Here is a 72089-nt window from a genome sequence, read left to right as displayed (position 1 = left end):
TTAGTTAATCACGAAACGAAATAAGAAAGCAAAAAATGAAAAAAATAAAAGTTAGAAATGTACGACGTTCACATAAAAATAATAGAAAAACTAAACCAATTTTGACAAAGGAGTCCACACAGAAGAAAATTAAGTTGTTAGATTTACACCAATTACCACTCATCTGCTCTCAAAACCAGCCCTAGCAAACTTTTGTACTTTTTTTTTTTTTTTTGAGCAATCACGATTGCTTATTGTTCTCACTTGACTGTTTGGAATTCCTGTCATTTTATTTTCCCGCCAGCACCCTCTGCCAGCACCACCGTCGACCGGCTCCTCACGATGCTGCTCCTCTAGCGAAAGCCGTCTCCAGGTTGCATCCATGTCCTACACACACGCGCATACATACACAACTACCCACACACACAAATACATACACACACGCCTACATACAGATACCTACACGTACACACACATACACACAACTACCCACACATTCATGACTGCACACAGACACAAACGCATGAGCCTACACACACCATACACATACCCCCCCCCCCACACATTCATACACACAACTACCCACACACTTATGCCAGCACACAGACACAAACACACATGCCTACACACACACAACTACACACACACATACCCACAAATACATACACACACGCATACATACAGACACCTACACGTACACACACATACACACATTCATGCCTGCACACAAACACAAACACATATGCCTACACACGCATACACATCCCCCCACACACATTCATACACGCAACTACTCACACACTTATGCCAGCACACAGACACAAACACACATATCCCCTACACACAAACACACATATCCCTTACACACAAACACACATACCCCCCACACACACATACACACATTCATGCCTGCACACAGACACATATGCCTACTCACGCATATACATCCCCCCACACACATTCATACACACAACTACTCACACACTTATGCCAGCACACAGACACAAACACACATACCCCCTACACACAAACACACATACCTCCCACACACAAACACACACGCCAACATACACACACTCGTGATTGCGAAAAGCATAATTTGAATTCAAGATGTTAAAATTCAAATTAATTTTTTAAAGTTTTTTTCTTTCTTTGCTGCCGCTAAAAGTCCTATGGGTTTTAGTCCTCCTGCCTTTTTTTTTTTTAGTCCCAATCGGCCCCTCTGTCAACCAATGATGGTCAAAAATCGCATGTTCGTGCCCCATGGAGATTTACAAGATTCACACCGAAAGATCACAACCACATTTCTTACTGGATTGAAAATATATTTAATAGGCCTTCCAAACCCCTTCCTCCCCCAGGGGACTGTCGCACGCCCTTTATATTTTAGGGGGAGTTGTTGAGGGATTCCTGTTCTCAGAGCCTGATTATTAAATACCCCAACTAGGCCATGACCTAGGCCGCTCATCTTTTAAGGGGTCCCTAAGTGACTAAAATTGTTTTAGCCAATGGCAAAAATTGTAAGATTCGACTAGAGGGGCCCCCAGAAACAGTGTTCGGCATAGGTCCCTTCAATATCGTAACTGAGCCCTGCGCAGGCGCGGACTGACCCGAGGGGCCCATTTGTCTTCCCGCCTATATGCTCTGAAGCCTAAACACCTTTTTTTTAAAAAAAATTATTAAATTAATTTTATTACAGAAAAATCCCTGCGGACACTAACGGGACAAATTGTTTTGTCCGCGATAGAGGGGTGTCCGCATGTCAGGGGTTTAATAGTGTTATTTGCCTTGGAATCGGGGAATTAATAATTGTCCGCATAAGAGGGGTGTTCGCATTTGAGGGGTGTCCGTTAGGAGGAGTTTTACTGTATTTTTATTTTTTGGTGCAAATTTCCTTACTTTTTGATTTAAAATTTTTTTTTTTTTAATTCTAATAAAAGTTTTTTTTTTTTTTTTTGGTGCGGCTTCCTTATTTCCTATTCCGAGTCACAACTGACTACAACTGTATTTATGTCGAGGACTGCATACTAAGTGCCTTGCCTCCATTATTTAATATTCCGATAGATGGCAACACCATCACCGGATTGAACAGTTAATGAGAATTTAGAACTAGTCCAGGAGCTAATAGCTAGCACCCCCAGAGGTATCGTTTCACTTGGAGGACATGGAGACCACGAGCCTATTTAACGTCGCCCAGTCCCCTTTAATGACGACGGTGGGTCTTCGACCATCGAGGTTCGAACCCAGGACCCTCCGGCCCCGAATCCGACACTCCGATCGGGCTACCACGGCCCCGCTTCCTTATTTATTTTTTATTTATTTGCGCTAACAAACCTGTGCGACTTCACTTCGCTTTTTTTTTTTTTTCAGTTCTTAAACTCGTAAATGTGCGAACCATCTTTTTTTTTTTTTTTTAGCAATCACGATTGCTTATTGTTCTCACTTGACCGTCTTGACGTTACGCTGATTTTTCAGCTTGGACCAGGGGCCTCTGCAGGCGCGGCTCCTCTGGTCCTGAGCACTGTCTCCCTGAATCCGCTTCTCCTGAGCGGTAGCATCCACGTCCTACACACACGCACGCTTACACATATATACAAACACACTTTTACACACATACACCACGCCTACAGGTCTACACGCACACACACAACGATACACACAACCGCCTGGGAGGAGGGGCAGGCTTGGGGGGACAGGAGCCGTTTCTAGAAACAATAACTCCAGTGAGTAGGGTCCTGTCGCAACTCCTGATTGCGAAAGAAGTATTTGAATTCAAAATTTCAGAATTCAAATTAGTTTTCTTTCTTTTTTTTGAGCAATCACATTGCTTATTGCTTTCATTCGACTGTTTTTGGCGTGCTATCATTTTATTTCCCACTGCTACTTTCCGCAGCATCACCGTCGACCGACTCCTCACGATGCTGCTCCTCTAGCGAAAGCCGTCTCCAGGTTGCATCCATGTCCGCATACATACACAACTACACACACACACACACACATACACACAAACACCTACACACACAAACACATACACACAAACATATACACACACAAACACATATACACTCGCATACATACAGACACCTACACATACATACAACTACCCACACATTCATACCTGCACACAGACACAAACACATATGCCTACATACACACGCGCGTACACGCACAGCACTGCATACACAACGCGCACAGACACAAACACACACTCCTACACACACACACATACACACACTCATACATACAGACACCTACACATACATACAACTACCCACACATTCATGCCTGCACACAGACACAAACACATATGGCTACACACACATACACATACCGCGCCCCACGCACACAAACACTCATACACACAACTACCAACACTCATGCCTGCACACAAACACAAACACAGCTGCCCACATACACATACCCTCTACACACAAACACACATACCCCCCCCCCCCCCAGACACAAACACACACGCCTACATAGACACACACATTCGTGATTGCGAAAAACATAATTTGAATTCAACATGTCAACATTCAAATTAACTTTTTTTTTGAGCAATCACGATTGCTTATTGCTTTCATTTGACTGTTTTGATGTCCTAGCATTTTATTTTCCCCCGCTCCTATAGCGAAAAACCTCTACAGGTTGCGTCCATATCCTACACACACGCGCATACATAGAAAACTACACACACACACGCACGCACACACACACACACACAAACACACATACACCTACACACATACACAAACACACACAACTACACACACACGCACGCACACACACACACAAACACACATACACCTACACATACACACAACTACCCACACATTCATGCCTGCACACAGACTCAAACACATATGCCTACACACACATACTCCTCCTACACACACATTCATACACAGAACTACCCACACACTCATGCCTGCACACAGACACAAACACACATGCCTACACACACACACATACCCTCCATACACAAGCACACACGCTTACATATACACACACACTCGTGATTGCGAAAAACATAATTTGAATTCAAGATGTCAAAGTTCAAATTAATTTTTCTTCTTCTTTTTTTTTTTTTTTGTTTCGTTTGGAGGCTCAGGTTGGCTCCTTCTTGCGGGACGCAGTCCGCCCCTGGCCCTGCTCGTTCCTCATGAAAACCCGCAAGAGGTCCGAGAGCAGGTAAAAGTTCGAAAAGCACCGCACGAGGTTCGAATTCGAATCTTTGTGTCGTTCGGTTCAGTTCAGTGACCGGAGGCTCGACGTCAGGGTGGCGGGGCGGGTCACGTCTGAGTGACCCGGGCGAACTAACTCAGCAGATGACAACTGTTTCCGTCTTTATTCCCCGAGCATTGGTTTGTTGTTCGCGAAACAATCGCCCCTTGCAGCGACGTCTGGCGGTCGGAATCCGGCTGAGGGTGTCCGAAAAACTCTATTCGGACTTCGAATCAATACACTCGTAACACATATCGCACAAATACATTTATTCACAGGACACAGCACATAACAGGAAAATATTTACACAAGACATAATTTCATGACAACTTTGCCTAACTAATGCTCAAAACTCGAAAATAAAACTCAATAACTCACTATTTCATTTTATAAAATCTCTCAAGTGTTTCTCGCTTCTCAATACTCAAAATATGTCATCCAAACTAACATTTTTCAACTCTAATAATCAAAATTCTTACCGCACGCACATTCTAAAGATATTTTGTTGCCAGTTCTCAGAAAACAAAAACTAAATAAAAACAATTTCAATTACGCATTTCACTAGTAACAAGTCTAGTTTCACTAGTTACAATAAAATTATTATAACGAGGAATCTCTCACCAGAGGGCACCTGTAACTACGTTTTTCCATCCGCTCAAAGGGGCGTAGGTCCACTTCGTGAAATGACCCAAAAATGGACAACCTACAAGAAAACCAGGCTTACCCCCCCTTACCGCACCCCCTAAATATCGCAAAGATCAACCCGAAAGCAAGAGCCCCCCCCCCCCCAAATGAGAAAAATATCGCTCAAAAGAACTCTCCTAAAAATTTCATTGGCGTAGTCTGCGCCGTGACCCCCCCCCCCCCCCCCCGGTGGGCAATCGTGAGAAAACTAATTTATATCTAAAAATTCTATTCAAATCATCATATCAGTAATTTTTCTTATTACTGAGTATCCCAGACCCAACTAGTGGGCGTAACCGATGGGGGGATGGGAGTGTCATAACCCCCTCCCCCGTAGTGCAACACAGTAATATGTATAAACACGCATACCCTAAATTTACGCCTAAATAATAAACTCTAATACTCGCAAAATTGCGCTTTTCGGCATTTAATTTCGAAAAATTTCATTGCGCCGTGAAATTTGTTTAGCTACACCACTGGTCCCAATTCATTGGGAGAAATTGAAGGTTTGCTGTATTTAGCTTTAAATTTGTGACATTGTGACTAATCGCCGGTTTCAATTTGCAATACTGCACTAGCGCAGCCAGAAATACCTTCTACGGGGGGGGGGGGGGGTGATGAAAAATGTATTTTGGAAGGGGTTTTTTGACGAAACACACCTTCTAGAAAGTTTTTGATGAAAAATACCAGCTGGAGGTTTCTTTTTTGAGCAATCACGATTGCTTATTGCTTTCATTTGACTGTTTTGAGGTCCTATCATTTTATTTTCCCACCGCCACCCTCTGCAGAACCACCGTCGACCGGCTCCTCACGATGCTGCTCCTCTAGCGAAAGCCGTCTCCAGGTTGCGTCAATATCCTACACTTACACGCATACATACACAACTACGCACACACACACACACACATACACACACACATACACACACACAAACACATATACACACAAACACATACACACACGCATACATACAGACACCTACACATACACACACACCTACACACAACTACCCACACACTCATGCCTGCGCGCACACACAAACATATATGCCTGCACACGCATACACATTCTCCCCCCACACACAAACACTCATACACACAACTACCCGCACACTCATACCTGCACGCAGACACAAACACACATGCCTACACACATACACATACCCCCCCCCCCCCACACACACACAAACACACACACACTCGTGATTGCGAAAAACATAATTTGAATTCAAGATGTCAACATTCAAATTAATTTTTCTTTTCTTTTTTTTTTTTTTTTTTGATCAAATATGCCTTCTGACGGGGTTTTTGTTTTCAAAAACACCTTCTGAAGGGGATTTTTTGGTCAAAAATACCTTCTGAAGCAGATTTTAAAATCAAAACTGCCTTTCACATACATAAAAAACGGAGTTATAATTTGCATTTATGTTAAAACCAATGGCTCTGAGGGGTGTTCCCCCCCCCTTCCCTCCCTTCGCTGCGTCACTGCAACACTGAAATAAACAATAGGTTACACATAGGTACACACAATAGGTACACACAATAGGGCCACATAGGTCAGCTTCACGCGCTGCATAAGGCTCGCGGGCCGTAGGTTCAGGGGTGCCCGAACTTAAATATTTGGGGGGGGGGGGGGGATTTCTCTGAAAACCGAATGAAGCTCCGAGAATTTTACCGAGCGTTAAAACGCAGTGAAATCCCGCTACATCGGATACCAATACAACGAAATATCCGTTTCAACGAAGTAATGTTTAGTCCCGTTTTATTAGCCACTAGTGGTACCCTCACGGCTTCGCCCGTAATAGAAAAATTAAAAGGTCTTTTGGTTCGCCTGTATATTTACAAATAATGTATGGTGAATTTTCTTGCCAATTGGCTTGTACCCATGTTATGGTTCCACGTTATGATAATTTCGTATCTCGCCCATTGGCTTGTGCCCATGTTACGGTACCACGTTATGATAATTTCGTAATTTACTCGTCCATCTTATGATAATTTTGTTCTTAAAATTGGAATAGAAAAAAAAACCACATCGAATTTTCGAAAAATAGCTTCGAAGTGCACACCCCCATGCTACAAAGTAACTTTGTTTTCAAATTTCATGAAAATCGGCCGAAGGGTCTAGGCGCTATGCGCGTCACAGACATTCAGACATCCTCCGGACAGAGAGACTTTCAGCTTTATTATTAGAAAAGATAAAGATCACATTGTTTGAATTCCATGGCAACGGAATTTTCGTTACAACGAACAAAAGTTGCAGTCCCTTAAAGTTCCTTGTAACGGGATTGCTCTATATTAGCATGCACATATACCTGAACATAATAAGAAGAGATACATGGCATTAAAAAGAAAGAAAGCAATCAGGTGCGCTCCGATGGAAAGTCGCTATGACCAATGACCTCCCAAAAATTTCCTGATTCGGCAAAATTACCATCATTCTGCAGACTTTGGAGTTCCAGTTGAGAAAATTGTTATCATTCGGCAGAATTTGGAGTTCCAGTTGGGAAAATTATCATTATTCGGCAAAAATAGGAGTTGGTGCCGGGAAAATTATCATTATTCGGCAGAATTTGGAGTTCCAGTTGGGAAAATTGTCATCATTCGGCAAAATTTGGAGTTCCAGTTGGGAAAATTATCATTATTCGGCAGAATTTGGAGTTCCAGTTGGGAAAATTAACATCATTCGGCAAATAAATCGGAGTGCTGTTCTGTAAAATTATCATAATTCGGCAGAATTTGGAGTTCCAGTTGGGAAAATTGTCATCATTCGGCAAAATTTGGAGTTCTAGTTAAGAAAATTGTCATCCTTCGGCAAAATTTGGAGTTCCAGTTGGGAAAATTATCATTATTCTGCAAAAATAGGAGTTGGAGCCGGGAAAATTATCATTATTCGGCAGAATTTGGAGTTCCAGTTGGGAAAATTATCATTATTCGGCAAAATTAGGAGTTGGAGCCGGGAAAATTATCATTAATCGGCAGAATTTGGAGTTCCAGTTGGGAAAATTGTCATCATTCGGCAAAATTTGGAGTTCCAGTTGGGAAAATTATCATTATTCGGCAAAATTAGGAGTGAGAGCCGGGAAAATTATCATTATTCGGCAGAATTTGGAGTTCCAGTTGGGAAAATTAACATCATTCGGCAAATAAATCGGAGTGCTGTTCTGTAAAATTATCATAATTCGGCAGAATTTGGAGTTCCAGTTGGGAAAATTATCATTATTCGGCAAAATTAGTAGTTGGTGCCGGAAAAATTATCATTATTTGGCAGAATTTGGAGTTCCACTTGGGAAAATTATCATCATTCGGCAAATAAATCGGAGTGCTGTTCTGTAAAATTATCATTATTCGGCAAAATTTGGAGTTCCAATCGGGAAAATGATCCGCAATCGACGAAATTTAGGGTTCCATCCTGCAAATTAAATATTTCCGCTCTCCGGGGAAGCAATATCGTCTCAAAATTCGCCGAAGCATCAGGCAATAATTGCCGAGTAAGGACATTTTCGGGAGGCCACCGCGACCTCCCGTCGGGGCGCTCCTACTCAGGTTGGGCACCTCGAACAATCGGAAGTTTATTGCAAACGAAGAAAGAAAAGCTGAGGCAGGACAATGGGGGCGAGGGCGTTGCTCTCCCAATTAACCGGACTCCTTTTCTCCGAAGGGAGCGCTCGGGTGTCGTTGGCCCTGCACGCAGACGATCGCTCGCAGACGATTTCATTAGCGCTGACCTGGATTAATCAGGGAGGTGGGATCCGCACGAAGAAATGGAGCTTTTTGATGGTGGGATGCGGGTTGTCTCATCAAGATGTTCGAATATCGGTGATGAGTTGGAAGTAGGTGGTGGTGATGTTGAGAGAGAGAGTGACTGAAAATGGCGTTCTAATGAGGAGCAGCCACTGGGTCAATGAATGAAGACTGACACAAAAAATGATGTCTCTGTTATAGGGTTGTAGGGGAATGTGAGGCAAAGTAAAATGGATAGTAAATAAAGGGTGTCCCAAAATTAACGCAAGATTTGAATTTGCCACCATTTTTGCAATAAATGGTTGGCAACCCTGAAAAAAGAACAATTTGACAGCTGAGAGTTTAGGGTCATCAAAAATGGAGCGTTATATGATACAATAACGCGCTTTCATTATTGAACAATTGTTTCGAAAATAATGAAAGTTGAGGCTGCTCAAGCAGTTACTGTTATTGGCGCTCGGTATCGCAACACGGTGGTTGTGGGCTTGTCGACATAGACCTTTGAATTCAAATAATCCCATAAGAAGAAATTTAAAAATGTTAAATCACACGATCTAGGGTCACGAGTGTGTGTGGGGGTATGTGTGTTTGTGTGTAGGGGGTATGTGTATGTGTGTGTAGGCATGTGTGTTTGCGTCTGTGTGCTGGCATAAGTGTGTGGGCAGTTGTGTGTATGAATGTGTGTGTTTAGGCATATGTGTGTGTATGTTGGCATATGTGTTTGTGTCTGTGTGCAGGCATGAATGTGTGGGTAGTTGTGTATATGTGTTTGTGTGTGTGTAGGTGTATGTATGCGTGTGTGTATGTGTTTGTGTATGTGTTTGTGTGTATGTGTTTGTGTGTAGTTGTGTATGTATGCACGTGTGTGTAGGATATTGACGCAACCTGGAGGCGGTTTTCGCTATAGGAACAGCATCGGTCGACGGTGATGCTGCAGAGAGTGCTGGCGGAAAAATAAAATGATAGTACATCAAAACAGTCAAATGAAAGCAATAAGCAATCGTGATTGCTCGAAAAAAAAAAAAAACATTCAAAATCTCTCTGGAATTCACCATTGCCAACAGAATAGCAAAGGCCAATGAGAAGCGATTAACAGGGAGGCACTGCCAGGAAGAAGAAAAAGCCGGTTTTCACTTGATCATGGAAGATAAAAATCAGCGATTAGTCGCTAATTGGGAGGGAAAAAAGTCACCAAAATAGAGAGACACCGTTTTTTCTACCTTTTGAAGAGTCACTTTCACTTTCGGTAGAGGCCGAGGTCAGTCAAGGTCGACGCTGTTCTGCTGCATACCTTTATAAGTAGAACACCTTTATAACAAATACAAAAGTGACGACCAGCAACAGGCTCTGGGCCCAGCTAGGCTGAGCCTAGTCAATTAATGAGTCCCCAATGAAGATCAATGGCCCTCTTAAAGCTATCCACCCCCTTGCTCATGACCACCTCTTCCGGTAAGCTGTTCCAAGTGCCCACGACCCTACTAAAGAAGAGTCAGACCTTCATATATCGAACTTCCACATATCGAAATTTTTTATAGTGTCCGAAAACTAACGCAAGATTTGAATTTGCGGGCCATTTTTGCAATAAATGGTTGGCAATCCTGAAAAAAAAAAACAATTTGACTGCTGAGAGTTTAGGGTAATCAAAAATGGAGCGTTATACGATACAATAACGCGCTTTCATTATTGAACAATTGTTTCAAAAATAATGAAAGTGGAGGCTGGTCGAGCAGTTACTGTTATTGGTATTGCAACACGGTAATGCACGGGTGGTTGTTGACATAGACCTTTGGCTTCAAATAACCCCATAAGAAGAAATTTAAAAATGTTAAATCACACGATCTAGGGTGCCAATTCTGATGACCGAAATGACCAGGAAATGCCTCATGCAGTCATTGAAATGTTTCACTCTCTCTAGCTGTAGGGTACAATAACACCCCATTTTTACTAACCCTAAACTCTCCACTGTCAAATTGTTCTTTTTTCATGGCTGCCAACAATTTATGGAAAAAATGGTGGCAAATTCAAATCTTGCGTTAATTTTGGGACACCCTTTATTTACTATCCATTTTTAGCGCCACTATCTGATGATATTTTTACTATGTAGTAACACTACTAGCGCAACCAGAATAATCTTTCGAACGGGGTTTTTTTGACCAAAAACTACCTTCTGTTTGATGATTGTTTGATCCGAAATACCTACTGGATGGGATTTCTTGATCAAAACAGTCCTTTGTCGGGGGGGGGGGGGAGGGATCCCCCGCCCCTTTGCTGCGCCACTGAGTAGCACACGTAGTCTATTCAACCCGGAAAACACTTATCTCTGAAGATCGAAGCATGTGACAATACCAACATTTTACAAAAATTGATATACTCTCATTGATACTATTGTCATATTTCGTTACTAGTGGTACCCGCACGGGTTTGCCCCCGTAATAGAAAATTAAAAGGTCTTTTGGTTCGCCTGTATATTTACAAATAATGTATGGTGAATTTTCTCGCCAATTGGCTTGTGCCCATGTTACGGTTCCACGTTATGATAATTTCGTAATTTACTCGTCCATCTTATGATATTTTTGTTCTTAAAATTGGATTGGAAAAAGAACCACATCGAATTTTCGAAAAATCGCTTCGAGGTGCACACCCCCATGATACAAACTAACTTTGCCAAATTTCATGAAAATCGGCCGAACGGTCTAGGCGCTATGCGCGTCACAGAGATCCGGACTGACAGAGGGACATTCAGCTTTATTATTAGTAAAGATAAAGATAAGTCAAAAGTTTTTGAAATCAGACAGACACACCGACAGACATATTTTCCCCATTTCAATTTCCCTACTTTCCAATTTTTTAAATTTCGATATTTATTTAATTATTTTATTTTATTTTGACTTGTGTTTTTGTTTTTTTTGCGGTATGTCATGTTCTGTGGATTGCGCCTGCGCATGTGAAAAGATGACAAGGGGGGGGGGGCATGGCGCAGACTGTGCCATTGAAATTTTTTGGAGGGTATTATTCTTATTTGAGGCTCTTCGCGATCTTTAGTGGGGGTGCGCATTTGAACTAAGTGGGGAGGGGGGGACACCCCTGTAGGTGAGGTTGAATAAGTTGTGTGATAATTTGTGACGAGGTGTTTTTAGAGGTAATTTTCGTTTATTGGAGAATTTTGCAGTGTTTGGGGGGGGGGGGGGATGTTCCTGTTTGGCAATGTATTGATAATACAGGGTGTCTATAAATGATGGACCTGATTTTAAAAAATCGTATTTTCAAAAGTTCTCGACGGAATAAAATAATTAATGCGTAAAATTAAGGAGAAAAGTACCAAGTTTTTTTTACCTTATAAATGTTCGATAAGGGACACTCTTGTCACACAAACATACGTCCATTCGATAATCTAGTTCATTCCACTCATTTTCTAACATGTTTCAATTCTGGGAGCGTTTTCGGCATTGGTTGTACAAAAACACGGTCTTTCACGTAACCCCACAGAAAGAAATCGCATGGGGTTAAGTCTGGAGATCTTGGTGGCCACGTGAATAACGTTAAATCACCGTCACCCGCACGGCCTATCCATCTGTGACGAAGCACATTGTTTAAGTAACTACGAACCGACAAAGACCAATGAGGAGGTGCTCCATCTTGTTGAAGATAAGATCGGGACTGTCCTCAAGCAGTTGCGGAAATAACCAAATTTCCAGTATGTCGAGATAATTGTCACCTTTTACAGTAAAAACTTAGTACTTTTCTCCTTAATTTTACGCAAATTATTTTATTCCGTCGAGAATTTTTGAAAATATGATTTTTTAAAATCGTGTTCATCATTTATAGACACCTTGTACTTCAATAACCTCGATAATGCTTAAAAGCTTTTTTTTTTTCTTCATGCATGGAAAATCGACACCAACCGGAATCAGGGATGCCAACGGGGGGGGGGGGGGGGATTATGGCGCAAGGTGCGCCATCAAAATATTTGGGATGGATTTTTTAATTTTTTAAAAATTTATTTATTTAAATATATTTATTGAATTATTTTTAATTTTATTTATTGAGCAATCACGATTGCTTATTGTTCTCATTTGACTGTTTTGAATTCCTATGATTTTATTTTCCCGCCAGCACCCTCTGCCAGCGCCACCGTCGCGTCGACCGGCCCCACGTTGCTGCTCCTCTTGCGAAAACCGTCTCCAGGTTGCGTTCATATTCTACACACACACTCCTACACACACACACACCCCCACTCATGCCTACGCACAGACACAAACACACACACTGCTACACACACACATACACGCACTCCTACACACATACACACACTCATGCCTGCACACAGACACAAACACATATGCCAACATACACACACATATGCCTAAACACACACATACGCCAACATACACACACATACGCCAACATACACACACATACGCCAACATACACACACATATGCCTAAACACACACATATGCCTAAACACACATATGCCTACACACACACGAACGCCTACACACACACACAACACACACATGCATACATACACACATACAAACGCACCCACACACCTGCGCCTACACAAACACACACGCGCATTCATACACACACGCTAGTGATTGCGAAAAACATAATTTGAATTCAAGATGCCAAAAATTCAAAGTAATATATTTTTTTTATTTTATTTTATTTCATTTATTTATATAGTTCGTGTAGGTGAGTATGTAATTAGCGCAACACAGAACTCTTCTAATCCTCCTTCAACAATGAAACTCGCGCCACGGTATGATCGTTTAATAACGTGTTTAGGTAATATTTAACATGCAGGGAGAGGCTTTATTGTGACAAGGCTGGACTCGATCCGGTCACTGAACAGTTTTACTGCTGAGACTTTCATTTTAGGAAAACGAAGAAACCAAAACAATGAACGCTACCTTCTGCAGTTGAGGGTTCATCCACTGGTGTTGGGGTTAAAATGTCAACTGTCAAACGATCACCAAACAGGCAATGGCTTCGTTCAAATAGAGAAGCAATGTTCACCCGCCATACCTTGACGGGGGACTTTCTAGTAAAATAATAAAAATAAAATTAAAAAAAAAATAATTTGAATTTTGACATCTTGAATTCAAATTATGTGTTTCGCAATCACGAGTGTATGTTTGTGTGTGGGGGGTATGTGTGTGTGTAGGCATGTGCGTTTGTGTCTGTGTGCTGGCATAAGTGTGTGGGTAGTTGTGTGTATGAATGTGTAAGTGGGGGTGTTGTGTATGTGTGTTGGCATATGTGTTTGTGTCTGTGTGCAGGCATGAATGTGTGGGTACTTGTGTGTATGTGTAGGTATCTGTATGTATGCGTGTTTGTGTATGTGTGTGTGTGTGTAGGCATGTGTCTTTGTGTCTGTGTGCTGGCATAAGTGTGTGGGTAGTTGTGTGTATGAATGTGTAAGTGGGGGTGTTGTGTATGTGTGTTGGCATATGTGTTTGTGTCTGTGTGCAGGCATGAATGTGTGGGTACTTGTGTGTATGTGTAGGTATCTGTATGTATGCGTGTTTGTGTATGTGTGTGTGTGTGTAGGCATGTGTCTTTGTGTCTGTGTGCTGGCATAAGTGTGTGGGTAGTTGTGTGTATGAATGTGTAAGTGGGGGTGTTGTGTATGTGTGTTGGCATATGTGTTTGTGTCTGTGTGCAGGCATGAATGTGTGGGTACTTGTGTGTATGTGTAGGTATCTGTATGTATGCGTGTTTGTGTATGTGTGTGTGTGTGTAGGCATGTGTCTTTGTGTCTGTGTGCTGGCATAAGTGTGTGGGTAGTTGTGTGTATGAATGTGTAAGTGGGGGTGTTGTGTATGTGTGTTGGCATATGTGTTTGTGTCTGTGTGCAGGCATGAATGTGTGGGTACTTGTGTGTATGTGTAGGTATCTGTATGTATGCGTGTTTGTGTATGTGTGTGTGTGTGTAGGCATGTGTCTTTGTGTCTGTGTGCTGGCATAAGTGTGTGGGTAGTTGTGTGTATGAATGTGTAAGTGGGGGTGTTGTGTATGTGTGTTGGCATATGTGTTTGTGTCTGTGTGCAGGCATGAATGTGTGGGTACTTGTGTGTATGTGTAGGTATCTGTATGTATGCGTGTTTGTGTATGTGTGTGTGTGTGTAGGCATGTGTCTTTGTGTCTGTGTGCTGGCATAAGTGTGTGGGTAGTTGTGTGTATGAATGTGTAAGTGGGGGTGTTGTGTATGTGTGTTGGCATATGTGTTTGTGTCTGTGTGCAGGCATGAATGTGTGGGTACTTGTGTGTATGTGTAGGTATCTGTATGTATGCGTGTTTGTGTATGTGTGTGTGTGTGTAGGCATGTGTCTTTGTGTCTGTGTGCTGGCATAAGTGTGTGGGTAGTTGTGTGTATGAATGTGTAAGTGGGGGTGTTGTGTATGTGTGTTGGCATATGTGTTTGTGTCTGTGTGCAGGCATGAATGTGTGGGTACTTGTGTGTATGTGTAGGTATCTGTATGTATGCGTGTTTGTGTATGTGTGTGTGTGTGTAGGCATGTGTCTTTGTGTCTGTGTGCTGGCATAAGTGTGTGGGTAGTTGTGTGTATGAATGTGTAAGTGGGGGTGTTGTGTATGTGTGTTGGCATATGTGTTTGTGTCTGTGTGCAGGCATGAATGTGTGGGTACTTGTGTGTATGTGTAGGTATCTGTATGTATGCGTGTTTGTGTATGTGTGTGTGTGTGTAGGCATGTGTCTTTGTGTCTGTGTGCTGGCATAAGTGTGTGGGTAGTTGTGTGTATGAATGTGTAAGTGGGGGTGTTGTGTATGTGTGTTGGCATATGTGTTTGTGTCTGTGTGCAGGCATGAATGTGTGGGTACTTGTGTGTATGTGTAGGTATCTGTATGTATGCGTGTTTGTGTATGTGTGTGTGTGTGTAGGCATGTGTCTTTGTGTCTGTGTGCTGGCATAAGTGTGTGGGTAGTTGTGTGTATGAATGTGTAAGTGGGGGTGTTGTGTATGTGTGTTGGCATATGTGTTTGTGTCTGTGTGCAGGCATGAATGTGTGGGTACTTGTGTGTATGTGTAGGTATCTGTATGTATGCGTGTTTGTGTATGTGTGTGTGTGTGTAGGCATGTGTCTTTGTGTCTGTGTGCTGGCATAAGTGTGTGGGTAGTGTGTATGAATGTGTGTTTGGGAGGGTATGTGTATGTTTTTGTATGTGTAGGTGTCTGTATGTATGCGTGTGTATGTGTTTGTGTGTGTAGGTGTATATATGTGTGTGTAGTTGTGTATGTATGCGCGTGTGTATGGCACATGGATGCAACCTGAGACGGCTTTCGCTAGGAGGCGCAGCATCGTGAGGAGCCTTGCGACGGTGGTGGTGCGGAGGGTGCTGGCGAGAAAATAAAATGATAGGAACGCCAAAAACAGTCAAATGTAAGCAATAAGCAATCGTGATTGCTCAATGAAAAGGAGAACTAAAAAATAAAAGGGGGAGCTAAAAAAAAGGGGGGGGGAGAAGGAGGATTTTGGGGGGGGGGAGCAATTTGCGTCATTGAACTTGGCGGGGGTGAGGGGGCACACCTGACCGAAATCAGTTGATTTCTCCAACTGCTCTGATAAAACCGCATAGCGGATAATAGGACGTCCATATCGATTTCTATGCGCCAAATCCGACGACCAAATCCGAAGTATTGTATCCATTTTTTTTAAGGTGTGTCTTCCACTGACCTTCTAATCCGATTATGGGTGTCGTTTTCGCGCCAAAAAAATTACGAATAGAACGGACGCGCTTCAGTTAAACTGGAATGGAACGAAAAAAAAAAGGGGGAAACATTCTACGAATGGAACAAAAGAATTCTGCTATTTCCGTAGTCGGCTTTGAAACGGATCAACCCGTCATTATATTATTTTCGAACGCAATCGTGAACTTAGGTGGATGGGGGTGGTGGGGGTTACCGCCACAGGATTCAGTGGCGATTTGCGAGGAAAGTTTGGCGGTGGTTTGGCAAACTTTTAAATTGTTTTAATTGAGCAATCACGATTGATTATTGTTTTCACTTGACCGTAGTCGATGTTCCTTTGATTTTGTCTTTTAACGAGCGGTACCTGCACGGCTTTGCCTGTGGAAGAAAATCAAAAGGTCATTTGGTTCGCCTGTCTATTTATAGATAATGAATTATGAATTTCTCTCTCAGTTGCTTATTCTCGTCTATGTTATGGTAATTTGCTCGTCCACTTTATAATAATTCCGCGTTAATGATTGCGATAGGAGCCATTCAAACGAAACAACCCCAGGAGTAGGGTCCTATCGCAGTTCCTGATAAATGCTTCGGAAAAATAGACTATAGTAAGCATAAAGCTAACCAGGCAGCACTGCTGTACTTTGCTGCCATTTATTGGTTGAAGCGGACATATCGTTGTAGTAGGTGCCGCTTAATGTGATCACGGTTAATGTTATCATTCGCTTAATGTTATCAGAATCACGAAGTCCCGGAACACTTATATGTTAACACACGTTGAAAAAGTCGGATATTGTAATCAGCGTCTTCGTTTATTGTTATCACTTTTTCATAAACTTTCAATTTTTTCCCCGTTATTGTTCCTCAATTAACAGAAATACATAGGCAAACCCTGACAAGACTAACTTTCTGGGTAGCATTCTGTGGTTTTCAATAGCAGTTCAAAATTTTTCTAGGAATGAAGCTACAGAAAGTTCGCCCCAAATGACCACAGACTCCCCCTAAGAAAACTTTCTTTTGCACCTAAAAAAATTCAGTCGCAGGCATGGATGTAGGAACTCCATTGTTGCCATTGCTTTGTAAACTATTAAAGAATTGTGTCGAGATTGAAAACAAAGCGAAGTTAAACTAAAATTTAAACAACAAGCAAAACCATGGTGATGGAAAAGATAGAAAAGCTGAATGTGCTTCGAAACTGGTTTACGAATGTCAGGGAAAACGGTCATATTTTACTTTCACCTCCTACTATGTGATTAAAAATTGCATAATTTAGCTTTAACTTTTTATGATTCAGGTATTTCCATTCTGTTAATTTAATAATTTATAATTTGAAAGTGCGTTTAGTTGAGTCACTGTGATTTTAATTTGAGGTTGCCAAAATAAATGCACCTTAGTTGGGAAAAAAAAATCATTATTTTGTGTCTCCTGGATTCTTTTTGGTTGATGTTATCAACAGGCCCGTGTCCAGATTTTCATAAAGGGAGGGGTTTTAATCTTACCTGGGGGGGGGGGGGAATTCAATCCCTCACAACCTTTATTAGTTTTACTATCGATCCCAGTATGGCGTTTATGCACCTGTAAGTACTGCTGTACCCCCCCCCCCCTTCCCCTAGAAGAATAATTCTGGCTGCTCAAGTGACCAAAATATTCCTTCATTTTACAGGTTCACTTTTATCAAACTTTGTTTGTTTCTTTTTTATTAAATCTGTTAACTATGCGGTTTATTGCAACAAGTATTAAAAACTGTCCACGAATTCTCTTTATGTAAGAGAATGCATATCAGATTTTATGTTCTGAAATAATGCTCAGAACGAGCTTATTGTAGATGCAAATAACATTACTAAACACAATCACTAATACATCTTCATAGCTGCAACATATGCCAAATTCATCATTACCTCCTTACAATAAGCAATATTAATGCTTTGTATTGGTAGATAATTCAACGGTTCTACCACCACAGTTTTTCCAAAATATTATTTCAGTCGGCAAAGCCTTAACAGTTGTAAATTACATAACATTTGAATGTTATGCAAAATTTTTTAAGTTGTAAGAGAAAGAAATGCAAGCGTTTAGGTCCAACTGAGTTGAATTAGAGGGGAAAAAAGACAGAATTACTGAGATAAAATTACAGAAAAACTTCAGAGAGAAAGGGGGGGGGGGACGTCAAACGCAGGCTTTCACATTAAAGTTAATTTAAGTCGATCGTTTTCTTCATTTGACATACTTTTTTTTTTTTTTCAATGGGAGGGATTTAACCCCTAAAACCCTCCCCTTGAACACGGCTCTGGTTATCAAATTATATTTGTCCCAAAGTGATCACATTAAGGGGCGCCTACTGTATTGGTATTCGTTGCAACTGGATTTCTCTGTATCTGTCAGCTGATCTCATTGGCCAGTGCCACTTTGCATGCACCCCACATCTGCAAAGAGGACACCCGAGTATCGGATCCATGTCGATCAGATATCGATGCGCAACAATCTATTATCGTAATTGATGAGACAGGGTGAGGAATATACAATCGGAATCGGTGTGGTGAAGGTGATGACGAAACAATGGCGCCGACCCAGAAAGTTGACAAGCTTCTGCGGCATCTTCTTTTTTCTTTTGATGCATCCTATTTATGCATCGCATTCATTTCCTTTTTAGTCGGTGACAGTTGTTTGCGCCTAACTACTTTTTGCCGCATCTGAAATAAAGATATTGTAACGGATCCGGTGCAACTTCAACTTTCTTGAAATGAAGACACAGTTCTTGATAAAAACACAGGAGCTTTATTTACACTATGTACAGGAGAAATCGTCAACAACTGCTAAATGAATCATCAGCAATTAAGCAAATAACAATCAACACCGTAAACTCAACGGTGACACACGTATTTACTTCCAAATACGAAAAACAACACAGCGAAAAGCCTCGCAATAAACAGAGCTAATACACTCTCAGTACAAATTCTCAATCGAAACTAACTTTTTATCACGCGGGACGCTTTTATAAACATCAAAAGAAATCTCTCAAATATTCCACAAGATTCCAAACGCTTCTCGAAAATAGTAGACCGTTATCAAATTTTATCAATGAACAAAAAAGAAATAGGGGAGTCGTATACTTTAGCCATATGTTAAGGGGGTTGTATATTCATTACGAGAAACTATTTACAGGTTACGTTACTACAATAATTATTATTTACAGGATTTGTAACAATATGTAAAACTCGGTAGGGTTACGGTACCAGTCACCAGACATAGGGACCAATTTACACACTTGAGTGCCCCGTGGCACTGACAAATATGGTGCCTCCCCCCCCCCCCCCCAAAAAATGAAGGTGATTTTTGGATATTATTTTGATAGAATAAAAAACTCTAAAAAAAAGACATTAATTTGATTTTCGACATTTTGAATTCAAATTATGTTTTTCGTTGTGTGTATGTAGGCGTGTGTGTTTGTGTGTGGGGGGTATGTGTGTAGGGGGTATGTGTATGTGTCTGTGTGCTGGCATAAGTGTGTGGGTAGTTGTGTGTATGAATGTCTGTGTGTAGGCATATGTGTTTGTGTCTGTGTGCAGGCATGAATGTGTGGATAGTTGTGTGTGTGTTTTTGTGTGTGTAGATGTCTGTATGTATGCACGTGTGTAGGTGTATGTGCGTGTGTGTGTGTGTGTAGTTGTGTATGTAGGACATGGATGCAACCTGGAGACGGCTTTCGCTATAGGAGCAGCATTGTGAGGTCGACGGTGATGCTGCGGAGGGTGGCGGTGGGAAAATAAAATGATAGGACGCCAAAAACAGTCAAGTGAAAGCAATAAGCAATCGTGATTGCTCAATAAATTAAAGATTTTCAAGTAAGAAAATTTTTTACAGTCGTAGATGGAGAAACTATGATGGTTGAGGTAAATCATAATGTGCTTTCTGCGTTCCTTTGTTTTCTTGTAGTAGATTCTCTATAATGTCCTTATAACCAAGTTTTGCAGTCAAACTTCCTTCTATTGATAATAGTAAATTATCATCATTAGCTCTATCAGAAATGAGAGTACGCAAAGGACACTTAGTTGTCTTCAATAGCGAAAATGATCGTTCTCCACTACAATTGGAGATTGGCAAAGTCAAAAACGATTTCAGGGCTGTATCTACATTGGCAAAAGTATCCATTTAAGTTTATGGGTTTTTTTTAACTTTTCGGTGACAACTTTCTTTTCCGATGATTGAACTAATATGAATAAATTCATCAGGAAAAGATTCCTCCAAATCACAGGAGTAAGATTTTTGAAGATCTTTTGCACTTTCTCGAATAGTTTGCTTGTCGCATTCAAACAAGCAAAAAAATTTCTTTAATATGCCATCATAGGCTGACATCCTGAATTTTAGTTTTGTAATCAAATTATCACAGATTACATAAAAACAGGAAACCTCGAAACTTTGCTTAGAGTCTAATATGACTTCTTCACATTGTCCATCATAAAACTGTTTTGGAGTTATTTTTTTTTCTGTCTTTTTGCACTCTGTCTTTTTGCTCCAAAAAAAAAAAAAAAAAATTTAATTTGAATTTTTCATCTTGAATTCAAATTATGTTTTTCGCAATAACGAGTGTGTGTGTGTGTATATGTAAGCGTGTGTGTTTGTGTGTGGGGGGTATGTGTGTGTGTGTAGGCATGTGTGTTTGTGTCTGTGTGCGGGCATGAGTGTGTGGGTAGTTGTGTGTGTGTGTGTGTGTGTAGGTGTGTGTGGGGGGTATGTGTATGTGTGTGTAGGCATATGTGTTTGTGTCTGTGTGCAGGCATGAGTGTGTGGGTAGTTGTGTGTATGTAAGTGTGTAGGTGTGTGTGTGTGTTTGTGTATGTATGTAGGTGTATGTATATGTATGTGTGTGTAGGTGTATATATGTATATGTGTTTAGGTGCGTGTATGTATGCGTGTAAGTGTAGGATATTGACGAAACCTGGAGACGGTTTTCGCTAGAGGTGCAGCATCGTGAGGAGCCAGTCGGCGGTGATGGTGCGGAGGGTGCTGGTGGGAAAAATCAAAGGAACGCCAAAAACAGTCAAATGAAAGCAATAAGCAATCGTGATTGCTCAAAAAAAAAAATGCTGACATAAATTTTGTGCCCCCTTTCCTTTGGTGCCCCGGGGCCCGAATGCCCCACCGTAAATCAGTCCCTGACCAGACATGCCTAAGACATCGGTCGCAGTTGAACTCCATTTTCTGAGCCTTTTGATGTATTTAGACTTTTGAAACTATTTTTCTCATCTAACGTTTGGCTGTTTCTGGTAGTCTCTGAATGAGTTCATTCTATTTTTACTGGCTCCATTTCAAAAAAAGGTCCGACAGACACACCGACAATGCTGATGACACCCAGCAACAGGTAGGATGAGGAAAGGATGAATCATGGACAGAATTCCCCTTTTCTCTTCAAAATGTGCAAAAGTTCTTCATTTTTAGAGTCTAAAATCTCATTAAATAGGGAAGTTGCAACCGATTAAATGTTCATATTTTGGCTATTGGATATTGTTAATGGACCCTCAAAACTAAAAAATTCACCATCGCCGAATTTTAAAACACCGTGGTTGATTTTTAATGAATTTTTAAAAATCCACGCGCAAAAGTGCGCGCTTCTGAAACGTCACGAGCCTACGTCACAGGGCGCGAATGGGCAGCCTTCCGCCGAAGATCCCTTGTTTTCGCTACGGAAATTTTGAGCGCGCTGATATTTTTATTTTTTAGAAATTCAATCATCCTTTTGAACACACTATGGTGGCCGGATTCGTTAAAGCACAATCTAAATAATTTTCCTCAAGTAACATCAATGATGATGTTCGAATATTTCCGAGAGGAGAGAGGTTTAATGTTCCAGAAACGCGAGGAGTTAAATGCGAGGAGAAAGCCTTTTACGTTTCGTCTTCGAAGTCGAATGCACGTCCTTCGGTTTCTCCCGTATCGGAAAAGCGCATGACGTCACTTCCTATGCCATTTGACGTCACGAGCGCTTGAACTTTAAAAATTAATTAAAAAAAAAAAACTACTTATCGTATCGCAAAAATTTTTTCACCTATGATGTACATACATGTTACTCTATCATATAAAAATAAAATTGAAAAATCGAAAACTTCCCTATTCAAATGAACATGAAGCACCAGCTGGACTCGTGGTGGCTGTTGCTAACCTTCCGCCACTGCCTTGTTAATACCAACTGCCTCATAAAATTCACTCCGATAAACACTAGACGGTTGCACCGCATTGATGGACCACAGCAACACCCGTTTTTCCCGCCTAAAATTCTTATTATTTAAATCCAATCTTATGACTGTCATTTACTGGAACCTTGTCTGTTACTGGTGCTGTTATACCCTAACCAGGGCGGTCATTCCAAGCTCGTCAGCTTGCGAGATCGAGATTTTCGCTCACGTGATCCGTTGTGACGTAGAAATGTCGCAAAGTAGCATTTTAATCTACTACTCTACGAACATAGCTTGCGGCTAGGTTCGAGTAGATTATAATACTACTTTGCGACATTGCTACGTCAAAACCGATCACGTGAGCGAGAATCTCGATCTCGCAAGCTGACGAGCTTGGAATGACCGCCCTGGCTGGTCATTTCAACTTTTTCCTTGGGCAAAAAGTAGCCACTAAAAATGTGCTTGTGCACGCATGCGCAATGATGCCCCGAACTTAAATTTTTTGGGGGGCTCAAATTTACCGAATGGAACTCCAAATTTCGTCGAATTATGATCATTTTTTGTCAAACGGAACTCAAAATTTCGTTGAATATGATAGTTTTTCCGAATGGAACTCAAAATTTCATCAAATTATCATAATTTTTCCTAATAGAACTCCAAATTTCGTTGAATGATAATAATTTTGCCTAATTGTCAGACAAAAGTTGCAGAATAAGGAAGTTATTGGAAGGCCACGGTGACCTCCCATCGGGGCGCCGCTGCGCATACACACACACAAACGATAAAATTGGGTTGTTGCCTTCAGTCAAAAGTACTCTTTTTTGTCACTGAAATTGATAGAATAAGCAAAAAAAATAACATGGAGCGAGAAAAAACTTTCATTTTCCCAACGTTTAATTTTTAATTCGTTTTTTTAAAACGTCCGATTTTGAAAATAAGGCGTGGTCTTTTTATGACGTCACAAATGATGTACTTAGGCGAATCTGTCTACCGCGTTTCTACGTCATGATCATCAAGAAGCGAATTGAACATTGCTCTCTACGCTTGCTATCAACGTATCCAACACATGTGAGTAAAAAAGCAAATTAAGTATTGTGCTCTGTTAATAGCATTTCTTCGCTTGTAATGTCATCAGCAGAAGCGTAAGCAATAAAAGCGCACAGATTAAAATATTTTTTATTTAAACTAAGTCAAATGATTTAAAAAATAGTCAGATCTTGTGTTTAAAAACACAAGATCTGACTTTTTTAAATCATTTGACTAAGTTTAATATTTTTAAAAAAATATTTTAATCTTTGCGCTTTTGTTGCTTACGCTTCTGCTGCATGCTCTTTGAGAAAAAAAAATACTTTTAACATTTTGGAAACGAACCCATTGTAATAATTACGGTTGAAAACGTAACGATCTCTGTCTTAATCTTCTAATTTGTAATTTATTTTTCAGGTTGTCTGTGAATGATTCTGGACAACTTCGGTTCATCCTTCCGCCAGCTCAGAAATGATGAAAGATTGATTTGACTTTGGCCATTTTCATCATTAATGCAGTGTGACGTCATATCATACGGAAGAAGACGATGACATTTCCTAACATCTTACCAACACACCAACGCAATTTAATTTTTGATTTTTTCCTCCCAAGAAACCAGTAAAGAGATATTGTTCTTGGCTCAAGAAACCAGTAAAGAGAGATTGTTCTTGGCTCAAGAAACCAGTAAAGAGAGAGTGTTCTTGGCTCAAGAAACCAGTAAAGAGAGATTGTTCTTGGCTCAAGAAACCAATAAAGAGATATTGTTCTTGGCTCAAGAAACCAGTAAAGAGAGATTGTTCTTGGCTCAAGAAACCAGTAAAGAGATATTGTTCTTGGCTCAAGAAACTAGTAAAGAGATATTGTTCTATCTCAAGAAACCAGTAAAGAGATACTGTTCTTGGCTCAAGGAACCAGTAAAGAGATATTGTTCTTGACTCAAGGAACCAGTAAAGAGATACTGTTCTTGGCTCAAGAAACCAGTAAAGAGATATTGTTCTTGGCTACCCTTCCCCGAACTGTCGACCTAAAGTGTATTAATCGCGAATTACTTCTCAAAGAGAAGCTGCGAAATAAATATCGTCAGAGAATTTGAAGACGAATCAGCCCACAAGGCGACAGTTCTGTCCATAATTGCTGATTGGTTAGCCGACTCTACTTGAAGACAATTGGCTCCTTTGATTGGTTAGCAGACTCTACTTGAAGACAATTGGCTTTTTTGATTGGTTAGCAGATTTTACTTCAAGACAATCGGCTTCCCTGATTTGCTAGCAGATTCTGCTTGAAGATATTAGGCTCTTCTAATTAGTTAGCAGATTCTGCTTGAAGATATTAGGCTCTTCTGATTAGTTAGCGAATTGTACTTCAGGACAATAGACTCCTCTGATTGGTTAGTAATCTTGAAGACAATATTATTATACTAGAAGACAATAAACTCTTGTGATTGGTTTGTAAATTTTACTTAAAGACAATTGGCTCTGCAGTGTCTGTAGTTGGAATTTGGTTATTTTAACGTGCTCATTATTGTAAAGATGATGGACAAAATTGATTTCGCTTTCGTACTGTACGGCATGTTCTTGTACATCCTATCTTCAGGAATTCGTTATGTGTGTCGGAAACGAGTTACTGGAAATGAAAAGAGTGTTCCTGCAATCCGAAGGTGAATAATATTGTGTATGGTATTGCCGTGGTGGTATAGACAACTCTGAAATTAGTTGATGTGGCTTTCCAGTTTTCGGCACAGATCCTTGTGAACTGTTGTCTCGCACGCTACATCCAGATTTGCTACTTTCAATCTTCAGGAGAACTCGGGGTAAGTGCTTCCAGATTGCTAATATCTTTCTAGTTTTTGGTACAGATCCTTGTGAACTGTTGTCACGCACGCTACATCCGACATCCAGATTTGCTACTTTCAATCTTCAGGAGAACTCGGAATAAGGGCTTCCATATTGCTAATGTCTTTCTAGTTTTCGGCACAGATCCTTGTGAACTGTTGTCTCGCACGCTACATCTGACATCCAGGTTTGCTAATTTCAATCTTCAGGAGAACTCGGGATAAGTGCTTCCATATTGCTAATATCTTTCTAGTTTTCGGCACAGATCCTTGTGAACTGTTGTCTCGCACGCTACATCCAGATTTGCTACTTTCAATCTTCGGGAGAACTCGGAATAAGTGCTTCCATATTGCTAATATCTTTCTAGTTTTTGGTACAGATCCTTGCGGATTGATTCTTCGCACTCTTAACAGGCATCCAGATACTTGTGCTATATAATATATTTTCCTCGATAATCCTTCACACTACCATTTTTTGGGATATACCATGGTTTACAGATCCTGCGCACCCTAAATCTGACATCCAGACATAAGTGTACGATCCAGTATATCGTCCTGGATAGTCATTAACAGTTTGAAGATCTGAAGTTGTGTCTTCCCAGTTTTTGGGATATATCACGGTTTACTGATCCTTCGCACCCTAAATCTGACATCCAGACATAAGTGTGCGATCCAATATATCGTCCTGGATAGTCATCAACAATTCGAAGATCTGAAGTTGTGTCTTCCCAGTTTTTGGGACATATCATGGTTTACTAATCCTTCGCACCCTAAATCTGAGATCTAGACATACGTGTGTGATCCAATATATTGTACTGGATAATCATCAACAATTCGAAGATCCTGAAGTTGTGTCTTCCCAGTTTTGTGGATATATCATGGTTTACTGATCCTGCGCACCCTAAATCTGACATCCAGACATAAGTGTGTGATCCAATATATTCTCCTGGATAATCATCAACAATTCGAAGATCTAAAGTTGTCTTCCCAGTTTTTGGGATATATCATGGTTTACTGATCCTGCGCACCCTAAATCTGACATCCAGACATAAGTGTGCGATCCAGTATATCGTAATGGATAGTCATTAACAATTCGAAGATCTGAAGTTGTCTTCCTAGTTTTTGGGATATATCATGGTTTACTGATCCTTCGCACCCTAAATCTGACATCCAAACTAAGTGTGCGATCCAATATATCGTCCAGGACAGTCATTAATAATTCTAAGATCTGAAGTTGTGTCTTCCCAGTTTTGGGGATATATCATGGTTTACTGATCCTTCGCACCCTAAATCTGACATCTAGACATACGTGTGCAATCCAATATATTGTCCTGGATAATCATCAACAATTCGAAGATCAGAAGTTGTATCTTTCCAGTTTTTGAGATATCTCCTTGTTGACTTTTTCCTCGCACCCGTTATCTGACGTCCAGACGCACTCGCTCTGATCCATATATATTCCTGGATAATCATTAACACTTCAAAGATCAGAAGTTTTGTCTTCCCAGGTTTGGGGATATATCATGGTTTACTGATCCTTCGCACCCTAAATCTGACATCCAGACATAAGTGTGCGATCCAATATATTGTCCTGGATAATCATCAACAATTCGAAGATCAGAAGTCGTGTCTTTCCAGTTTTTGAGCTATATCCTTGTTGACTTTTTCTTCGCACCCGTCATCTGACGTACAAACGTAATCGTGCTGGCCCATATATGTTCCTGGATAATCATTAACAATTCAAAGATCAGTAGTTTAGTCTTTCCAGTTTTTAGGTCAGATCCTAGTTTGCTGGTTTTTCGCTCCTCAGCGGTATAACTTTCAATTTCCGGGATAACTTTGCATCAATGCGTCTCTTTCAAGCTTTTGATACACATCCTTGTTGCATCAATCGATTAATCGCCTGATACCTGGACAAGTTCTCGTTCCAATGCCCCTAGAGAGACGCGCCCAAGAACCCATCCGGACGCCAAGCTGACCCCCCAAGATGGCCGACCACTCGGAGCTGGTGTCGGAGCTCCCCCTGGTGGAGAAGCTGAGCACCCAGGAGCGGCTGAAGCACGCTAGGAAGCGGCGTCAGCAGCAGCTGAAGCGATGGCAGCAGCAGCAGCAGAAGGAGCAGCAGCGCAAGAAGCAGAGCCCGGAGGCCAAGGCGAAGAAGAAGAGCTACAAGGTGCACTTCGTGCCCAGTGTCATGCTGCTTGAAGCGGCGGCCAGGAACGACATCGAAGAAGGTAGGTTCAGACTCCCATTCATGAAACCGAGACCCCTAGTCACGTGATAGATTTTAAAGCAAAGCATTGGCAGAAATCAGGTTTCCTTCGCTTGTTTCACGCAAAACGTGGCAACCATTCTTTGTTGTTGAGTCACGTGACTTGGGGTCATTGGGTCAGCTTTTGCTAAGCTAACGATTGGACTTGCTCTCTCGATTTTAATTCCTGATTTAAGGTTCGGATACGACCGAGCTAAAGCTCTACGGGGACGCATGTAAGCAACCCTTACTCAGCTGAGAACCTTATAATAGTTTTGGGACTTCTGATTGGCCAGCTATCAGTAATGTGTCGGCCATGTTTTATTTTCCATCCAACGTGTGTGAAGAAATTACGTTCTTCAAAAAGTTCAGAGTTCACATATAAATATTTTTTATCCCCCTTCCTAGAGCCGCTATACAGACATGGCGGCGCATCAGCTTAAGTTTAGCCATTTTGGACCGGATTTTTCATTGTTGCATAGTTAGGGTTACTACAGCAATGCCAAATCGGCCAAAAATAAAGTTTTATTCAATAAACAATCCACGTGCTGCACATAATTGCTTGCAGTGAAAAATCACCAAACGCGATAACTTGCCAGAAAAGACAACCACTCAAACACGCGCTGCGATTCAAAATGGCTGATGCGTGGGCTCATATATATATAGGGGCCTTAACCCTTTCCCATCGAATAGTGTCTACACTGTAAAAAAAATCTGTAAAATTTACGGAAAAAAACTGTCAGCCAGGACGCCAGTTTTCTTCCGTTTATTTTACAGAAATCTTCCGTATTTTTATTGTTTATTCAAGCTGATTTATTATTTTATGAAGATTGAAAAATGAAACTATACTTTCATAAATACATTTCAATATTTACTATACTACTCCGAAATACATGTATACAAAAGTAAATTTCCGAATATGCCTCTGTAACACATGACAAAAAAACATAATAATACAATATTGATTAGGATGCAATGAAATGGAAGTTGCAAACGATTTAAGACTTACTCGCTTTAAATAAATATAAGATCAAAAAACTCGAGCACGAGAACCAAAATCCAAACAGGCGGGCGAAATTTCGAAGAAAAACAAAGTACGCGGTGAGGCGATGGTAACAGTTAACGCTTATAACCGGTTACAGATTCAAAAAAACAGAGAAATCCTGTATTTTATTACGAACAGTTTTTTTCTGTAAAAAATACGGATAACTTCTTCAAAATTTACAGTTTTTTTTTACAGTGTAGAAGATATTGTTTTTAAATGAAACTAATTAAAACACGCGAAAACGGTCAAGGAAGGAGATGGGTGACGTTTTCACGTGGTAACCAATAAGCAGTCCCCAAATTTTTACATGGTCTCTAGCAAAGTAATGGTTGCTTATATGCTACGGGTTCTCGACGGTTTCATTCAGGGAGAATCGATAGAAGAAGTAAACGAAGAGGGTTGCTGTTTGCGCCAATATATGCTATTGTCATGAATTTACTCACTAGATTGGCCATTCTTCTCAGGAACATTTCGCTTATCTGTTTGGCGCTGTTTTCGCCATCCTATGGCCAATCAGGCAATGGTATCGCCAAGTGACACATTGCTATGTTTACTTCCACTATCAGTCCTCGCTGAATTCACTATAGATCGCCGCTTAAGTAGCGACACGTTCGCCATCTTGGAGCTTAATGCCGCTTTCTTCCTATGTCTACTATAACTAAGTACCGTGCTTTGCTTCTTGGTTGCGGATTCACATATAGTTAATAACATAGGCTGATAATAAGAGTAGACCGAGCTTTCCCAGACTTGCTGATGAAAAAATGGGTTCATGCATACATCATGTGACTGGTGGGAGGCTTGGCGAAAACTTTAGCAGCATGGTTGCTAGATGGCAACATTATCTATAGTTTGGCACTCGACATGAATTTTAAGACGTGATGTGTTATCATTATAATTTTTTTCCAGTTGCAGAGATTGAACTGTTTTTCTTTTAGTTATGCATTATTTTGACATTAGTCCTCAGTTTTTGATCACAGTTTTCAGTAACTTTTATTTCATTTGGAAATGCTACGTCAGCGTTGGCGTGAACGTAACGGCGTAAACGTTTTGCGTTAACGCAAAAATGTACTAATCGGTGTCTTAAATTGAAATTGTAGGTAAAAATCTTACCGTTTGCCGATTCTTTTTGGGCGCCTGCATCTTTAATTGCTTAGAGAGTTATTGAAATGGACTAAAGAAAATGCAAAATACTATCTAAAGGAAAAACTCACTATATTAACAAAATATTTACAACTTAGAATAACAAATTTACAAATCGGACTCCATAAAAGGTCATTCTTCCGTGTTCCATCAATTGTATTTATTTTATTTCTCGCGGGCGTTGATCGTTTGCTACGATCAACGCCCGCTGTTGCTAGGATATCCACCAGTCACATGGTTTGGTTCATGAGCAGCAAAAGGGTTGCCATAGCTCGGTCTATTCTTATTATTAGTCTATGGTTAATAAAAAACAACAATCATGAAGCAAAGCTCGCTACTTCATCATAGCAGGCAGAGGAAGAAAGCATCGTTTAGACCCAAAATGGCGCACGAGTCGCTACTTCATTCTGCGATTCAGGGTTTAAACCAAGCAAAGTTGTTCTATTGGCTGAAATACAGGGCGATTGTATTTAAGACTACTGCGCATTATATTTCCCCAGCAGGGGCACCTCATTTATTACTTTTTTTTGGAAGCGTGAAAATTCTCAATTTGCCGAATGGAACACCAAATTTCGCTGAATAATGATAATTTTGCCGGATTGTCAGACAAAATTTTCCGAATAAGGAAATCCTTGGAAGATCACGGTGACCTCCTAACGGGATGCCCCTGTTCGCCAGCACAATTGTGAAGCCGTGGGAATTTGTTTAGAGATAGGAAAAAAATAATTCAAAAATGATCCGATAGATGACGCTTTCAGAGTGTATCAAAAGGACTGAGTGGGCACGTTTGAACACGCGCAAACAGCTACCCTCTTCGTTTATTTCTTCTCTCGATTCTCCCTGAATGAAACCGTCGAGACCCCGTAGCATATAAGCAACCATTACTTTGCTAGAGACCATGTAAAAATGTGGGGACTCCTTATTGGTTACCACTTGAAAACGTCACCCATCTCCTTCCTTGCTCGTTTTGCGTGTTTTAAACGTGACAACTGACCAGACTGGACGACAGAGCGTTGGTTGACATGATACATTGCTAAAGCATCATGTTAAAGTGTAATACGTGCTGGTCGGGGGGGGGGGGGCTGATTGTGAGCTTTATTTTCAATACCGAGAGCTTTGACATTAGTATACTTCCAATTTGTGAAGGAAAAAAATGTCAACGTTAGCCAGGTATGAATAATTTATTGCAAATTTCTCTACCTTACTGCAATAGTTTTAACATGCATACAATTTCCTTTCGTAATTATATCAATGTATTTCAGTTAACAAATTTCCACCTGTTTTTCAGGGAAAATATGAATCCCCTTAAAATGGCCATGTCAGTCTACTCGGAAACAAGGGGCCCGGTTCGACGTAGTGTAAGTTTTATTAGTTTTGTGTAGGAGAGGGGGCCCGGTGACCGAACTGGTAAGGGTCCGACCCGACTCTCGGTAGCCCTTAGCACTACCGGCACTCTTTTAAGGTTGCCAGTTGGCTCAGTATGGCACCCCTATTGGTTCCTTTGAGGTTAACATGCGAGTGCCAAGTGTGGTTCGGAGCCAAATGCAGTGTTCAGTGTGCAACCCGCAGTTTTAACCCAGGGTTCGTACGCTCCTTCAAAACTCCTCCAATACTCCTTCATTTAGGAAATTTTTTGAAGGACCCTTCAATCTCCTTCATTTTGGTTTGGACTCCTTCAAAACTCCTTCTTTCTTAGTTCAAGACTACATAGTCCTCCTCTATGACAGTAGCTTGAAATACTCCTGTTGACAACTTAACTTTGTCACAAGGGTGAAGGTATAAGGGCGATTTTAATGTAGTAATTCCTTATATTTATTTTTTTCATGAAGATGTGATTTGCAAAATGATCATAGAAGTCATGAAAGTTGAAGGTGAAAATTTTATTAGAAGATTAATACATTTCATAAGTGAAGTAAAACATGCTCAAATGGTGCTTGGCTATTTTTTTCAAGTTTTATGATTATTGTTTTTCCCTCCACCCCACTCTCAGCTACAAAAGTCAGTTTGTCTAATAACTATTTAAATATTTAAAAATACATAAGTACATGTACCATATTAAGTAATTGTGTAAAAAAAAACAATTGTTTAGCAAATCACCGTTATGATATGAGTCATCCACAAGTGATGTTATGCCTTGAGAGGGAGACGGGTTCATGAAAATGTGACAAGGGGAAGAGAGAGAGTGACAAAAAGTAACATCATGCAGTTATTATACAATATATGTTTTTAAAAAATATGACGTGATAAGAGGAGGAGTAAGATAAAGTGTTACACTTTGTGACAAAGGGGGAGGGGGTCAAACTTGTTGAAAAAAAAGTGCGACATTGTTTAAGGACAGCCTATTAGTACTCCTTCAAAATCTCATTTTGCTCCTTCAAAACTCTTCCAAAACTCCTTCATTTTATTTCTGAAGTTGAGTACGAACCCTGTAGGACCCTGTAGGAACTTTGGAGCGAACTTGAATCCTTTGCAGACAGAGATTCATTGTTGAAACCAGGGCTGTGGAGTTGGAGGGAAAATGACCCTGCACAGCCCTGGTTTCAACAATGAATCTCTGTCTGCAAAGGATTCAAGTTCGCTCCAAAGTTCAGGAAGTGAAACAATTTATTTGACTTGGCATTTAAATAAAAAAATAAATCAAAATTCTTATCTTTGAGGAAGGGGATTCACTTTAATGACCGATGATGAGCCGCCATGCAAAGGAGGTGCGCAGTGACCCCTGGGTATTTTCTACGCCGGGATGCACTCGATTAATTCCCCTCCGAGTACAGAAGCCTCTGAGGACGTTGACTACATCTTACTGTCAATCATCTCGAAATTGTTTAATTTTTTTAATCACCATTGTGCAACGAAATATCCGTTTGAGAGAAATGAATGTTCAGTCCCGATTTAATTGTCATTACATCGATTGAACTCCATTTAAACGAAATTCTCGTCACAACGAACCGAGTTTCGCTATAGGTGACCTATGAGTCAGCTGTCTTATTTGATTGCATGATTTTGTGTGACTGTGATTTTTGAGCAATCACGATTGCTTATTGTTCTCATTTGACTGTTTTGGGCGTCCTTTGATTTTTCCCACCCCCACCCTCCGCACCATCACCGTCGACCGGCTCCTCACGATGCTGCTCCTCTAGCGAAAGCCGTCTCCAGGTTGCATCCATGTCCTACACACACGCACATATATACACAACTACACACACACAAACATACACACATACACACACACACATACTCATACCCCCCCCCCACACACGCATTCATATGCGCACACGCATACATACAGACACCCACACATACACACACAAAAACATACACACAACTACCCACACATTCATGCCTGCACACAGACAAATATGCCTACACACACACACATACCCCCCCCACACACACATTCATATGCACACACGCATACATACAGACACCCACACATACACACACAAAAACATACACACACATACACACAACTACCCACACATTCATGCCTGCACACAGACACATATGCCTACACACACACACATACCCCCCCACACACACATTCATACACACAACTACCCACACACTTATGCCAGCACACAGACACAAACACACATGCCCCTACACACACATACACATACCCCCTACACACAAACACAATACCCTCCACACACAAACACACACGCCTACATACACGCACTCGTGATTGCGAAAAACATAATTTGAATTCAAGATGCCAAAATTCAAATTAATTTTTTTGATGTCTGTTTTCAGTTCGCCGCCTGCTGCTGTTGGGTGTGAGCCCGGATTCGACGAACGAAGACGGACTGACGGCCTTACATCAGGTGAGTGCCAGAACATTTCTGATTGGCTAACTAGCTTTCTACACGTCATTGACGTTAAAAACGAGTCTTTCAAGACTGTAAAACGTTACCGCAGTTTATTGCCGTGGGCAGGCTAACCCCTTCAGACCTGGTGTCCGGTGTACCGGACATACACTTTAAACAGCTGCTAATCATTTAATAATTGATTAAATTAGTTGATTTTTTTTGTAGTCGACTCTTTACATTCTGCTTATTATAATCTGTGAAATAGTTTTTCATTTTGGGACTGACAACACTGACATATGAGGATTGAGAGATAGAGAGTGGCTCATTTTTCCAACCATCGATTTTCATCTGAAAGGCGAGGTTTTTTTCCTGATTTTTTAAAAAAATATATAATCTTTAAGTAATCGTTTCAAACGCTTATATTATGTTTTATAATTGTTTGTAGGACATTTTATAATAAAGTTTGTTCGGTAGTTTGCCGTTTTTGTATATGAAATATTGATTTCAAAAATATAAGTCCAGAATATTGGACGTGGCATAACTATTTAATTTTTCTCCTACAACCTCAAAATTTTGTCTATACGATACCCTTTACCATAATACACTGTGTACCAAATATCAACATTTTTGGTCAAATATTTCATAATTCCGACTGAAGGGGTTAACGGCAGTATCTGCAAAAATGAGTTTTCGAGATATTTGAAGAAATGTGTGGTGGATTCAATACTAGCAACAGGGGAATGTTGGAATTAGACGGGTTTTTTTCAGCGGAAACCAACCAAACGAGCTTGTACAATAAAGATGCCGTACAATAGCTGACAAAAATGCAAAAGAATGAAAACATTGCTGTTACTGCCCTTTACCTGCACACGGCAGTTTAGTCTTGGCTCAGCGGCCGTCCAAGATGACGGAAAGTTGTGATTGTTGATCTCGCCAAGAGCGAATTTCGTTCCATTATCCGCTTTTTGCACGCCAATTAGATACCTCCCGCGGATATTCATCGTTAGTTGACAGAGGTTTAGGGCCGTGGTAGCCCGATCGGTAGAGTGTCGGATTCGGGGCCGGAGGGTCCTGAGTTCGAACCTCGATGGTCGAAGACCCACCGTCGTCATTAAAGGGGACTGGGCGACGTTAAATAGGCTCGTGGTCTCCATGTCCTCCGAGTGAAACGATACCTCTAGCACCAGGTAGCTATTAGCTCCTGGACTAGCTCTAAATTCTCATTAACTGTTCGATCCGGTGATGGTGCTGCCATCTATCGGTATATGAAATAATGGAGGCAAGGCACTTAGTATGCAGTCCTCGACACAAATACAGTTGTAGACAGTTGTGACTCGGAATAGGAAAAGGACAGAAGTTTATGCCCCTGCCTTCAACATGTCCGAAAGTGGTGCAGGGAGCTAAGTGGCAGTCTGGAGGAAACCCATGAAGAACGGAGAGGAAGACAAACGGACTTCGGCTGAACTGTCATGCTCCGCCTACCTCGCTGTCCGGACCTTGAACTTAGTGACCACCACTTGTTCATGAAGTTTAAGCAGCACTTGGGAGGTCAACGTTTCCGGAGTGACGACGATGATAAAAAAAAGAAATTAAAGAAAGAAACGCTTCCTCAATGAGTTAACGGCAACATGGGATAGAGAAGTTGGAGCAACGTCTACAAAAATACATAGAAAAGGGTGGCTATTATGTATAAAAAAAGCGCGAAGTTTCTTTTTTGAAACGATGTTTGTTTTAATGAGAATAGATGTGAACCTTACTTTTGGATCTACCAATTCTTATGGAATCAGTTTTTTTGGAAACACAAGTTTTTGAGCAATCACGATTGCTTATTGCTTTCATTTGACTGTTTTTCTCGTGCTATCATTTTATTTTCCCGCCAGCACCCTCCGCAGCATCACCGTCGACCGGCTCCTCACGATGCTGCTCCTATAGCGAAAGCCGTCTCCAGGTTGCGTCAATGTCCTACACACATGCGCATACATACACATTTACACACACGTACACCTGCACACACATACACACACGTACACCTACACACACACGCGCATACATACACACGCGCATACATACACAACTACACACGCACACAAACACACACGTACACCTACACACATACATCTACATACATACACATACACACGCGCATACATACACAACTACACACGCACACAAACACACACGTACACCTACACACATACACCTACACACATACACATACGCATACATACAGACACCTACACATACACACACACAAAAACATACACACAACTACCCACACATTCATGCCTGCACACAGACACAAACACATATGCCTACACACATACACATCCCCCCCACACACACATTCATACACACAACTACTCACACACTTATGCCAGCACACAGACACAAACACATGCCTACATACACATACCCCCTACACACAAACACACATATCCCCTGACACACACAAACACACACGCCTACATACACACACTCGTGATTGCGAAAAACATAATTTGAATTCAAGATGTCAAAATTCAAATTAATTCTTTTCTTTTTTTTGCCAATATGTTCAAGAAAGTCGTTCGCAATGGCTAACATATTCACACCAATTCAGCAAATATAATAAACCACCTTAATCACAACGGTTGAACAAGTGTTAACATCCAAACACGGCAAAGCAATAAGATAAAAATCAGCTTTAACAGCATACACAGCTAAGCCCTCTCACGGCCGAGTTTAAAAACTAGTTTCCCGCCAGACTTTAGAGCAGCTCCTTACATAATGTTAGTAGAAGTTTCATAAATATTCTTACATCTTCTATTCCCGAATATTGTACTCAATTGTAGTTTTCTGGTGCGTTCTATTTATCTGTTAGGTTTGGAATACTGCATTAGTTGTATATAAGATACGAAATGTCGCCAACCTTGGCAACATTTGGCTACTTCTCGTCTACTTTGGCGCCGAAAATGAGGCCAACTTGACGATACCACTTAAATTTCTCACCACTGCCAAAAACGCAATGTAAAATGGTGCTTAGCAGGCAAAACCAACCTACAGGTAAAGTTCCAAGAACTGCGGTAATTTTGAGTGAAAATGAATGGAATAACGGTCAAGTTTTGCAAAATTACAACAAATCTTTACTAATGAAAGTCTGGATGTCTGTTACGCGAATAGTAGCTGGACCGTTCGGCCGATTTTTATGAAATTTGACGCAAAATGAGTTCGTAGCATAGGGGTGAGCACCACGAAGCGATTTTTCGAAAATTTGATTTTGTTCTTTTTCTATTTCCAATTAAGAACATTTTATCGAGCGAAATACCATAAACTTGGACGAGTAAGTTATCAAAACATGGACGAGTCAATTATCATAACATGGACGAGCAAATTACCATAGTCGTATTGGCGAGATATTCATCATCCATTATTTGTAAATATACAATCGAACCAAATGACCTTTTAATATTCTACTACGGGCAAAGCCGTGCGCTAGTTAAGCACATCTATATATATAAAAATGAATGTTTGTCTGTATGTCATCCATGAACTCAAAAACTACCCGGCAGATTTGGCCGAAACTTTGACCGTTTGTTATTTTTGGTACTGGGAATGTTTATAGACCAGTTCGAAAAAAATAGTTCCTTTTTTATTCCAATTTAAGTCACAATCCATTGGATAAATACGAATAAAATGATCGGCTGCAGAAATGAATTCGCGTGAAAGATCTCATCGATAAGAAGTTAGTCATTTTTCTTGAGTTTGAACAAATAAATTCTTTCTTGATTGTTTTATGGCTTTTCATGCAACGGGGGGATTTAACACTTTTTCTATTTGATATTTTTAGCGATGGATTGATCTTGCAAACTGCGTGAGTACAAAATTTGAGTAGAGTCAATGGATACCTAGACCGATTATTATGAAAATGGCTATATATATGTATTTTTCCACGGAGAAGGTGCATCATAGGCTCATTGAAGCCACTCGCCACCAGGTGGCACTGCAGAGTAGCAACTTCTGCCCCGTTCAACCGATTGTCATGAAAATCAGTATAATGATGGATTTTTTTGTTGGCGTAGCAACGCGCGTCGGGTACAGCTAGTAAAAATATAAAATTAACCATTTATAAAATTGGTCACACTGTTTTTTCTTCCAAGTGCTGCATCGACGACAGCGAAGCCATGCTCCTTCTCCTGCTCGATCAAGGGGCGGACGTCAACGCGGCCGACAGCGAGCGTTGGACGCCACTGCACGCCGCCGCCACTTGCGGACACCTGCACCTGGTGCGCCACCTGGTGGAGAGGGGCGCAGACCTGCTGGCGGTGAACGCGGACGGCAACATGCCCTACGACATCTGCGAGGACGAGAGGACGCTGGACTACATCGAGGCGCAGATGGCGGCCAAAGGTATAAAAATTTGGGAAACTGAAGTTGTTGTTTTTTTTTATTATTTATTTTCGGGCGTTCTTCAAAATTTTGAATTCTTCAAGAAGAATAATATTGTGCTATGCATACCGCTTTTTATTATTAAGCACTTTTATTTTAGTTGGCTTGATTGTCACGGAAAAATCTGAAGCTGCTCTTGCTTATATCTCAGCAACTACACCACTTAGAGACTTCAGAATTTCTCTAAATGATTTGCTTCATCTTAAGGTACAACTTAACGCTGAAAAATTAAAATTCTGAAATAAAATTATTATTTCGGTTAGGATAGAAAACAGTAAATTTCATGTCATTTCCCCATTAAATGTTTAAATATAAAAACCATTGTTTCAAATTTTGTTGTCTTGCAACAGTATTGTCAATAGTAATCATAATGACAATTTTGAATCAAGGCTTCTCTGGAGCAAGAATGAAATTTTTCCAATATCATTGCTTTCTTATTATTTTTATCCTCATCTATCGATTATATGCCAATAATCGATAACGGGCTAAGTAGAGACATATTATGGTATTTATCACTAGTAACTTGTATGTTGTGAACCATTCTTTTGTTTATATCTCAGCAACTAGACCACTGAGAGACTTCGGAATTTCACTAAATGATTTGTTTAATCTTAAGGTACAACTTAACGCTAAAAAATCAAATTGTGAAATAAAATTTTGTTTGAAAACGAAAAACTTTAAAATTACAGATTTTTTTTTTGGAATAATTGAAAAAGGAATACTTAAATTGTCCTTTCTGACCCAGAAAAGTTATTTTGTCCTTTTGAGTGCATTATGAAAAGTGCTTAGTATTTTTTAAAAAGTCTGTTATTGTAAATTTAAAGTCCGCTCTATTTTATATTTGATATTTATTTATTGTCGTCTGCAATATTTATACTTCTTTGCATTATTTAAATTATTTATCGTCTGCGCTATCTATTGTTTTTTTGTAATGGCAACGGCAAAAGATTTGAGATGGAATAGTTCATAGACTAATAATAAGAATAGACCGAGCTATGGCAACCCTTTTGCTGCTCATAAACCAAACCATGTGACTGGTGGATATCCTAGCCACAGCGGGCGTCGATCGTAGCAGACGACGCGAGAAATAAAATAAATAGAATTGATGGAACACGGAAGAATGATCTTTCATGGAGTCCGATTTGTAAATTTGTTATTCTAAGTTGTAAATATTTTGTTAATATAGTGAGTTGTTCGTTTAGATAGTACTGTGCGTTTTCTTTAATCAATTTCAATAACTCTCTAAGCAAAGAAAGAAGCAAGCGCACAAAAAGAATCGGCAAACGGTAAGATTATTACCTACAATTTCAATTTAAGATACCGATTAGTACATTTTTGCGTTAACGCAAAACGTTTACGCCATGACGTTCACGCCGACGCAGACGTAACAGTTCCAAATGAAATAAAAGTTACTGAAAACTGTGATCAAAAACTAATGACTAATGTCAAAATAATGCATAACTAAAAGAAAAACAGTTCAATCTCTGCACCTGTAAAAAAATTATAATGGAAGCACATTACGTTTTAAAATACATGTCGAGTGCCAAACTATAGATAATCCTGCCATCTGGCAACCATGCTGCCAACGTTTTCGCCAAGCCTTCCACCAGTCACGTGATGTATCCATGAAACAATTTTTTCATCAGCAAGTCTGAGAAAGCTCGGTCTACTCTTATTATTAGTCTATGGTATTTCTGCCTTAGCCCTTTCTATAGGGCGGTAACTTACTACAAAATAGTTCAATATTATTTATCGTTTGCACATCATTGGGGGTGGGGAGGGGGAGGGCAGTCGACGTCAATCACCACTGACATCCCTCCGTTCGTGTCGTTCCAGGTGTGACCCAGGAGATGATCGACGAGACGAGGGCCCTCTCCGAGCGTCGGATGTTGAGCGACCTCCAGTCCCTACTCCAGGACGGGGGAGACATCGAATACCGGGACCACCAGGGAGCCACGCCGGTGAGTCCCCCCATCGCCCGCTGCCCTTGTATGATGGGCAGTGTTGCCAGATGATCAAATCCAGATATCCCCCATTCCCTCCCAACTTTTCCCCCAAAAAGCGATGTTTTCTATCAAAATTCCCCGAATACAAAAATTATTTTTCCACTAATATTTTTAACTAGTGGTACCCGCACGGCTTTGCCCGTAATAGAGAAAATAAAAGATCTTTTGGTTCGTCTGTATATTTAGAAATAATGTATGGTGAATTTTCTCGCCAATTGGCTTGTACCCGTGTTACGGTTCCACGCTATGATAATTTCGTAATGTTCGGATTATTATAACCACGTTATAAAAATCCATTTTATGATATTTTTGTTCTTAAAATTGGAATAGAAAAAGAACCACATCGAATTTTCAAAAAATTGCTTCCAGGTGCACACCCCCATGCTACATACTAACTTTGTGCCAAATTTCATGAAAATCGGCCGAACGGTCTAGGCGCTATGCGCGTCACAGAGATCCTGACAGACAGAGAGACTATCAGCTTTATTATTAGTAAAGATAAAATGAATCGACTTTCTCTGATAGTTTTGTCTCTTGAAATCCCCCCCCCCCCCCAAATAGCCAAATTTTCTTATAAAATTCCCCAACTTTTTTTTCTTCCCATTTTCACTTTTTTTTTTGTCTTTATCTTTTTTTTATCTTTACTAATAATAAAGCTGAAAGCCTCTCTCTCCGGATCTCTGTGACGCCCATAGCACCTAGACTGTTCGGCTGATTTTTATAAAATTTCGCAAAGAATCAGTTTGTAGCACGGGGGTGTGCACCTTTAAGCGATTTTTCAAAAATTCGATTTTGTTCTTTTTCTATTCCAATTCTAAGAACATTTTCCCGAGCAAAATTATCATAAGATGAACGACTAAACTACCAAGTTGTCATAATGTGGAACCGTAACGTGGGCAAGCCAATTGTTGAGAAATTCATCATTAATTATTTGTAAATATACAGGGGAACCAAAATACCTTTCAATTTTCTACTACGGGCAAAGCCGTGCGAGTGCCACTAGTCATAAATACAAGTGCCTGACCGAGAGATAAAAAAAAAGCCAAGTATTTTTTTTCTACTTGCGTTTACTACTCTGCTTCTGTAAGTGCATTTAAACTAGGATTTTTGTATATATTGATCCAAGAATATTCTTCATACACTTATTTTTGCCTGTTTCACGTATCAACTAGTAACTCACGCAAAACTATTAATGCAAATTCCGTAGCATAATATTCCACATAATGCAAATTCCATAAAGTTGAGCAAAGCTAAACCAACGCTGTTTGAATGTAACTACCAGATGTCAAGACACAAATTTAATCACAGTTTTCCCCCCCAGGTTTTCCCCAAGAAAAAAAATTTTCCCCAAAGAATTCCCCTCAAAACCCATTTCCCCAAAATTTCCCCAAAGAGCACCAGATTTCCCCAAAATGGGGAAATTTCCCCCAATCTGGCAACACTGTCTCTCCACAATAGTTGGTGACCAGAATCACTTGTCACACTGAGACGAGATTTGTCAGAGAATATCACTCTAGACCAGTTTCGATGATCCCACCAACATGTTCCTTACACCAGCGTAATGAACAGTATACTATGGTAAAGGGTATCTTATAGACAGAATTTCAGGTTTGTAGGAGAAAAATTAAGAGATATGGCGCGTCCAATATTCCGGACTTATATTTTTTAGATTAATATTTCACATGAAAAAACGATAAAATACCAAACAAACTTTATCCTAAAATGTTGCTTAAACAATAATAAAGCATAATATAATCGTTTCAAACGATTAATTAAAAATTATATATTTTTAAAAAAAATCAGGAAAAAAACCTCGCTTTTCAGATGAAAATCCATGGTTGGAAAAATGAGCCGCTCTCTATCTCTCAATCCTTATATGTCAGTGTTGTCAATCCCAAAATGAAAAATGATTTCACAGATTATAATAAGTAGAATGTAAAGAGTCGACTACAAAAAAAAAAAAAAAATCAAGTAATTTAATGAATTATTAAATGATTAGCAGCTGTTTAAAGTGTATGTCCGGTATACCGGACACCAGGTCTGAAGGGGTTAAAACGCAATAGAGCACAAATATAACACAATTGGAAAACAAATAGAACATAATTAGAAAACAAATAAAACACAAATAGAAACAGAATTAAAACGCAATAGAACATAAATATAATACAATTGGAAAACAAATAGAACATATAGAAAACAATTTGAACGCAAATAGAAATCAATCAGAACGCAATGGAACACAATTAGAACGCAGATGTTTCACAATTAGAGCAGGAATAGAACACAAAAATTCGAACCAACATTGACACACCCTTTCCATTCTCTTAAGTTCGGAACGGTTGATACTGTGTTCCTAAAAGTGGAGCCTAGGCAGGGAGGGGTGCCCACCTCCTCTAAAGGTAAATGCACACCCCCCTAAATATCGCAAAGACCCCCTCAAAGCAAGAGCCCCCCTAAAAAGTAAAAAATACTCTTCAAAACAACTCCCCCTAAAAATTTCAATGGCGCAGTCTGCACCATGACCCCCCTAGGTTGGGCAGCCCTGGCCTAGGTATAGTACTTAAGTAGCCGTGCGCTACCTAATAAAACCTCCTACAGAGACACCTGGCGGAAAACGGAGGACTTAGCATTCCTAACTCAAAAACGGAACGAGGTAGAGAGGGGGGGGGGTTATTTACTAGGTAAGACAACATCATTGATTTAGCACGTTTTTCAATTATTATTTAATTACAATTATTATATTCAATTATGATTATTTCCCTTAATATGAGTTAGGGGACTTACGGTCCGAAAAAAAAATTTAAATTTCGTATTGTTACAAATTGTGTAAATAGTAATTATTGTAGTAACGTAACCTGTAAATAGTTTCCTGTAATGAATATACAGCCCCTATACATTCGGCTGAAGTATACGATCCCCTATTTCTTTTTTTTTTTTTTTTTTTTGGTTCATTGATAAAATTTGATAACGGTCTACTATTTTCGAGAAGCGTTTGGAATCTTGTGGAATATTTGAGAGGTCTCTTTTCGGTGTGTATATAAGCCGTTACGCTGGATAAAAAGTTTAGTTTCGATTGAGAATTTGTACTGAGAGTGTATTAGCTGTGTTTATTGCGAGGCATTTCGCTGTGTTGTTTTGCGTATTTGGAAGTAAATGCGTGTGTAACCGTCAAGTTTACGGTGTTGTGTGATATTTGCTCAATGGCTGATGATTCATTTAGCAGTTGTTGACGCTCTTTCCTGTACATAGTGTAAATAAATTTCCTATATTCTTAATCAAGAACTGTGTCGTCCTTTCAAGAAAGTTGGAAGCCGCACCGGATCCGTTACGGTATTTTTTCACTTTTTTTCAAACGTTCCGTACCTTAACTCTGTACCTTATTTCGACCCTTTTTGCAATCGGAAGCATGGATCTGATACTAGCGGCTACGAAACTAGAGGTCTTGCATGTTAAACAGAGACACGCTGTGCGTATGTATGTATGTATGTTTGTGTGTTTGGAAGGTGTATGATCAGGTCCCATTGTCTCCTGCAGCTGCACATCGGCGCCGCCAACGGCTACGTCAGCGTGGTGGAATTCATCCTGGAGCACCACGGGTCTACGCACGTGGCAGACAACGACCTCTGGCAACCCATACACGCCGCCGCCTGCTGGGGTCACGTGAGTACTCTCTCCTCTCTCTTCTTGTAACTCTGGGGCAGTACTTCTTTTTAAAATTAAAATCTCTCTTGCTAAATAGGGAACCACACGCATGGTGTAACAATGAAAAAATATCGGTCAGCATCTTTTGGCGCCAAAATTGATTTACCGTCGTTCCCCGTTGTCGAGATATGACGTCTTTAAAATCTGCAGGTACTTCAAGAAAGTCGCCAAATTTGAAAGACTTGGCGGGAAACGGAAGGTACCTCGCGATTTCGCCAACCGCATGTGGCAGAATATCCACATGCAAAGCGTGGGGAAGTTGTCTACCATTACCCACTGAAAATAGCTAAATTTGGCGTTTTTTTTTTAAATTTGGGCTGACTTTCGGACCTTATATTTCGGGGCGCGAGGGCAAATGCGTCAAAAAACATGTTTTGTTATGCTCTTTCAATTGCTACATGTTTCGGTTTTTTCTTCAGTGTTACACTATAACGTGTGGTATGTAAAAGTTTTTTCTTCGAATACCGTCATTCAAATCTGTATATGGACTTGGAAAGTGATAGGGTTTTTTTTTTCTTTCTCTCTCTTTGCAGCCTGACGTAATCGAGATGTTGGTGATGGCGGGGGCGGATCTTACGGCCAAGACGAAAAACGGAGAGACGCCCTTTGGTGAGTGCCTTTCCCACTTTCTGTTCTTTGCTCCTCCACTTTCTGCTCTCGGCTCCTGTCCACTTTCTGTTTTTTTCTTTGCCCCTGCTACTTCCTGTTCCCTGCTCCTCTCACTTTCTCTTCTCCGTTCCTTCACTTTCTGATATCTGCTCCTCCCACTTTCTGTTATTTGCCTCTTCCACTTTATTTTTTCTGCTTCTACTTTCTGTCCCTTTGCTCCTCCCTCTTTCTGTCCCTTTGCTCCTCCTACTTTCTGTCCCTTTGCTCCTCCTACTTTCTGTCCCTTTGCTCCCCCTACTTTCTGTCCCTTTGCTCCTCCTGCTTTCTGTTCTTTTGTTCCCCACTTTCTGTTTTCTGCTCCTCCTACTTTCTGCTAGTTCTCTGACCCTCCTACTTTTTGTTGGTTCTCTGCCGCTCCCATTTTCTGTTCTCTGCTCCTCCCACTTTCTATTCTCTGCTTTTCCCACTTAATGTTCTCTGCTCCACTACTTTCATTTCTCTGCTCGTCCTACTTTCTGCTAATTTTCTGCCCCTCCCATTTTCTGTTGGTTCTCTGTCCCTCCCATTTTTTGTCTCTCTGCTCCTCCAACTTTATGTTCTTTTCCTCCACTTTTTATTCTCTGCCTCTCTCACTTTCTGTTCTTAACCACTCCAACTTTTTATTCTCTGCCTCTGCCACTTTCTATTTGCGCCCCCCACTTTATGTTCTTTACCACTCTCACTTTATATGCTCCTCCCACTCCCACTTTATATGCTCCTCCGACTTTAATTTCTTTGCTCCTCCCATTTTCTGTTCTCTGCCTTTCCCACTTAATGTTCTCTGCTCCTCAAACTTTCTATTCTCTGTTCCTCCACTTTTTAATATCTGCTTCTCCCACTTTCTGTTCTTCACCACTCACACTTTATATGAACCTCCCACTTTCTGTTCTCTGCCTCCCCCACTTAATGTTCTTTGCTCCTCTTACTTTCTTCTGGTTCTCTGAACCTCCCGTTTTTTGTTCTCTGCTCCTCCATCTTTTTCTTCTTTTCTTCCCTTTTTGTTCTCAGCTCCTCCCACTTTCTGTTCTCTCTCCCTTCCACACTCCATTCTCTCCTGCCGTCACTTTCAGTTCTCTGCTCCTCCACTCACTTTCTGTTCTCCGCCCCTCCCATTTTCTGTTGATTCTCTGCCCCTCCCATTTTCAGTTCTATGCTCCTCCCATTTTCAATTCCATGCTTCTCACTTTTCTATTCTCTGCTACTTCTCTATTTGATCTCAGCTCCTCCCACTTTCTGTTCTCTCTTCCTTAAACACTTTGCTCTCTCCTCCTCCACTTTCTATTATCTTCTCCTCCCTCTTTCTGTTCTCTTCCGCTTTCTGTCCTTTGCTTCTCCCACTTTCAGTTCCCTGCTCCTCCCACTTTCTGGTGATTTTCAGCTTCTTCCTCTTTCTGTTTCTCTGCTTCTTCCTCTTTCTGTTTCTCTGCTCCTCCCACACTCTGTTTTCTCTTCCTCCCACACCCTGTTTTCTCTTCCTCCCACACTATTTTCTCTCTTTCTTCCACGCTCTGTTTTCTCTTTCTTCCACGCTCTATTCTCCCCTCCTTCCACTTTCTGTTCTCTTCCTATTCCGTCCTCTGTCCTTCGCACTTCCCATTTTCTGTTGGTTCTCTGCGCCTCCCGCACTTTGTTCTCCCCTCCGCCCACTTTCTGTTTTTCCTCTGCTTCTCCCACTTTCCGTTCCCTGCTCCTCCTACTTTCAATGCTTTCGACACCCAATATACTCTACCGACTTCTACCTCTTTAACTTTTTTTCATTATTACACTATTCCTGTGGTTTCCTGTTGCTAATGATCCTTTCCGGCAGACATCTGTGAGGACCCCGACCTTAAAGAACGAATTCTGCAGCTGAAGAGCGAAATTGAGACGAAGAGAGCCACACAGCCACAGAAGCTCAGACGATCTCACAGCCACAACACAAGGAGGTAACGTTTCTTTTTTTCCCTCCGTCTAAGATTTTTTATTTGAGCAATCGGGTCACTAGTGATCCCCCCTCCCCCTGTGACAAACATTTTATTACGATTACTAGCTGCATCGCCTGGCTTCGCACGGTTTACCTCGAAAATGAAATTTATGTCAAGTGACTCATGTTAAAGAACCAGAATTAAACAACAACAACAAAAAAAAAAAAAAAAAAATCAGTAAAGTTTTGCGGCAGATTGCGGAAAAATAACCAAACAGTAAACATTTCAAATCTCCCGGTTACAGAAAAAGCCGCAAAACAAAAGCCAGAATTTTATTGGTTCATAAAAAAAATGGCAACAGATCTTTCTCCTCAGTGGTTTTCTTTACGCTACACATTTTAATAAAAGCATTTTTACGGAAAGTGGAGATGAAGCACTGAACCATAATTTGAATGGCGGAAAGCCTTCGAAAATTAGGGATTTTATGTCGAAATCTAAGTGTCATATAATTAATAGTTTTTAAGTAATATCCCCGCTCATTATTGTCGGAGGATTATGCTAAATAGCCAAACATAAAGACGGGAAAAATCACGAATCCAACGATACCTGGTTCGATGGTCAGTTCACTGTCGTTCGGGAGAAGAAGCTTGGACATAGATAGATACATAGATAGATAGACGCACAGATAGATAGGTACATACGCGCAGTTTTTAATTATGCAAGAATATTAAACCTCAATTTTCAAATAGTACATGGAATCAATGTTAACCTTATTTTACTTGGTTTTGTAAGGTATTTATTCTCAAGGCATCATAATGCAAAGGATTGATTGCCTGGGTTCGTTTACTGGGCTACTGCTATTTTGAGTTTTTTGGTCTACTTTGAGTTTTTTGGGATGGTCGGTCCAGTTTTTGCGCGGGGAATTTTATTTTTGCTGGGAATATTGTTTCCTCTTCAAGCATGGTGAGGGATCAGAATTCATAAAAAAGTTTCGTGATGGCCACGATATACTACACTGTTAAAAATTTTCTATTCTATTCAAGGTCACAACTGACTTCAACTGTATTTATGTCGAGGACTGCATACTAAGTGCCTTGCCTCCATTATTTTTATATACCGATAGATGGCAGCACCATCACCGAATCGAACAGTTAATGAGAATTTAGAACTAGTCCAAGAGCTAATAGCTACCTGGTACTAGCACCCCCAGAGGTATCGTTTCACTTGGAGGACATTGAGACCACGAGCCTATTTAACGTCGCCCAGTCCCCTTTAATGACGACGGTGGGTCTTCGACCAGCGAGGATCGAACCCGAGTCCCTCCGGCCCCGAGTCCAATGTCTTACCGATCAGGCTACCACGGCCTTTTAAAAATTTTCCGGAAATTTTACGGCAATTGTTACTGGCATCCATGTTGCCAGTAACTATTATCGCAAAAATCAAATGTTACTGTAAAATTTTACGGTTTCCTCGGTAGGCCGCAGCAACCAATTGGCGCTGGGATCGCTTATTTCTCCGGTAGAAATTACCGTAGAAATCAGCGATGCGTTAAGTCCGCCATTTTACCGTAACAATTACCAGAAAATCTTCCTGAATTTTTAACAGTGTAGATTTCATCAGTTAACACAATTATTTTGCTATAAAAGTTTCATAATCGGTCTGTTGGTAACGGAGACATGTGTAAAGAGTGGTAACAGAGTTGACGTTCGCCTCTACTTCTATAAGCAATTAAGGTATCCGACTAGGTTCGGAGCAGTTTTTTTTTTTTTAAAACACTATTATGAAATAATAGTAATGTTTTATTAGAAGTAGGATGATCTTAAAACATGTTTTTTGCTTAAAAATAAACCATAATATCAATAACTTTTTTTAAATGGGTAATTTTATTGGCAAAAATGACTGAAAATTACCAGTTAGGAGAAACACTGTATTTATAAAAATTAACTAGCCATAAATAATTTGCTTAGATTTTTTCACATGTATTAATATTACGCATGAAACAGACCGCAGGTTAAGAAATATTTCAAGAATTTTAATGTTTATGACAAATTACGTGACTTTATCCAGAAATTTATAGCTTTTTTTCGGTAAAAAAGCTATAAATCAAAAAATATTTCATCATTTACATAATCTGTGGTCTATTCCACTCACAAGGACTTACAAGACAGGCATGCCAAATATAATGCTTGAATACTGAATAGAATTTGCAAAATCATGTTTTCCGTAGCCAGTATCGAGAAATAATTGCATTCTTCAAAAAAACGTAAGTAAAGATTCGACTTAACACGCGTTATACTGCAGACGCTTAGTATTCAAATGCTTATAACGTGAGTTCTAATTCGCGTAGATTATAAAACTAAAATGTTTCATAATCTTAAAGAATGGGGCTGTTGAATAAAACTATTTTGAGAAAAAGTGAATTTTGGTCGAAAATCGCCTTTTCAACGTAGTCGGATACCTTAATTGAATTTAGTTCATATTTCACCCATTTCCAAGGCATTGTTTTCGGAACCGGAAAAGTGGAAAGTAAATCTCCAATTAGTTTCCAAGTGTTTCGTGGCAAGGCACGTGACGTGAAGAGTTACTGTTTGACCATGGATTGTATGTAATTTGGCAAACTGCCAAGTAAAGACGATTCCATCTGAATGACTCTAGCAGGAGAGAAGTGAAAATAGCGATGGGATTTTGATGCACGCGTTTTATAATGTCACTGGTGCCTTATTCATTTATGGCATTCTCAAAAATAAAATGCGGGCAAACAAAGATAGTTACCATGGAAACAACAAAAAGAAAATAAAATGTTTTCATTTCGTTCAGGAACGTAAACGCAAAATGGTAAGCTCGAAACTTTGTTGTGAATAGATAAAACAATTAACTTTTGCCGTGAGAATATACATCGAGTATACTCTAGATTTAAAAAATGTTGCTGTGAGCAAATTTTCATTTTTACAAAACTAAGGCTAATTAATAGAGAGGCAAAAGGACACATCTGAAACAAACCAACTAACACCCCTACAAACCAATAGATACGTCCATTTCCGCCTAAAAACCGGATATTAGCCTTTCCATGTAATCGATGGTCAGACAGTGCCAGTTGCACTTAGCGGTTTGTTCGGGATCGTCTCACATCAGAGCAAAATTAAATTGTACGAACAAAAAATTAATTGAACATCTCTGATATTATAAGAGGCAGTGAGAAGCAAAGGGATGCAAGTGGATATTTTCAAGTTTCGAGTAAAACGCTTATAAAGATTACGTCCTAGGCAGGCTTTCATTGATTTTTTCTCTAAGTCATGCTGTACAGCAGCACCAGGACTACCAGTACCGTCGCTTGCCCCAAGACAGAGGAGAGGTTCTCCTACCATGTGTACTGGTTAGAGGTGCGATATCAATGGCAAAACATCGATGTTAGAAATTATAACATCGATGGTATTGATACATCGGCCAAAAAACATCGATGTTATAAAACATCGATGTTTTTCATAGGCGGATTTAGGACTGAGTTCCTGGGGGGGGGGGGCAGGATTTTTTTTTTTTTTTTTTGGAGCAACGTTTTTAATTGCCCCCCCCCCCTCCTAACATGTTTTTGTCTGTTTTCTGTGATGCGTAAGGCCATTCTTTACTTTTTTATGTGTCGTTTTCTTTACTGTGTGTAATCATGCTGTCCTTTTTAAATTGACCTTAATCGAGAGGGGGCTGGTATTAAGAGTAACGCAGTGCTCCCTTTTAAGTGGGATATAGAATATCTCCAGTTTTAGGGGGCCCGGGGTTACTCCCCCGGAGGAAATTATCTAAAATGGATATAAAATTCTGCATTTTGAAGTCTTATAAGGGTTAATTGGAAATAATAGGCAAATAATTTTTTTTTAAGTTTTACGCTTTAAAAGTGCTTTGTGATGCAAGTTAATACTTTAAAAGAAATGGGGCACAGATTTAGAGAATGGGTATCAAGAGAGTAACATACTACCCACTTGAACAATTCTTAATTTATACACTTGATAAGAAATAAAATTGAAGCACACTTTGCTTAGGAGTTTCAAAGACTTGTCTAATTATTTTCAAGGTTTGGTTGGTTAGATTGGGTTTTTGGTTCAAGAGCCCTTGTAGGCTGTACTGTGCCAATTCTTTTCAGGGATTTTAGAACCTATCAATAATTTGTACTTTCCAGCCTCTGAAATTGAGTAGTAGATTATACACTTGTACAGTATTGTTCAAACTTTGTAAGAAACGGCTATTTTAAGTTTAAAAGAAAAAATAAACTTTAATTTCCTATTCAAAAAAGAAAAAATCATGATTTTTTTTTTGTTATAAGATTTTGTAAGATAAGCTGTTACTATATAAACTCCTCCCAAAACTGGGGAGCATTGTCTCCTTTGCCTCCCCCCCCCCTATAAATCCACCCATGCTCTTCTGAACTATTCAAAAATGAAAAAAATAATGTTTTTTTTTTTTTAAATTTTTGGAAGATGTGTTGTTACTACATAAAGTCCTCAAAAAACTGGGGGGGCATTGCCCCCCTCTGACCCCCCATAAATCCGCCCATGATGTTTTTGAACATCGATCTTTTCATCAATATATAGCATACGTTTTTATATATATAATTTAAGCAATGCAAAAGAACACGCACCCGACACCGTCAAAGAGTGTTGTGCAAATTATATTAAAAATTCAAAATTAATTCGAACAATTATTATTGAGAGCGCAAAAAATACGTGTTGTACTGTTAGTGCTACATAATTAAACACAAATTGTAAGTAATAGAGGAACGACTTGTTGGGGGAAATTGATAAGTACATCATAACCCCCAACTATCCCACCTGTCGGAGAAAACATTCTTTTCCCGGACACAAGTTGCCATTACTGTCAAATACGCAACTTTTACCTATTCTGAATTTTTGAAGTTTTAATTTTCACCTTAGTAATGTACAGGATTTTCCTTTAACTAGAGGCTTGAAGTAGACTGCAGGTTCTGGCACCAGACTCCAAAAGTTCAATAATTTTGAGTCAGTTTATAGATACCATCTTTTTTTTTTTTTTTTTTCAATTCGAAGATCAATGTTTTGAAATATTGATGTTCTTCAATCGATGTCGCTTCTCTGTGAGAAATTTAATTATCTTTCAATTAAAATACAAAAACATCAACATCGAAAAAACATCGATGCTCTACAAACATCGAAAGTAAAACATCGATGTTAAAAACATCGATGTTTTAGCAAAAACATCGATGTTTCCAAAACATTGACATCGATGTCGCACCCCTAGCACTGGTCATCTCCAATTTTTTAATTTTGCCACTTACATCCCTTTGCTTCTCACTGCCTCATATATGGTCACTAGGGTGGGCAGAAAAAATCGAATTTTTTCAGAGCACTTAGCCTTAGTGCGGAAAATTTGATTCCCTAACACTCAAAACTCCAGCCTCTGGCCAGAACAGAAAACAATAACTCGCAGGCTTGAAACTTTACGCGGAAGTTTGTGTTAGGAAGTTAAAAAATTACCGCACTAAGGCTTAAAGTTCAGCGAAGTTTAAAATATTTTGTAAAATTTCTTTTTATTTGAAAATTTTCTAAAAATCTTAAAAATTCAAGTTTGTTGCCAGAGCAGAAGATATTAACCCAGAGTCACGAAACTTTGCACAGTAATTAGTGTTAGGGATCACAAATTTTCTGCGCTGAGGCTAAGTGCTCTGGAAAAATTCGATTTTTTCGGCCCACCCTAGTGATCACGGCGTGCTTCATACTTTTTCGGTTACTTATATACAGTTGACTCTCTGTTTAACGACGCTCTATTTAACGACTTTCTCTATTTAACGACGGCGTTTCACGGTCCCAGATGGCCCACTATAGTATTAAAAGCATTCTATTTAAGGACAATTTCCACTTAAGGACGATTTTTGTGGTTCCTTGAAAGTCTTTAAACAGAGAGTCAACTGTATTTCGAAGTGTCGAACCAACATTTTTTCGCCAAGACCCATTCATCTTTGTTTCTCTTATAGCATGTTTTCAAGTTCCTTCTTTTTTTTCTTGCAGCCAGAGCGTCCGTCGCACGAGCATCCGCGACAAGTCTCTCATCTCGAGGAGGGAGGCGCGGGAGGAGGCCCGGATGAGGCACGAGCCCCCCAGGGACCAGCAGAGTGGGACCGACGAGGTGAGAGCAATTCTTCGCATTCCACGGAAAACTGTTGATGTTCTCGTCTTTCCAGGATCTGCCTGGCCCCTGCTTGCAGAAATGGATCTTTTACTCACTGTGTGGCAACGCTCTTCTTGAAATTTTTTGTCTGGTGGTGTTTTGATGCAGGGCCCAGAGTTAGCAATTACTTTGTAGCGTTAAAGAAACAAGTTTTAAGTTATAAGTAACCAAAGGCTTAAACCTTTTTTTTTTAACTTGCTCGCGTTGATGTAGATTATGTCGATCGATTCCGGGAAATGGCCAACACAGACAGAGGTCAAATAGTTAAGGAGAAAAAAAAACTACATAGTATAAATCAGGAAAATTGTAATTGAATAGAAAATAAGTTCGCTTGGGCAATTCTTAAAAGAAATAAAAGAAATCCATTTGAATAAGGTCAACAGTTCTTTAATGTAGTCAACATTTCCTTCAAACCCGATCTACGACAGATGGTGTCCGGCATTACGCCGGCTAAGAAAATTGTTGCATTACTTTTTGCCGGAGTAAGGAACGGAGATCACGTGATTCATCCCTTCCTGAATAAAGAAGAAGGAATACACTTAAAATTGAAAAGGTAACACTTAGTCCATTTATATTATACAAAAAAAGGGGCTAAAATCGCAAAACACGATGTAGTTCTTATTTTTACTTTCTTCTATATCTAATTTATAGAAGAAAGTATTGGATTCGTGCAAATTTTCCAATTTTGAATTTTGACGGATACGAACGTTTTGAAGTGTGCCGAGTCCATTTTGACCATTTTTACTTTCTTCTATATCTAATATATTATATATTAATAAAATTTGCACGAAACCCAATACTTTCTTCTACATAATATAAAAGAAAGTATGGGATACGTGCAAATTTTCGAATTTCGAAGGATTCGAACGTTTTGAGGTGTGCTGAGTCCATTTCGACCGTTTTCGGAAAATGTCTGTGTGTGTTTGTGTTTATGTGTCATGTATGTGTGTGACCAGTTTTTTGTGGCAGCTCTACAGCAAAACCTACCGAATGAAATCAAACGAAATTTGGTACACATATGTGCCTCTATGTGAACTTGTGCCCATTGGTTTTTGGCGCGAATTTCTCGAAGGGGGGTGGAGCAATGGGACGTTTCTTGAGTTATGCGTGCCTGTTATTACCCAGGAAGTAACTGGCAGAATCAAACAAAATTTGGTTCATATGGTTGCCCCTAACATGAACAGGTGCTGATTCAATTTTGGTGTCAATAGCTCAAACGGGGGTTGAGTTATAGAACGTTTTTTTGTCGTCAATTGTGACTGCTGTATCTCAAGAAATAACGAACAGAATCAAACAAAAATTTATCGACAAATAGCCCTTTGAGTGTACATGAGCTGATTTTATTTTGTTGTCAACAGCTGAAAAGGGGGTGGCGCAATCGAACGTTCTTTTTTTCTATTGTGAGTGCCCTATCTCAAGAAGTAATGCTATGTTCTGGATGAAATTTGGAATAAATGTGAATCCATATGTAAACAGGCGTTGGTTCAATTTTGGCGCCAATCGCTCCAAGAGGTGCTGATTTTCTTCTTCTTTTTTTTTTCTTTTCTTGCGAATAAACATAGCTTTATTAATGCAACAATAAGAAAGATAAATCGTAATAGGTTGTCGTCTGCGTTTTTCTCGTGATTTTAATTGTATGGAGATGATCGGAAATATTATCTCAAAATGATTTAAAATTTTTAACTGTTGTCATCTTATGTTTGTGAAAAAATAAAATATTTGTAATTAATTCAAGCAAGTCTTTTATAATAACTTTCAATTTTCGCTCTTTGCTTTGATTTTGCGATAATTCAGACATTGGGATGGTCGTCAAGTTTTTGCTTGTGTAATTATGTTTTTGATGGGAATATTACTTCCTCGTCAAGCATGGGGAGGGATTAGAATTAAAAGAAAGATAGAGAAGAAATTTTCGTGATGGCCACAACATACTAGTTGGAACATGTGTGTGTGTGTGTGTGTGTCAGGTATGTGTGTGACCAGTTTTTTTTGTGGCCGCTCTACAGCAAAAACTACCGCATGAAATCGAACGAAATTTCGTACACATATGTGCCCCCATCTGAACTTGTGCCCATTAGTTTTTGGCGTGAATTCCTCTAAGGGGGGTGGAGCTATGGGACGTTTCATGAGTTATGCGTACGTGCTATTCCCTAAGAAGTAACTGGCGGAATCAAACCAAATTTGGTCCATATGTTGCCCCTAACAAGTACTAGTGCCAATTCAACTTTGACGTCAATAGCTCAAACGGGGGTTGAGCTATAGAATGTTTTTGTCTTCCAGTCTTATAAAATTTTCCGTAACCTTGACCACAACAAGGCAGTTCTCAAAAAGCTGATCTCTACACCTCTATAAAATTTCATCCCATTCGGGGATGATCGAGCAGGGACAATTTTAAAAATTTAGGTCAGTTGATGGGGAATAACTCTGTTATAACATTGTGACAATTCACATGCATCTTTGGGTATTTTTGACTTTATAATGTCCATAAATCAATGCTATATTTTAGGAAGAGGATTGCAATTGGGTAAGAAATTGAGTTCATAAGTACAGTAGAATTTGCATATACGCTATTTAGTAATTAAACTTTGTTTATTTATAAAAGTTATTAAATTTGGCTTGAAAATAAAAACATGAATACAAAGTCAGAAAAAAAAAGAAAAAAAAACACAGGTTTGTTAGACAATAAAAAAATAAAAAAATACCTGTGAAATGTGCATAGAGTTTATATCCGAGTGATTCCACGTCAACTGACCTGATTTTTCAAACTGTCCCCGCTCGATCATCTCCGAATGAGATGAAAATTTATAGAGGCTTAGAGATGTCTTTGAAATTTACCTGATGCTAATTTTCAGCTTCCGAGATCCGAATCCTGAGGATCTAGGATCTCCAAAATGTAGTGCTCCAAAATGGACGGTCAGCTTTGTGAGAAGTGGTCAAGGTTACAGAAAACTTTACTGCACTAGAAGCATGAAATTGTGGGAGCTTAAAGTACATTTGGCAGTTGATTCGTTCTAGTATTTATGTGAGTTTGAGCTCATAAGATTTTGAGTAGCACGCATTTTTCAGACCGTTTAATTAAGTAAGATGATTAGATCTCATGGTTTTATGGCATGAGTCTCAAACTACACCACGTAGAGCATAATTACAGCTCTTGCTCAAAGTAATTGACTCGGGCGTTATAGAGTAATTGACCTAAAACTTTGATCCCTTTTGTTACAAATTATCAAATTTGAGACCGCGTAATTAAAAAAGTTGATTAGTTGCCATGGGTTTCTCACCTGGACCTTAAACTACACCACTCGGACTATAACTAGAGCAGTGTCCCAAAGTTGTTGACCCGTCGCGATCAAAGTTATTGACCTTTAAACTTGGCCATTTTTAAAAAAAATTATCGACTTTGAGACCGTTTAACTACTGAAGCCAAGAGAAACGAAAGCTATTTTATATTTTTCTTAGTACTATGCTGTGGTGAGTAAATAATCATATACCTATTTTCGAGGGTTACTCACGGCTTTAGCAAATATCCTGGCCCAAACAAGGCGAAAAAAGTTTTAAAATTGCATTTTCAATTGACCTTTGCCCTCAAAGCCATGAGTGAGTCACCAAAATATTTATATTAGAATGTACCTAGTATCAAGTTGCATCCTTATTTAAAAGAATTGTCTCGGTTCACTCATTGCTTTTGACAGTGGCGTAGCTAGACCCGACTTTCGGGGGGGGTTACTTCTCTTTTATATATATACTAGCTGCGTGCCCGGCGTTGCACGGGCTACCTAAAAAATGTAAGAGCAGTCCAGTTGATGCTTTTGTAGTACACTGACACTAGTTTCTAACGCGTTAAGGAATAAATAAATGCGCGTAAAGCAAGGTTTAACTAAGGTTAGGTAACTAAAAATAAACTGCATGTAAATCACTCATTTACTTTACGACGTGCACGGTCTACCTCGAAAATAAAAGTTATGTCAAGTGACGCCTGTTCAACCCTCAGGATTGGACAAAAAGAAAAAAAAAAAATCAGTGAAATTTTGCAGCAGATTGCGGAAAATCCCCAAAAAGTAAACATTTTAAATCCCCTGATTACAGGAAAAGCCTCAAAACAAAAGCCAAATTTTATTTCTTCATGTTCGAGAAAAAAATGGCAATAGATGTTTCTTTTCAAGGATTTTCTTCACGCTACAAATTTTAATAAAAGCATTGTTACGGAAAGTTGAGTTGAAGCACTGAATAATAATTTGAATGGAGGAAAGCCTTCGAAAAATAGTGATTTGATTTTGAAATCTAAGAGTCATAATTAATAATTTTTAATTGATATCTCCGCTAATTATTATCGGAGAATTATGTTAAATAGCCAAACATGAAGACGGGAGGATGACGAATCCATCGATACCTGGTTCGATGGTCAGTTCACTGTCGTTCGGGAGAAGAAGCTTGGACATAGATAGATAGATAGATAGATAGATAGATACTCAGATTTTATATGTATAAGATATATATATAATATATGTATATAATATATGTATATAATATATATATATATATATATATATATATATATATATATATATATATATATATGTATATAATATATGTATATAATATATATATATATATATATATATATATATATATATATATATATATATATATATATATATATATGTATATATGTATAATCGCTTGGAATTTTTTCCTTTTCTTCTTTTTTTTTTCTTTCACTTCTCTCTTCTTTTTCTCTTTTTTTTTTTGAGACTAACTTTTCGGGGGGGGGGTTTTGTCCCCAAAACCCCCCCCTTAGCTACGCCCCTGGCTTTTGAAGCAAAGCAATCATATATTTAGCTCTTTTCTTTTTCATGACCTTAAAGTTTGACCCCTACTCAAGGACAAACAAATCAGTTTTTCCAAAAAAGAAACTCTTTTTTTTCTCATCATAGTACCACTAACACATCCTGAAATTTTTACGAAAATTTAAGACTTCAACTGTCAAAAGTGTCCAGCTTTAAAAAAAAATGTCACGTAAGAGCTTCAACATGCTGCAAAAATGGAACAAATCTGACTTTTTTTCGATGAGATATTCGCAAATTTATGATTTTCATTAAAATTGGAATAAAAATCATGGAATACTTTTTTTCGAAATGAAAGGTACCCTATGCTCACCCCGGCACCCATGACAACGTGTGTACGAAATTTCATTATGATCGGTTGGGTAGTTAAGGCGTGAAAAGGTAACAAACAAACAAAGCCACTTTCGCATATATAATATTAGTAATTATTAAATTCAAAAATGTAACCTTTGCACATGAAAAAGTGAGTTATTTCTTTTAATATTTCCAGTTAAAAAAACTTCAAAAGTAATTTTTGTCGTGAAAATTAAACCATTTAGCATAATTTCGAGCAATGATTACAAAAAATCAAACTGTCCCACAGATGCAATATTGGTGTTAAGGTGAAAATGACTTGATAGTAGACAAACCAGAAATCTGTTGAGAGCTTTGCAGATAGTTGCCAATATTATGTGTTCTTTGTAGCGAATTATTATTAGCGTGGAATGTAACACTTTCTTTCATTTCTCCAGGAAGAGGAAAAAATCCAACAGGACATGGAAGCGAACGAAAAACAATGTCTTCAAACCAAGCAGCCAGACGTGGAGGACATGGTCGTGTCTCAGGACAAAGACGCCCCACAGAAGGCAAAACAGCTCAGCAAAGGACCCGCCGAGGACAATCAGGAGGACGACGACCTGTGCAAGCAGCAGCATCAGGTGGTTGCAGAGGACACTGTCATCCAGCATTCCGAGTCCGTGAAAGTGGAAATCCACGTGACGGTCAACACCACCCCCAACTATCCCTCCGGCCACGGGACCCTGGCAGACCTCAAAAAGCACAGAGCTGACTTGAGGAGTCTGATGTTGACCGCACCTACCCAGCCAGACGACAAGCGCAGCCACACCTTCACCTACCTGTACGATCGCCCACCATCCCCCACGATATCCCTCAGACGATTCTGTAGCGATCCTTCCGAAATTGTGGGCGGCGATGTGCACAAGCAGGGATGTTGTGTTGTCATGTAGCCACGTCCCTCCTCTTGAAATCGGACTTGTAGCCATGTCCTCTTCTAGAAATTGGGCTTGTAGCCATGTCCTCTTCTTGAAATCGTACTTGTAGCCATGTTCTCTTCGTGAAATTGAAATTGTAGCCATGTCCTCTTCTTGAAATTGGACTTGTAGCCATGTCCTCTTCGTGAAATTGGACTCATCTTCGTAAAATTGGGCGTAGCCATTTCATTTTTTGGAAGTTGGACATGTAGCCATGTCCTCTTCTTGAAATTGGAAGTGTAGCCATGTCCTCTTCTTGAAATCAGACTTGTAGCTGTGTCCTCTTTTAAATTGGACTTGTAGCCATGCCCTCTTCTTAAAATCGGACTCATCTTCTTAAAATTGGGCGTAGCCATGTCATTGGAAATTGGACATGTAGCCATGTCCTCTTCTTGAAATTGGATGTGTAGCCATGTCCTCTTCTTGAAATTGGAAGTGTAGCCATGTCCTCTTCTTGAAATCAGACTTGTAGCTTGTAGCTATGTCCTCTTTTTAAATTGGACTTGTAGCCATGTCTTGTTCTTTAAATCGGACTCATCTTCGTAGAATTGGGCTTAACCATGTCATTTTCTTGGAAATTGGACATGTAGCCATGTCTTCTTCTTCTACCACTTTACCACAGCGGATACAGCTGGGGCACACCTTATTGTGTCAGAAGGATTCCAACAGCCAAGTGATTTTACTGCTGTTTTCTGATATTTCGAGCTTGTGAAGTTTGAAGCTCGGCTGGACATTCTTTATGATCCACTACCATTCGTTTCAAGCCATTGTTTTCGGACTATGAACGAGAAGAAATGGACCGGTGTGGAATTGTGATTGTGTGTACACGCCTGCTGATCAGTGTTGCCTTTGTTTGACGTAAGAGACAATACTGATCAACCGCCGATAATTTCACTTTTGTCTTCTTGTATTTCGAGCTTATGAAGCTGGAGATTTTAATCAGGTCCGAGACCTAATGATTATTTTTTACTTATCTGGTCCACAGGCCATTTCCCCTGATTTTAACAAGAATCAGTGGATAAGCATTGAATCAGACATACAGTATACTCCCGATTATCCGGTTTGCGGATTATCCGTGCATCGTTTCGGAATCACACTTTTCTAAAGCTTCGATGATGTTATCGATAATATCGATAACATCATTGAGGAAGTTATAGACATCGAAGGTTTCGAATCAGTCGACGCTGAAAATGTCGAAGAGTAGTTTAAAAGCGACGAATGTGAATCAGAATTTCAATGTCTAACTGACGAAAATATCATTGAACTTGTTACTGAATCAAACGCAAGTGATGATACCGAAAACGAAGATGAAGAACATGAAGATTATACAATTTCACATTCTACTGCTCTAAAATCTGTGGAACATTTATTGGATTTCATGAGTGAAAGAAGTTACGATTACGGAGAAATAATTGCAGTAAGAAAAATTCATACGGACATACGCCAACAATTTAAACAAACAAAGAAAACAAAAATGTATCGCCGATTTTTTTTAAGCTATAAATTTCGAAGAAAAGTTCCTGGTTTGTGTGAGTATTTAGTTTTTTCTAATTTCCCCTTAAATAGTTACCGTGCATATTCCTTAATTGATTTTTCGGATTATCCGTGTTTTTCGATTATCCGTGCCACGCCTCCCGGTGATTAGCACGGATAATCGGGAGTATACTGTAGCTGTAATTCACATGTAGAAGCTTACTAGCATAGCCATAAGTACAAAATTTGTTGTTTTAGTGCAGTCCGCCTCTCCAAAAAAGTAGTATATAATACCAGCTTACTGATGAGGCGCTAACTAATTTCTTTGTCGTCTTCCAGTATTTAGAGCTTATGAAGTTGAAGATTCAAGTCAATTGTGATTATGTACTTCCTTCCCTTGTGACACACTATGACAGCTTCAACAAAGCATCAGCCGTTGTTGTGACATCTTGCTGTTGTTCCACAGATATCGCCGCGATTTACGAGCTTTTAAGTATTTTTAAAAAGTAGTTGTGGGCAAGCAAAATTCATGCTGGTCCTACATACCACCGCTACAAAACTCATAATTTGTACTTCATTCTAACAGGTGGCCCTTTATTATGTCCCTTCCGATTGGATACGTCGAACTTCAAAACGAAACACCATTTTGACAATTATTGTTGTTAATTAATTTGAAGCAAACGAAGAGAACAATGACGTATAATGTTGCTGCTGTGCCAGTGAAGCACTCTTGCACCAGTTGGCTCGTTGTATCTCACCTTTTCGTTCCGATCTGTTGGTTTCTTGGTTTGTTGGCAAACTGAGGATTTTACAAAATATCAGATTAAAACGACTAAGGCTTTCTGACAAATGCATAGCTTCAGCTGCTGTATGGCATGTGGTACTATCCTGTTGAAATGCTGCATTGCAGCATTCTGTGGATGGAAATGCAAAATGGCACCACCTTACAGAAGTGCTGTATGGCAACATCGTGTTGGAATTCTGTCTAGGACCATCTTATTGAAATGCTGTAGAGCACCATCCTGTTGAAATGCTGTAGAGCACCATCCTGTTGAAATGCTGTAGAGCAACATCCTGTTGAAATGCTGTAGAGCGCCATCTCGATGAAATGCTGTAAGCACCAGATTGTTGAAATGCTGTAGAGCACCATCCTGTTGAAATGCTGTAGAGCAACATCCTGTTGAAATGCTGTAGAGCAACATCCTGTTGAAATGCTGTAGAGCAACATCCTGTTGAAATGCTGTAGAGCAACATCCTGTTGAAATGCTGTAGAGCAACATCCTGTTGAAATACTGTAGAGCACCATCTCGATGAAATGCTGTAAGCACCATCCTGTTGAAATGCTGCATGGCAACGTCCTGTTGAAAATCCGCTTGGCACCTGCTTTTCAAAATACTGTCTGGCACCATCTTGTTGAAATGCTGTAGAGCACCATCCTGTTGAAATGCTGTAGAGTACCATCCTGTTGAAATGCTGTAGAGCAACATCTCGATGAAATGCTGTAAGCACCAGCTTGTTGAAATGCTGCATGGCAACGTCCTGTTGAAAAACCGCTTGGCACCTGCTTTTCAAAATACTGTCTGGCACCATCTTGTTGAAATGCTGCACGGAATGTAGCACCATTCTGCTGCAACCTCATTTCTTCGAATTATGCAGGTTGCGCATGTCGGGATTGTCAACATAAATATGAAAGAACTACTCAAAAATTAAAATCCGCAATGCTGAACGAACCACCTGTAACTGTAAGATCCTTTTCTTCTAGTGAAGCGGTCGGTCAGCTAGTTATGCTATGATCCTTCCTGAACTGAATCTTCTTTTGCTGCTGTGATGAGTGCATAGTGCAACGATGTTTTTAGATCTACGCTTCTGGCGTGGCCATCTTGTGTGTTTTTTCAAGTTGCCTGGTATAACCTTGTAGAATTACGAAAGATATGAAAAAATGCTGAAATTGGTAAACCATTTTTCATATAATAACGGATGTTTGCTGCCTTATCTCCTAAATAAAATGGTTCGCCAAAAACAGATATTTTTAACAGGAATCCTGTTATGTTTCAAAAGTTTCATAAAACTACTATATGCAGTGTTGTAATTGCCCCGAAATACTTGTTCACTACCGTAAGAATAATGCGAAGTTATTACAGGTTGGTTTCAAACCAACTTTTGAAAATGTCTGCTTTTTGAATTAATCGTGGGATACATTTCTTTAGTAGGTGGCTTTTTGGATCAAACGAAAATGTGTTATAAATGATACCCTATAAAAAGGTACGTTCACCCAAATATTTCGTTTTCCAACTATAGGACTGGCTGTGTGGTTTTGAAGAAGGTCACCACGTCAACGATCACCATTAATTTCAATGATCGACTGCTTAAAATATAACCAGGGGTTCCCACCTGGGGGGAGGGGGGACATAGCGTATACTGCGCCATTGAAAATTTTAAAAAGTGGATGATTTGAGGGGTATTCTTACTGAAGGTCTTACTTGTTCTTGAGGGGTAACTTACTGAATATACCTGCCTTGCCTTCAAAATTCGAGTTGAACCGAACCATTGTTTCGGTCACTCGTCTGGTCAGTGCTGATTCTGAATTAGCTACCAGTTTGTTTGGCACTCTAGGCTTCCTTAAGAGATTTTCCACCTCCAGCTTAGTTAGTCCTATGCCGGGCTGATGAGTGCTAATAAGCACGAAACTGCAGTCCTCGGCTGGAATTGACTGAGCTGGCGGTGTATTTCATGGATTTGAGGGGTATTTTTCACTTTTGGGGGGCGGCTGTTGATTTGGGCGGGTCTTCACGATATTTAGGGGAGTGTGACCTTTCTCTTAGGGGTGTGGGTATCCCTGATATAACTTCACGGCTTCCGGAACGAAGGTTGTTTTGAACAACGAAACCGTTTTCAGAAACTCGGTCTATGGAACAGGATTTATCCCCGGTGAATTTAGATATTTTCCGAGATATTGGATGCTTTCCACATTTGGAATCCCTGCTTATACTTTTTCCCGGCGTATTTCGTTTTTTTCCGAGATAATTAAATGTTTTCGTGCTTTCTGTTTATGAAATGCATTGTTAAAAATAAAGTTGAATATTTTTTCCAAGAAATCGGTTAAATGCATGGACGCTCATGTGCAAAATTTTAAGGGGGGGGGGGTGCTCAGACATTTTCCCCATGGTTTAGCAGGATATTTTCCTCATGGAAACCGGTTTCAGTTCAGATTAGAGTTAGTAAAGTTTGACATTTTCAATCTTCTTATATAATTAAAAACTGAGTGTATCTATGTATGTCCAAGCTTCTTCTCCCGAACGACAGTGAACGGACCATCGAACCAGGTATCGATGGATTCCTAATCTTCCCGTCTTCACGTTTGGCTATTTAACCTAATCCTCCGATAATAATGAGCGGCGATATCAATTAAAAACTATTCATTATGACTCTTAGATTTCGACATAAAATCCCTAGTTTTCGAAGGCTTTCCTCCATTAAAAAAATGATTCAGTGCTTCATCTTAACTTTCCGCAACAATCTCTTATATAATTAAAACCTGAGCGTATGTATCTATGTATGTACCTATGTATCTATGTAGTCATCTATGTATCAATGCCCGAGTTTCTTCTCCCGAACGACAGTGAACTGACCATGGAACCAGGTATCGATGGATTCGTCATCTTCCCGTCTTCACGTTTGGCTACTTAACATCATCCTCCGATAATAATGAGCGGAGATATCCATTAAAAACTATCAATTAGGACACTTAAATTTCGACATAAAATCCCTAATTTTCGAAGGCTTTCCTCCATTTAAATTATTTTTCAGTGCTTCATCTCAACTTTCCGCAACAATGCTTTTATTAAAATGTATGTGAGCGTGAAGAAAATCATTGAGATGAAAGATCTGTTGCCATTTTCTTTCTCGAATATGAAGAAGTAAAATTCTTTATTTTGTTTTAAAGGCTTTTCCTGTAAGCGGGGGATTTAAAATGTTTACTTTTTGGTTGTTTTTCCGCAAACTGCCGCAAAAACTTTACTGATTTTTTTTTTTTTCTTTTTGTTCAAACCTGAGGGTCGAACAGATATCACTTGACATAACTTTCATTTTCGAGGCACACCGTGCAAAGCCGGGCGACGCAGCTAGTAACTTATTAAATAATGACTGTAGAAAAAATATTTTTTCATTTTTGCAAAGAAAAAAGTACCAAAAGCAAAAAAGTTCTAATTTCTTATGAGGATCTTGAGCCTCTAATTCCCCCCTACATTAGTGCCCATAGTTAAATGTTCCAACATATAGCTGAATCCATCTTACTCGTGATAAGTATATATGATTGTGCTTTTAACCCTTTAAAGGGTGTCATTAATGTTTTTGAAACATGATAAAAATACCATCTACTGTAAGGGGATTTAATTGATCATCTGGGCATGGTTTTACAGCCATTTTCTTTCTGTAAATTTTTTTCGCTTTGGTGGTGTTTCGTTCGGCGCATTTGTTCAGACCGCCTACCCAGGGTGGGAAAAAAACGTGTTTAAGCGTGCAACAATGAATTTAGAATTTTTTATAAAAATAGGATTGTGAATTCCTCAGGGATGAAGAAAAATGATTGAATGTTTTATTGTAGTTTCAAATTTTAAAATCTATTTTTATGGAGTTGTTAAGCCAACGGAAAACGGACACTTTTTTGTTGTCACATACTGATGTTCATTAAAATTATAACTAAAATTAAAAATTTATGAATACCCCGACTGAGTCGCAAATGTAGCATCAAGAGGGAAATTTGAAAAGCCTCATACTATTAAAAAATCAATTTCAAGTAATTTATTTGAAAACAAATAGAAAATGGCAACAGATAAACATTTTAAATCACTGCTTTTCATTTCCTTGTCGGCCAACAATGAATTCGGTTTCCAATCGCGTGAATAAAGTCTTAGCCGTATTTAAAATCTGATTTTTAGATTCTTGAAGATTAGCTTTGGCAAAAATTTATACACGGAGGACAGATGACTGACTCGGACTCTTGGATATTCAACTCCGACTCCTTTATCCCAAAATGAGATCGACTCCGACTCCGCAGCTATGGTTTTAACTGTGAAATAATTATTGTTGATATGATTTGTTTTTATTTTCACGCTAAAGTTTCAATTTAGGTACTCAGTTTTTGGCGAATAAACTCGAAGACATTTATGTTTCTACATAATAAAGATATGCACAGACGTGCATATCTTTTTTTTTTTTTTTTATGACAGTGAAAATTATTTCTTTAGGTTGACATTTTATTGTTTTTATTTATTTTGGTAAGTGCATTAATTCATTTAAACAATTGTTTTTGACAACAGGGGAAAAGAAACAATTTTTTTTATATGATGTATTTATTTTAATGAGCTTATTAATTTTAATTATTATTTTTTCGTTTTGAAAGCTGATAAAGATTTTTTTTTAAATGGAAAAAAGTGTATTAGCTGCTTTGTTTAAAAGTTGCTGCTATTTTTTTTTTACGCATTTAATTTTTTTAGATGAGGAATCAGCTTAAAGTATTTTAAGAATATGTTTGAAAAAAATTTGCGATTTTAGCTATTTTTGAGAATATTGATCAGGTACTAGAAAGTAGTGTGGGTATACGGGAAAGTAGGCTCGTCTAGTTCTAGACAGAACTTCTTGTTAATAACGTTATAGTTACAATTCTATATAACATAGAAGTTCCAAACACATTCTCTGAGACACAAAAGAAATGACTCTTCATTTTGGTACTACATTTTTAAACATGTTTTCTGTGTAAAAATCATGAAAAACCTTTGAAAAGTTTTTAATGAATATCTTCATTAATGAATGTCATCCGAAGACGCAACCTAGCTGAAAACACTCTCGATCCACTCTCCTTTTGAACATTTTTTTTTTTCAAAATCGGTCCATCCCTTTAGGCGCTAGAGTGGCACAGACAGATACACAGATACGTCAGACTTATGACTCCCTTCCTTTGTGTGTCGGGGGTTAAAAAGTGAGTCCGACTCAAGTAATTTTATAGCAGAACATTCGGACAAAAGTTTTTTTTTTTATTATTATTTTTATTGGTGGTATCTGGGTGTGACCACCGCCCTTCAAAACGCCATCGTATTGGCGAAACTTATCACCAATATGGAAGGTTGCGGCTAAATTTTGCTGGATTTAACCGATTTCTTTGGGAAGCATTAAGTTTTTTTTAGCAGTGAAGGTGAGAAAAAACGGAAAACATTACCGAGCTTCAAATCTAGAGCTTTTCTTTAACTCGTTCAAAACGTTTATTTTGGAAATTTTTATTCTACCGACTTTTATTTGCGAGTTCTTTTCCGCTAAAGGTACGTCACTTCGTTCGGCAACTTGTTTGTTTGGCGACAATAACCTTGGCGCAGTAACCCTTGGCGACAATAAAAAAATTGCTTAAAACGATTGGTGTACAAGTATGTAGAAACCCTGGAATTTTGAACTTAAAGTTGTTGAATGTCGTCAACTACGAAATTTTTAGTTTACACTAGCGACATATAAATTAAAATCGCCAAAACAAGCGACGTACCTTTAACGGAAACAGAACTACTTTGATATCCCCCCCCCCCCCCCCAAATTGGAAATTTGGCGACTTTTTTTCTCGCCAAGCAAAATACCTGTTTTTGTTGCCACAAAACTTTTTAAAAAAAACGTTAAAATGGTACAAAATACAAGAAAATACTAAATTTGGCAACAGCAAAAACCTAAAAGCTGAAAAAAACTAAATTGGCAACACCAAAATAAGAAACAGCAACCCTAAAAAGTCCGTAGGGAGTGCCAGATTTGGCGCGTAATTTTTGGGGGGGGGGGGGGTATATCAAAGTTTATACCCGGAAAAGTACCTATTTACATAAAATGTGACCGTGTTTACAGCATAGATTAGACATGAATTTATACAATCTGACCACCAATAAGATGAAAATGGTCATCGCTTTTACCAGCGGGAAAGGGCGCTTATTAGTTTGCGGTGATGCCTGTTGCAGTGGCGTAGCTAGACCCGACTTTCTTGGGGGGGGGGTTACTTTTATATATATATATATGATATACATATATATTTAATATATATATATATATATATATATATATATATATATATATATATATATATATATATATATATATATATATATATATATATATATATATATATAATCGCTTGGATTTTTTTCCTTTTCTTCTTTTTTTTTTCTTTCTCTTCTTTTTCTCTTTTTTTTTTTTGAGACTAACTTTTCGGGGGGGGTTTGTCCCCAAACCCCCCCCCCCCCCTTAGCTACGCCCCTGGCCTGTTGAGTCACACTGAAAAGAACAAAACGCGAGCATCAAGTGGGCAAACGGTGTTAAAGGAGCAGAACAAGTTTCGACGTTTCGTCGCCATTTTGTTCGCGTGAACAAGAATAAGATAAGAAACATATTGACGAGTTCAATGTACGGGTACGAAAAAAAAAAAAGATCGATCCGATTTTGGATTAGCGACATTGCGCATGCGTAGTTGCAGCTAGATTTCAACACTAATCATCGACCTTAATAACACTAAGAACGATTTGAAAATCATCTAGTGCCATTCGCGATCATGTGATCATTTTTACCATTTCGTGCCAATCGTCGTCATCGTGGCAGCCTTGGCGTCACCATTTGTTGCAAAAATAGCGCCAACAGCTTTGTAACAAAGCGGCATGTCCTGAAATCGTTTGTCCTGAAGTTGTTTTGATTTCGAACATGAAACAATAGTGTGGAGCCTCAGAAATCCGAACAAACTGGGGCTGAGCGTTACCGTCGCAACACAAGGCCCTTGAAATATGACGTCACTTAATCGAGGCAACCGGATTGTGTTGGCGGGTCAGTATCGTCCTTCCTTTTTTCCAAAGATAGCTTAAAATTGACTTCGGTTTCGAAAAACATTTCGAGAGGGAGACCCCTCCCCTCATCTTTTCCATTATTATTGAACCATTATTATTAAATTTTTAAGCTTGACCTAAAGTTTGCACTTCAGTGTCGAAGAAATTCCGGAGAGCTTCCTCGAATCTTCCCCATTCCCTCAACATCTCCGAAGATAGCTTAAAATTGCGTATTTAAAACTTCAGTTTCGGAAATTTTCCGAGAAGAGCCCTGAGCCCCTGACGTCATCAAAGACAGCCTACAATTATTGGGAAATGTTTCGGAGGGATCGCCTCGGAAAAAATGAAGTTCTGACACTAGAATCGCTTTAATTACTTAAGGTTAGTTATTGATCTTTCCTATGTTCAAGTCTAATTTTAGGCCTAACGCTTCACAAGCTGTTGTATTATCCGGAATTTCGGATTTCATGAGGTTCCACTAGTAGTTACAAAAACGAGAGAGAGACCCCCTGAATCTCATTTCATAATTAGTCGTTCATTTCGCCCTTATATATTAAAAAAAAACTGTCATTTACTTTTTTTACTTGGATGTGAATAGAACGCCTTCGTTCTCCACTGCAGGTTGTACATCATATTGTGCTACATGTTATTTTTTATGCATTTTGGTAATTAAAAGATTTGTAAAAAAAAAAAATGTGGTTTCTTTATTGATTTATGTGTTTTTTGGATTAATTGTTAATCTGGTTCTTTGACCGCAGGCGAAGTGACGGATTCAACTTATTGCAGATTGTGAGGGGCCCTCAGGCCCGACGAGAGGCCATGTCAGCCTAGTCGGAGGCTAGGGGCCCGGGCCTTGGGGGGAGGGGTGGCGATACTAACCCCCCCCCCAAAAAAAAATAAAGGAAAGGAAAGAATAAAAGGGGGGACTTCTAATAAGAGAAAACGTAAAGATTAATTGAAATTGACTCTTTTGATATTTACTCTTACGGCACTTAAAATTGTGCTAATTTTTTTTTCTAGTAAGCAGTTTTGATGGCGTTTTTTTTTTTTCCAATTTTTTCTTCTCCCCCCCCCCTTTTTTCTTCTTTTACCCACTTTTTTATTCTTTTCTTTTTTGGGGGGTGGAAGGAGCCTTGTGATGCAACTGACAAGGGGCCTGGCTGTCTGCGGCCCTGGGGGCCCTCCAAGACCATAGGAGCCTCAAAGGGGATGTAAACATGGTAAAGTTTCGCATGTTTTTTGTGGACAAAATGGCCCCCAAACTTGTAAATCCGCCACTGAATTCTAGGCTAGCATTGATATAGCTGCTATTTGCAATGATAGACATTGAAAATGCCACACCAAACAAGACGGAGCGGTCCGGAAGGGATGAAATTTGACCAAAAGACAGATGCGGCAAGCAGGGGCGGACTGGCCCTGAACTTTTAATGTGGAAAAAAAATTCATGCCGGCCGCATCCAAAAAAGTTTGGCTATAGTTTTCCAAACCTAAAAAGTTTCTAGTGTGTTTTTTCAAAAAAAAAAAAAAAAAATCCTTCCAGCACCCCCCCCCCCCCCCTCCCCGCTGAAATACCAAGATTTTTTTGTTTTTTCAGAAATCCTTATTTAACTTTTCATTTCGAGCAAACTAGTGGGCAGATTGATTTAAACCAAGAATACAGCTAACACCCATAATATATAGGTGATATTTTAAGGATCTAACTTTCTCAAAAATATTTGCACAAACTTAAATTGCTCTACGGAATAAAAAAAAACACTGAAAACTGTGTGGCTTCTTTGAAAATCCGCGTTTAAGAGTATTTCGTTTATGTAAAAGTGAATAAAAATCTTATTTTAGAACAAAACGTAATACATTTGAGGGAGTGAGAAGCAAAGGGGTGTAAGTAGACATTTTCAAGTTTTGAGTAAAACTCGTATAAAGATTACATCCTAGCAGTGGCGCACACAGGAATTTTGCAAGGGGAGGGTCCATAGTTAAAAGTCCCATTTTCATATCATACCCCAATATGCCGTCAAACATATTGACTTTATTTTATTGATTCTTGAGAAAAAAAACAGTAAAAAATAAATTATTGAAAAAATAATTAGCACTAATTAATAAAAAAATATTAATAACAGATACTTAAATTAGCAGAAAGCAAACGAATTTATGCAATGTATTTACTTTTATCATTGTTCATAAATGAAAACAGATGCCCAAATTCAAGTATAAGAAGCATCATGTCTGAAGAACAAGAAAAATCTCATTTTAACCTGTCATTACAAAACTAAAAACATTATTATTACTCTGTTTTCATTTACAGTCACCCATAGTCTGCCTCTATAGGTTTACAAAACATCGTAGAATAAAATTTAGTTTTCTAGTTCATTTTTCGATTTTATTTATAACTTCCTCAGTGTGTGATGGTGACATTGCTTTAATTCAGCAGTACAAAAACACATTAAACGTTCATTATACGTAGTACTATTTAAGCATGTTTTTAGCCTTCTCAAAGTCAAGAAAGATCTCTAGCTTGTGCAATTCGTTGCAAGAAATGTACACATTTTCTAAAAAAATCTTTTAACAAGAGAATTTTTTTCCCTATTATTAGAACTGAAATTCTTGTTTTCTTTGTTTGGAAATATTTTGTGTATAAAGTACATAGAATCATAATCAGTTGAAATAAGAAAAATGCAAGAACTATGGGAGGGGTCCGGACCCCCCCCCCCCCCCCCCCCCTTGTGTGCGCCACTGAATCCTAGGTTGGCTTTCATTGAATTTCTTTCTAAATCATGCTGTGCAGCGGCACCTACCAGGGTTACTAGTACTATCTCTTGCCCCAAGACAGAGGAGGGATCCACCTACCATTTGAACTGATTATCTCCAAATTTTTAATTTTACCTCTTGTGCATCCCTTTGCTTCTCACTACCTCATATGACCATGAGCGGTACTATTTACCCTTTAGAAAAAACTCTTTATTTTGAAAAAGTCTTCCCTTAAAATTGTATTTATTGTACGTATTCAAACTAATGAAAATTTTTATGTAAACCAAACGTAATATATCCGTTCAGAATGAATACATCACAGATCATGAGACAGTGAGAACTGATCGGAAATATCGGATAAGCCCGAATTACTCTACAAAAAAAAAAAAAAAAAAAAAAAAAAAAAAATATATATATATATATATATATATATATATATATATATATATATATATATATATATATATATATATATATATATATATATATATATATATATAAAATTAATTTGAATTTTGACCTCTTGAATTCAAATTATGTTTTTCGCAATCACGATTGTGTGTGTGTATGTAGGAGTGTGTGTTTATGTGTGTGTGGGGGGTATATGTGTTTGTGTGTAGGCATGTGTGTTTATGTCTGTGTCAGGTATGAGTGTGTGGGTAGTTGTGTGTATGAGTGTTTTTGTGTGGGGGGGAGGAATGGTGTATGTGTGTGTAGGCATATGTGTTTGTGTCTGTGTGCTCACATATTCATGCCTGCACACATACACATACCCCTACACACAACACACATACCCCCACACACAAACACACACGCCTACATACACACACTCGTGATTGCGAAAAACATAATTTGAATTCAAGATGTCAAAATTTAAATTAATTTTTTTTTTAATTTTTTTATCTTTTTGATTTGAAATACAACAATTATACATTAGATACGAAAACTTGGCGACATTTGTCGATCTAGCACCGAAAAAATGCAAAGACGGTGCTATATCTTATATTTCTCGCCAATCCCATAAGGCAATGATAAATGGTGCATTGGAAGCCCAACCTGCAGACAGGTAAAATCTCAAGAACTAGGTAACTTAGATTGAAAATTAATGAAATAAAGCAAGATTGTTACAAATTAAATGAGCCCCTGTACCCATACTAAAGAGATAGAGCAGACTTTGTATGTTTATGTGTCCCTTCTAAGTTCCAGAACCAATTCACCTATTTGAAAATTTTCTTCACTCTCAGAAAGCTATCGGTGTAGACCTGAGACTTCACAACAGCCCCACAAAAAATTGTCCAGCGTAGTTAAATCGCATGATCTCGCAGGCAAATTCACGGGTCCATTAAGCGAAATTATTCGTTCACCGACAGTTTCTTTCAATAAATCAATTGTGACACGCGCTGTGTGGCGTGTTGCACCGTCCTGTTGTCTATTCAAGATGAAATGGCAAACCAAACTAAACACAAA

At 39.2% G+C, this 72089-nt stretch overlaps 1 protein-coding gene across 1 annotated transcript; it reads left to right on the top strand.

The window, feature by feature from the left end:
• The first annotated feature begins 27352 nt into the window (after nucleotides 1-27352).
• Nucleotides 27353-58545, top strand: LOC129233128 (protein phosphatase 1 regulatory subunit 16A-like). The gene is made up of 9 exons (XM_054867191.1): nucleotides 27353-27599; nucleotides 33552-33622; nucleotides 37744-37993; nucleotides 39869-39993; nucleotides 43573-43698; nucleotides 44274-44349; nucleotides 46196-46313; nucleotides 52322-52439; nucleotides 58051-58545. Exons 1-9 carry the CDS (start codon nucleotides 27353-27355, stop codon nucleotides 58543-58545), a joined length of 1626 nt encoding a protein of 541 aa, XP_054723166.1.
• The last annotated feature ends 13544 nt before the right edge of the window (nucleotides 58546-72089 follow it).

The sequence above is a fragment of the Uloborus diversus genome, unplaced genomic scaffold, assembly GCF_026930045.1.
Source record: "Uloborus diversus isolate 005 unplaced genomic scaffold, Udiv.v.3.1 scaffold_18, whole genome shotgun sequence".
Taxonomy (NCBI): domain Eukaryota; kingdom Metazoa; phylum Arthropoda; class Arachnida; order Araneae; family Uloboridae; genus Uloborus; species Uloborus diversus.
The sequence above is the reverse complement of the archived record's forward strand: the minus strand, read 5'-3'. Positions and strand labels throughout refer to the sequence as shown.

What these genes read in the sequence shown, in the direction of transcription:
- LOC129233128 (XM_054867191.1), top strand. Translation starts at nt 27,353, where the DNA reads ATGGCCGACCACTCGGAGCTGGTGTCGGAGCTCCCCCTGGTGGAGAAG. An exon ending in GGCGCAGATGGCGGCCAAAG is followed by an intron (nt 37,994 to 39,868) that starts GTATAAAAATTT and finishes GTGTCGTTCCAG; the next exon opens with GTGTGACCCAGGAGATGATC. An exon ending in AAACGGAGAGACGCCCTTTG is followed by an intron (nt 44,350 to 46,195) that starts GTGAGTGCCTTT and finishes CCTTTCCGGCAG; the next exon opens with ACATCTGTGAGGACCCCGAC.